Genomic DNA, 72,089 nt, shown 5'->3' on the forward strand with positions numbered 1-72,089 from the left:
CTACCTTGGTCTATCTGTTATGTGAGATAATAAGTTAAAGGAAAGTAAAGCTGATTAGATTGGATTCTTCTGCTACTAGTAGCAGAAAGTGTCCTCATAGATATATTCATACAATAGACTTTAGTGCTACCTTGTAATTTCACACTACAGATCTCAAACAAAATGAAACACTTATTTATTCCAATCAGAGAACAAAATGACAGTGAAGTTGCAACCTTGGAATCAAATAAAACGTATCCCAACTGTATGCACATGGCAGACATGATTTATCAAATCTCTACAGGATGATAACCTGTTTCACACAAATAACACATAGTATAATTAACATCCGCAAAAACAAACTTTGAATTTGCTTGAAAATAATAGATGTGCAGGACTGTGAAGAATTCAACAATTACTTTGTAATAAACTTCTGAATCTATTACCTACTTTTTGATTTAATTTGCATTTGAAATTGACTCTTCAGATGGAATGGGCTTCCCTGATGGCTCCATGGGTAAAGAACCCGCCTGCAAGGCAGGAGACGCAGGAGACGTGGGTTTAATCCCTGGATGGGGAAGATCCGCTGGAGGAGGAAATGGCAACCCACTCCAGTGTTCTTGCCTGGAAAGCATGGACAGAGGAGCCTGGCAGGCTACAGTCCATGGGGTCACAAAGAGTTGGACACGAGTGAGCGTGCACATTGACTTCAGATGGAATACAACAGCAGAACCCACCGTCTTTGAAAGCAATTTAGTTACCTAAGCCTGAGCTAGGTAATTTAGCTTACCTTAAATTCCTTCTATCATAGTGGTTTCTTGAGCTAGGAGAAACCACCATGGTTTCTGAGCCTATCCAACTCTTTTCTATTATTAAAGTCTTTGGAACTTAAAACTATATACTTACTTACAATTATAGTTCAACAATCTTTTATGCAAGGGTCAAAAAAATTTTGATTTACTTTTCCAGCTTGTTTTCTATCATATACTTTTGGTCAAATTTGTTTGAATCATTCCAGTTTGCTTTTAGATTTTAAGATCACTTTGTTAACCTTTTAAAATTATTTTTATTACATAGAATATTTGAACGTTCCTCTAGTTAAAACTATTAAATGAAATAAATTCAAAAAAGTCTGACTTTCATATTTGTCCCCTTTAGTCTATTCTCTCATTTGCCCAAAAGATAACAATTTTTTTTAAAGTTCTGCCATTGTTTCTATTTACAAATATAAGTAGATGAGAGATAGATATTCTCCTCCTCTATCTTAGTTTTTAAAATGTTATATACTGTACAAATCTCCTAAACCTACTGAAAGTACATTTTGGGGATTATTCTAAAGTAGAGAGTCATTTTTCTTCCAGTTGTAGGATATTTTTTTGTTTGGATGAACATCCCTGTATTCATAAATTTTCCTTTGTTTTTCAGAATTGTCTCTGATTTCTAAGATAAGATCCATACTGGATTTTCCTGTAACAGACTAGTTTATCACACACTCTGGGGGAACTCAGAAATTCATCTTTTCCACTAGAGTTGTGGCTTTGTCTTAGTGGCCTTCTGAAACCTACTTAGGGGGAGGAATACACCCCAGCCAAAGCATGCGCATGTCACTGATGTTTATCTGAGAGAGAAAAAGATTTAAATATTGAAGCCCACTACTAGTCTAATTAAAGAGGAGTTCAGGAGTGAACTAACCCAGGATTAGATACTTTGTTTAAAAATCATGGCAAAGGAGAAAAAAAACAGCAATATACATTTTGTAACTTTTAAATAATAGCAGATTACTATAAAGTGTGTTTATCTTTGAGGTTGCAAAGATGTAGGAAACCACCATGATAGAGGGAATTAAGGCCTTTCTTCTAGCTCAGGAAAACATACCTGAGGACAGAATGCAGAAAACTCAAGGAAAAAACAGGGAGGGGAGCAAGGAAACCTCCAGATCCACAAATGACCAAATTTAGGAATATATGAGAAATAATACCCATCATTGTTTTGTGATGCCACCCGCCACTTCTGTTTTCTTTCTACTTCTTTCCTTGAAACTGTATAAAGCAGATGGTTGCCAGTCCATATTTATTTGCGATAAAAAGTTATATAATAATATAGACAGAAGATGAGATCCAAGGCACAGGAGGCACTAAAGGTTGAAAACAAAAGGGACCAGGAAAGAATGAAGATAAGGTATGGTGATCAGTACTAAGAACGTCCAGGTCAAACGTGGGGGCCAAGGAAACCAGCAAGAAGGACATTTTCTACAGGGTCACTCAACCAGGAGCAAACGAGATCCTGAGAAGCACTCTTATTGTGGAGGAATAGGAGCCAAGCAGGAGACCTTTTCAGGCCATGAAGAAGCTGGGACAGAAGGTTCTTCTTTGAGTGTTACCGTCTTCACTTCAGCTCAGGGGTCCTTCAGGAAGCAGAGGACAGGGTCACTTCCAGTCTTACTTTACAAGCAGCATTTTCCCTTGTCTCTGCCTCTCAGAGATTTCTGTTAAAGCATTGCAGTAAGAAGGGGAAATTTTCTTAAGTTTCCTTGGGCCAAAGCCACTTTACAGTTCAAACCTGTTTAGTGGACAGAAGAAGCTTCAGTGTAAACTGCAGGATCAGAAGTCAGATCCACAGCCTTTCTCATTATTTCTGTCTCCTGTCTTGTCACCTCTACCATCTGCTTTAGGAGACTAAATATGATTCTAAAAGAGAGTTAAAGAGCATTACCTATAGGCTGAAGTGCAGGGTGTCCTGGAAAAGAGGAAGAAAGACATATACTTAAAATATGGAGGTAAATCCATCTCCAAACACAATGTTCCCAGACCCAGAGCACTCTCCTAAGATTTCTCTCACACCACAGCCCACATCACAGGATGCCAGGATAGAGAGGAAAACCGATATGAAGAACATGAAGCTTCTCTCATACAAACCCAGTGTAATTTCATCAGCCTTAGTGTCTCTTCCTGCATTTGCCCCAGGATCTCCACCCCAAATTTCATGTGTGTTAACCATTTTCTGATCTTTATAGGCCATCACCTTTTATATTTCAACCATGGCTAATCATAGGCTGTCAATTTCTGGATTTTCAGGAAATTTGAGGTCAACTCGATAATGAGAGACTTTGTACTGGGTCACTGAACTACTCGAGCAAAGTCATATTTCTTCTCCCAAAAGCCTGCGAGGAGGATCATCTGCCAACTGGTTCCTCACCTTTCTTACTCCTGAGGTGGATGATCAGCCCCACGCCAAGGAAGAGCAGACCTAGAACAAAGCCTCCGATTCCGCTCATCAGCTTCCTCTGAGCAGATTCAGACTGTGCTCCTGAGAAAAGAAGCTAATTTTAGTCATTTTTATCCCAAATACAACTTCTCTATTTCAATCTTTAACACTGAGAATTTTTAAATATATTTATTTTTTGTTTTAGTTGAAGGATAATTGCTTTACAGAATTGTGATGGTTTCTGCCAAATGTCAACATGAATCAGCCATAAGTATATATATGTCCCCTCCCCTTGAACCTCCGGCCCATCTCCCTCCCCATCCCACCCCTCTAGGTTACAGAGCCCCTGTTTGAGTGCCCTGAGTCATACAGCTATCTATTTTACATATGGTGATGTAAGTTTCCATGTTACTCTCTCCATACATCTCACTCTCTCCTTCCTTTCCCCGTCCCGTGTCCATATAAGTCTGTTCTCTATGTATATGTCTCTACTGCTGCCCTGCAGAAACTTTCATCAGTACCATCTGCCTAGATTCCATATACATGTGTTAGTACATGATATTTCTCTTTCTCTTTCTGACCCACTTCACTCTGTATACTAGGGTCTAGTTTCATCCACCTCTTTAGAACTGACTCAAATGTGTTCCTTTATATGGTTGAGTTTCTGCCAAATGTCAATTTGTATATATGTACACTGTATATATGTACCACAGGTTTTTTATCCATTCATCTGTCAGTGGACATCTAGGTTGCTTCCATGTTCTAGCTATTGTAAATAGTGCTGCAATGAACATTGAGGTACATGTGTCTTTTTAATTTTGGTTTCTTCAGGGTATATGCCTAGTAGTGGGATTGCTGGGTCATATGGTGATTTTATTCCTAGTTTTTTAAGAAATCTCCATACCACCTTCCAAAGTGGCTGCATAAGATTGAGAATTTTTTATTAAACTTTTTAATTTGTATTGGAGTATGGCTAATTAACAATATTGTGACAGTTTCAGGCAGACAGCAAAGGAACTAAGCCAGACATATACATGTATCCATTCTCCCCCAAGGGAGAAGGAAATAACACCCCATTCCAGTATTCTTATCTGAGAAATCCCGTGGATAGAGGAGCCTGGTGGGCTACAGTCCATGGGGTCACAAAGAGTTGGACATGAGTTAGCGACTAAACAATAACAATTCTCCCCTAAACTCCCCTCCCATCCAGGCTCCTACATAACATTGAGCAGACCTATTATAAGACTGAGAGTTTCGAGAAGGGGGAAAGAAGGCTGCCCTGGAAGAACTAGAATAACTGGCAATTCCTACAAAAATTTGCCTTAAAAATCACACAGAGTAGCTTCAAGATTCAGGCACTGGACTCATTTAAACATTGCAGTCCTGATATAAGGCCACAGGACTTCAGTATTGGATAGATGAGGAACCTGGGACTGAATGAGGTTAAACTGTGGTGACAGAACTAATAAAGGGCATAGCTGAGGTTGAACTCCACTCGTGTCAGGAAGGTTTCTACACTGTAAAGGATTCACCTTTTCTCCGATCACAGTGAACAACTCAGAGCAACAGTGTCGGAAGTACAAGTCCAGCCTGAGGCAGGGGACTAGTGCCCAGGTCACAGGGTGAATGACTTGAGCTTTCATGGAGGCTCAGACCAGGGACACCTCTTTTCTCCTTGTCAGGAAGAAATGCCTCCCCAGGGGGTGTAGGTATTTGGAGAAACTACGCCAAGATATCCGTAAAGTATCACAGGGTTTCTATCACAGGATAAAGGACTCCCCCTATAAACTCAGCTGAAGGACAGGAGAACATGAGCAAATGAACACATGGTGTATGGAGAGGAGACACCTGACCCTCAGGGGAAAACAAGCCCCCTCCACGGTAGGTGAGGAACTTGGGAGACAGAGAGCTTCTCATTCCATTCCACTGTGAGAGGGCTCGTCCGGCTGGGGTGCTCCACTTGGCAGGTGTAGACCTCTCCACTCTGAAGAACTGTTTCAAGCATCACCATGGTCTGGAAGGTCCAGTCTCCATTCTGGATCAGGCCTGTGGAGATCACCCCAGCCTCCTCTTCATGGCCGTTCCGGAACCACCTGACTTCAATGTGGCCTGGGTAGAAACCGTCCACAGGGCAGACCAGGAGGCTGTGGTGCTGCAGGGGCTGGGTCTTTGCAGGATACACAGTCACTGTAGGCTCCACTAGGAGGGAAAAGGTGCAGGCAATCAGTGAGGACAACAGAGTAAGTCTCCTTGGCTGGCTGCCTTTCTAAACCAATCACCAGAGCAGACTGCAGTCTCAGGTAGGCCAGACAGGCCATTAGGCCCAACTTTAGGAGCTAGTACTGTGAGCCTTGACTTTAATTCTTACAGCACTGGCCCATTAGATTTGAAAGATGTTGAAAAAATATGTGTGTGTGTTTCATAGTATGAAAACTAATTAATTGTTGAACTGAAGCATTGACAAATTTTTCAAGGCATACAGTGTATTGATTAAAAGCATGATTTCTGAAGCCAGACAGCCTGGATTAACATCCAGGCTCTTCCTCTTAGTGACTGGGAGAATTTTTACATTTCCATGTGCCTCAGCTTTCTATCTATAAAAGCGGATTATTATCCTAATTTACCTCTCAGCGCTATGTGAGGATTATTGCATGTAAGGTATGTAAAACAATAATTGGAACTTGGCCATGAAATTAAGAAACGCTTACTCCTTGGAAGAAAAGTTATGACCAACCTAGATAGCATATTGAGAAGCAGAGACATTACTTTGCCAACAAAGGTCCGTCTAGTCAAGGCTATGGTTTTTCCAGTGGTCATGTACAGATGTGAGAGTTGGACTGTGAAGAAGGCTGAGCGCCGAAGAATTGATGCTTTTGAACTGTGGTGTTGGAGAAGAATCTTGAGAGTCCCTTGGACTGCAAGGAGATCCAACCAGTCCATTCTGAAGGAGATCAGCCCTGGGTGTTCCTTGGAAGGAATGATGCTAAAGCTGAAACTCCAGTACTTTGGCCACCTCATGCGAAGAGTTGACTCATTGGAAAAGACTCTGATGCTGGGAGGGATTGGAGGCAGGAGGAGAAGAGGACAACAGAGGATGAGATGGCTGGATGGCATCACTGACTCGATGGATTTGAATTTGAGTGAACTCCGGGAGATGATGAAGGACAGGGAGGCCTGGCGTGCTGCGATTCATGAGGTCACAAAGAGTCGGACGCGACTGAGTGACTGAACTGAACTGAGTCTTCAATATATGTTAGCTATTGTTATCCTTGTTTAATTGAAGAAAAAATATGAATCAAAGTGTCAATAAATTAGAGAACAGCAGTGGGGTAGGTGTGGATACAGAACATGAAGTCCTGGGAAAGCTGTCTCCAGGCACTCACACCTTAGAACACCTCAGAATGGTTTCACCCTGGGAAGAAGGAAAGACACAGGTGATTCTTTAAGTCTATGAGTTGAGTCCCAAGAAAAACTTGAGTCCTGAAGGAGAGGTAAAGCAGAAAGGAAAGTCACTAATTAAAAAAAAAAAAGAAATTCTTTGACTTTCCTGGTGGTCCAGCGGTTAAGAATCCACCCGCCAATCCACCCATTGTGCAGGGGACACAAGTTCAATTCCTGATCTGGGAAGATCTCACATGCTTCAAGGAAACTAAACCCATGCCACAACTACTGAGCCCACGTGCTGCAACTACTGAGGCTCCCACACCCCAGAGCCCATGCTCTGCAACAAGAGAGCCCACTGCAACGAGAAGCCCATGCTCTACAACTAGAAAGTAGTCTTTGTTCGCTGCAACTAGGGAAAGCCTGCATGTAGTAAGGAAAAGCCAGCACAGTCAAAAATTAATTAATCTTAAAAGAGTACAAAACTTAAAATTTCTTATAATTGTATAACCCCAGAACCAGCTCCAAACCCGCCCTATTCTGTTTCAAGCAAGATACTGAGTTGCTTTTCAGAGACAAAGAACAAAACCATGAGTGGTGCAGCTGAAGCATGAGCAAAGGAGAAAATTTGGACCCATAAGCAAAGTTTCTCCCTGACCACAGAAGCAAAAGACTCAGATATGAAGCAACGGGTCCATCATCCAGGAAGATGAGGTGCTGAAGCTCCTGTACCACAGCTGACCATGAACGTCCAAGTTCCAGAGCCCTTTGTTGGGTAGCACAATCACAGACACCTCAATGCCCTCTGCTCCTCCCTAACCACCTAGAGGGTTAGTCACTCAGTCACGTCCAACTTTTCACGACCCCATGGACTGTAGCCTGCCAGGCTTCTCTGTCCATGGAATTCTACAGGCAAGAATACTGGAGTGGGTAGCCATTCTCTTCTCCAGGGGATCTTCCCCAGCCAGGGATCAAACTCAGGTCTCCTGCATTGCAGGCAGATTCTTAATGTCTGAGCCGCCAGGAAAGCCTAACCCCGTATCCCAGTCAGTATTCCTCCATATCCCCTTCCCCCTTCTGCCACCTCACCTCTCCCACAGTCTGCGACCATCTTTCCTTCCTGCATCCGACCCCACCCCTCTTACTCTTTCCCGTCCTCTCAGGCCCCGGCCCCTTCCCCCACCACATGCTTTCTCCCCTCTCACAATCACACACTGACAGAATCACACACCGTCTCCCCGACAGCACGTGAGACTCCCAGTGTCATCCTCTGACAGCAGCTTTCCTAACTTGAACTTGCTCACAATCCAGCACTCACCTGGACTCAGCCTCTGTCTCTGTCCTCTCCGTCTCTCTCTCACACACACACACTCCTGCACACGCGCACGCACACACACACAACCTCCCCGAGGCCACTCACCGGCCTCGCTCACCTCGGCGCTGCCTCAGGAAGCTACCAATGCCCCGGTAGTTGGATCTGCACACCGTGTCCACCTTGGCCCGCATCTGCTCCATGAAGTCCTTTTGCTGGTTCCAGTACTCGGCGTCCGGCCTCCCCAGCTCCGTCAGGGCCGTGAACTCCCCCACATCGCTGTCGAAGTGCACATCCTCCTCCGTGTTGTAGATGTATCTGGCAAAGAACCTCATCCGCTCCAACCCGTTGGAGAAACGACACTCATCCTTAAACTGATGCATGAAAAGCGCTGTGAAGACGCGAAAGATCTGATCACTGGGCGGGCTCCTGGAAATGACTGACTGCAACGCCCACCAATGGGCGGGGGAGAAGCGGGTCGCTAGGAGAGGAGGGAACACTAGGAATTCCTTCATTGCCTCCACTGGCACCCCTAACCACCAGCACTCATGGTTCATCTTTCATCTGCAGGGTCAAGCCAGACCACGGTGGTCGGGGAAGGCCCCTCTGATCCTAAGCCATGTGGGATGCAGTCAGCTCTGCACTTGGCTGGAGACCTCCAAGCCTGAGCTGGGCCAGGATTTACCCATCACTTCCGCCTCCTGAATGCTTTCACCAGAAAAACACTCACTGCTCCTTCCTCTCATCCCACAGACCTTCAGCAGTTCCTGAAACACTTCCTTACCTGGTGCTGACCTTGTGCCAGGCCTGTGCTGCTGCCCCTGGGAATCCAAAGAAGGAAAAACAGACCTCTCCCCTACCTTATCTAGGAGCATAACATTTAGTGAGAGTGATGGACGAAACCCAGCCACACAAGAGTTAATTACACAAGAGTCAGAAATGTCAGAAGAAAAGTGAGGAGTTCTAGAAGAGAGAATAATTACATTAGGGTGGCAGAGAAGTTGTCTCAAATTATATTTAAGATGTGACATGACAAATTTGTGCATCAACTATGAAAGTGAAAGTTACTCAGTCATGTCCAACTCTTTGCAACCCTAAGGACTATAGCTAGCCTCATTTGGAATATAAAAACAAACATTTGATACCATGTGTGTGAGCTCAGTCATTTCAGTCCTATCCTATTTTTTGCGAGTCTATGGACTGTAGCCTGCCAGGCTCCTCTGTCCATGGAATTCTCTAGGCAAGAATACTGGAATGGGTAGTCGTTCCCTACTCCAGGGGATCTTCCCAACCTAGAGATCGAACCCAGGTCTCCCACATTACAGGCAGATAGATTCTTCACCAGCTGAACCATCAAAGAAGTTCATTGCCAAGAGCCACCATGGGAGATCCCACCCATGACAAGGTCATGTGGAAGAGAACTGTTAAGCAAGGCTTCAGAACTCAAGGGGCTCCCTACACTTTCTTGAGCATCTACCCCAAAACCAGAATCTGTCTGTTTTACTGTTTCATGACTTTCACCAACTCCTCTGACATTAACAGGGGGCTAACCCTGACCACCTTTCCCTGGAGAAAATCAACTTAGGGCTATAGCTAATAAGTCTCCTGGACATGAGAGGAATATTTCAAATCAACCCCCCTCTGTTAGCATTCTAGGTTGCTCAGCAGGTATATCCAGACTCTTACAGCTACACATATGATTATTTACAGCCTCCCAACTGTGAGAGGCACAGAAAGCCTGAAACATAGAGCCTTTCAAAGAGTTAAAAGTTATTAGAGTAGTGCTGGTGTAGGATTTCATTATTGGGCCAATGCTTATTGCTAAGTTCCCATATCTCTTATCCACTGTGCACCTGGGAATGCATTAGTTAACATAGTGAGAATGTAAGAAAAACAAGTATAACCTTGAATTTAACCACATCAGACTTTTGAGCTAATTGGTTCTTTCTTGTAACTCACTGCACCTTTGCTCTGTGAAAAATGTAACTCTATTTGGCATTTTCTGAAGCTGACATAGATTAGAACTATTAAAAAAAAAAAACACTTTGAGGGAAAATAAGATTTCTGGTTGAGCAGCCTTTGTCAAAAGAGGGTCATAAAATGTTCACAGGCCTCCAAGGCCAGAAGATACTGTACACAACATTATTTGTGGGAAAGGTATGCAGAAAAAGTCCTGGTTTCGATAAGGGCAAAACTGCTGGAATGTTTGGGCTGACTCTGTATGACCTTGCATCTTTCATTTCCCTCTATGTATAAGGCAAGGTATAAAAGTACCTTTTGAAAATAAAGCTTTTGGGCCTCGCTCACCAATGAAGCTTGCTCACCCCGTGTTTTTTCTTCTCTCTATCTTTCTTTCTCTCTCTCTCTCCCTCTCCCTCTCTTTTTAGGCTGATCCCTTGAAGCATAGAGGCTCCCTGCGTTCACTTATCTGCCCAGGTTTCTAAGACCTGAATGGGAAGATGTTTTGCATCTTCGCTCCCTCAAGAGACTTGGGGGTGGGGGGAGGGAGGGCAGGGGACGGTGGGCAGGCACCTGGAGCCTCCGTGAACAGGGCAAACTTCTTGTTTCGAAGTTTTATTGGTTTTCTATGTAAACCAAGGAATGTTAGCCTCTTTCTCTCCTCTATTTTCTTATCTTCAACATTCTTTCCTTATCTCTCTCTCTAAATCAATCGCAATTGCTGACACCGTTCCTCCTTTGGGTTTCCCTGGATCCTGCGGGGGCTGGACCCCAGCGGTTCATAATCAACTATACTTCAATTTTTTTAAAAAAGATGTGACATGAAAGGTTAGCTTTAGATGGGCTAAAAGCAAGAAGTGTGTGTACGTCTGAGAGAAAAAGGAGGCATATTTTGGGTAAAGATAGTAGCATGTGTAAAGGCTTGAAAGAGATGATGGTTTCTGCAAGAATCCAGAGGAAAACTTCTCACTAAAAGCAGAGAGTGAGGAAGCAGGGTGAAAGTTTTCACTGGAAAAATCACAGAAGCCAGGTTCTTAAAAGTCTTATAGTTGATGTTATGGTTTTTAAACTATGATAAATGGGAAACTTTTGAAGAGTTTTGAGGAAATTAAAACCATGATCCCAGTATACTTCTACCTTTCCTTCTTGGCATTTGCAAATCCAGACAGCTCTAAAAACCAATTTTTTAAATTTGGTGACAGAACTCTCTTTTCAAGTCTGACCTGATTAAGTAACAGATCAAATATGTCTCTTAGGTGAGGGTGGCTATTCTGCACATTGTAGGCTGTCTTCCAGCATCTCTGGCCTCTACTCACTTAATGTCAGAAGAAACCCTCAGTGAAACAACCAAAAATGGCTCTCAGTTCAGTTCAGTCACTCAGTCAGGTCCCACTCTTTGTGATCCCCTGGACTGCCCCACGCCAGGCCTCCCTGTCCCTCACCAACTCCCGGAGCTTGCTCAAACTCATGTCCATCAAGTCGGTGACGCCATCCAACCATCTCATCCTTTGTCATCCCCTTCTTCTCCTGCCTTCAATCTTTCCCAGCATCAGGGTCTTTTCAAATGAGTCAGTTTTTCTCATCAGGTGGCCAAAGGATTGGAGTTTCAGCTTCAGCATCAGTCCTTCCAATGAATATTCAGGACTATATCCATTAGAATGGACTGGTTGGATCTCCTTGGAGTCCAAGGGACTCTCAACAGTCTTCTCCAACAACACAGTTCAAAAGCATTAATTCTTAGGCACTCAGCTTTCTTTATAGTCCAACTCTCACATCCATACATGACTACTGGAAAAACCATAGCTTTGACTAGATGGACCTTTGTCATCACAGTAATGTCTCTATTATTTAATATGCTGTCTATGTTGGTCAGAGCTTTTCTTCCAAGGAGCAAGCATCTTGTAATTTCATGGCTGCAGTCATCATCTGCAGTGATTTTGGAGCCCCCCAAAATAAAATCTTCCACTGTTTCCCCATCTATTTGCCATGAAGTGATGGGACCAGATACCATGATCTTCATTCTCTGAATGTTGCTGCTGCTGCTGCTAAGTTGCTTCAGTCTTGTCCTGTGGGGCCCTACCTGGGAAACCTTAAAAAAAAAAAAAAAAAGCGGGGGGGGGGGGGGGGGAAGGAGGGGGGGGCTAGCTTTTGCGGTTGGAAACTAAGATGGCATCCCTGGAAGAGATAGGGGCGTGGTCTATGTTAAAGTTTTTGATTGGCTCTCTTGACTTCCGTACACGTGGACAGTGCGTGATCACCATAGACTCCTGTTACAATGAAGCGCATGACGACTTGACCTTTAATGTGATTGGTGCAACTATGGGAGGTCCCTCGCAGAATTCCCTTGCTTGCCTATATAAACCAAGAGTTTGTGGCAATAAAGTGGAACTGCTCAGACGGATCCCCTGTCGCGTCTGATTGTCTCTCGCTCGCCGAGGGGCTGGGTTGGCGGACAGCAGGCTCACCTCTCCTCTGAACCCCTCAGCTTTGCTGAGGGAAGTTCCACTGCCTCTCTCTGCAGAGCGCTGCTGCTAAGTTGCTTCAGTCGTGTCCAACTCTGCAGGACTCCATAGATGGCAGGGAAATTAAGAAGGAAGATGATGTGAAGAATACATTATAAGTCTTTTTAATTGGCTGGTGAGGCAAAGAAATAAGTAAGTCATACTCAAATTTATTTTGCTGGAAAAATAGCTCTTCATTGGGAGTGGATTCTTGAAAAATAGAAATTTCATATAGGAAAAACATTTTCAACAGATAAAATATTGGCAAAACTTTTAATGTAATTCTCAGTATTCCATAATTAGCAGTGGCTTTTGACCACATATTTTCAGATGATTTATACTAGTTGAACTCATCCAGTGACAGATCACCAACACTTCCCCCAACTCCTTGACCCTGAATATTTGGCAATATCTAGAGCCAGAAGCAGAAGATATTAAGAAGAGGTGGCGAGAATACACAAAATATACAAAAAAGATCTTCATGACCCAGATAACTATGATGGTATGATCACTACCTAGAGCCCAACATCCTGGAATGTTAAGTCAAGTAGGCCTTAGGAAGCATCACTACAAACAAAGCTAGTGGAGGTGATGGAATTCCAGTTGAGCTATTTCAAATCCTAAAAGATAATGCTATGAAAGTGCTGCACTCAATATGCCAGCATATTGGGAAAACTCAGCAGTGGCCATAGGACTGGAAAAGGTCAGTTTTCATTCCAATCCCAAAGAAAGGTAATGCCAAAGAATGTTCAAACTACTGCACAATTGCACTCATCTCACACGCCAGCAAAGTAATGCTCACAATTCTCCAAGCCAGGCTTCAACAGTACATGAACTGTGTAGTTCCAGATGTTTAAGCTGGGTTTAGAAAAGGCAGAGGAACCAGAGATCAAATTTCCAACATTCGTGGGATCATTGAAAAAACAAGAGAGTTCCAGAAAAACATCTATTTCTGCTTTATTGACTACGTCAAAGCCTTTGACTGTGTAGATCACAATAAACTGTGGAAAATTCTGAAAGAGATGGGAATACCAGACCACCTGACCTGCCTCTTGAGAAATCTGTATGCAGGTCAGGAAGCAACAGTTAGAAGTGGACATGGAACAACAGACTGATTCCAAATTGGGAAAGGAGTATGTCAAGGCTGTATATGGTCATCCTGCTTATTTAATTTCTATGCAGAGAACATCATGAGAAACACTGGGCTGGAGGAAGCACAAGCTGGAATCAAGATTGCTGGGAGAAATATCAATAACCTCAGATATGCAGATGACACCACTCTTACAGCAGAAAGTGAAGAAGAACTAAAGAGCCTCTTGATGAAAGTGAAAGAGGAGAGTGAAAAAGTTGGCTTACAGCTCACCATTCAGAAAACGAAGATCATGGCATCCGGTCCCATCACTTCATGGCAAATAGATACGGAAACAGTGGAAACAATGGCTGACTTTATTTTTCTGGGCTCCAAAATCACTGCAGATCGATATTGCAGCCATGAAATTAAAAGACGCTTACTTCTTGGAAGGAAAGTTATAACCAACCTAGACAGCATATTAAAAAGCAGAGACATTATTTCGTCAACAAAGGTCCGTCTAGTCAAGGCTATGATTTTTCCAGTGGTCATGTATGAATGTGAGAGTTGGACTATAAAGAAAGCTGAGAGTCCAAGAATTGATGCTTTTGAACTGTGGTGTTGGAGAAGACTCTTGAGAGTCCCTTGGACTGCAAGGAGATCCAACGAGTCTCTTCTAAAGGAGATCAGTCCTGGGTGTTCATTGGAAGGACTGATGTTGAAGCTGAAACTCCAGTACTTTGGCCACTTGATTCAAAGAGCTGACTCATTTGAAAAGACCCTGATGCTGGGAAAGATTGAGGGCAGGAGGAGAAATGGACAACAGAGGATGAGATGGCTGGATGGCATCACTGACTCAATGGACATGGGTTTGGGTAGACTCTGGGAGATGGTGATGGACAGGGAGGCCTGGCGTGCTGCGGTTCATGGGGTCGCAAAAAGTCGGACATGACTGAGTGACTGAACTGAACTGAACCCTTAGAAAAGGAGAAGTTTAGAAAAAATAACATTCTCATATAGACAGCTTATAGAAAAAGAACAGGACCCCAGACTTTGAATATAGGCCTTCACTTAGAAATGACGGCAGAGAGGAGTGTTCTCCGGGTCAGACTAGGTTCACTTACTATTTAGGAATTCTCTAACACCTTCTTGTCACATGACAAAGTTTGAAAAGAGCAAGTCACACAACAATCTCCCCAAATCTGTTCACTTATCTTTACTGCTGTCTCTGCTACCACCACTGTAAGTGAAGCCACAGGATGCCTGCCCTGTAGAATTCTGCCCTGTTCTTAAATGGTGTCCTCCACGCCACTGTGGACCTCTGGAGTCCAGTCTCCACGTGGTAGCTAGACTATTTTTTAAAATAAACACACTGACTCTCCTTATAATCTCTCAGTAGTTTCACACATCTCTATAAATAAAAGTCAAAGTTTGGGTCATGGGGGCTTTCCTAGTGGCTCAGTGGTGAAGAATTTGCCTGCCAAAGCAGGAGACATGGGTTCAATCCCTGATCAGGGAGGATCCCCCGTGTTGTGGAGCAATGAAGCCCGTGCACCACAACTATTGAGCCTGTGCTCCACAGCCCAGGAGCCGCGTCTACTGAAACTGGTGTGCCCTAGAGCCTGCGCTCTGCAACAGGAAAACCCACCGCAATGAGCAGCCTGTGCACCACAGCTAGAGAAAAGCGCACTCAGCAACAAAGACCCAGCAGAGCCAAAGATTTTAAAAGTTCTCATCACAGCCACCAGAGCCTAATATGATTTGGCTCCTACTTTCCTCTCCAATCTCATCTTATTTCACTGTCCAACCAGCTTGCTCAGCTTCAGCCGCTCTAATCTTCATTCTGCCCCTTAAACACAGCAAACATCTTCTCACATTTCGGCCTCTCCTCTGCTGCGTCTCCCTGGGGCACTTGTCCCTAAGATCCCTCACTGGCTTCTTCTCATTGTTTTTGTCTCAGTTGACTGTCACCTTCTCAGGGAGAGCTTCCTAGACGCTTAAACTGAAGTCAGGTGAATGCCGGTCTCTCTGTTCTACAACCCTGAAGTGTTCTTTCAGCACATTTATTGCTCTCTGAAATGGTTTTCCCTGCTAAGTGTTTACTGAGTTGTTGTCTTCCTCTCCCGCCATTAGGTAAGCTCATGACTGCAGGGGACTTTCCTAAGTTACTGAAAGAGAACTCTCTGAGCCAAGAACAGAACCCAGTATATAATAGTTGCTCAGAAAAAGACATTTGCATTCAAAATGAACAAACCCAGTGTTCTGGAAATGGGTCTTTGTGTGACTTCTGGAAGGCAAGAAAGAGCTCAGCTCCAAAACTCTTTTTTTCTGTAGGCAGATGATATCTTTTCCGTTTCCTGTGGGGAATTCAGGCAAATTTCCTTTTGCTCCTCCTACTAGTTTGAAGAAACATTCACAAGAGAGGAAAAGGTGATTTTAAGATTCAGGGAAACTTTCATTAAGTTTCTTCTCATCCAATTGATCTGTTATAGTGCTGAGGGTTTGTGCAAACTTTTTTCTCTAATGGGGATTTTGTCTAATGGTCTTGGCATAGCTTGAGGAAAGAATAGGGAAGAACCAGAAAGAAGAGGACACCAATCATGACTAATTAAGGAAATTAAATGGCATTATTAGTGAACCTACGAAGTTTGGGGCCAATATCTGATAAGCCAATGAGTTCCCTTGACTTGCTTCTTGACTTTCAAAGTCAGGGTTTATGGTTTGCCATATGAAAATACTGATATTTGACTACTTGTAACTTACAAAAACAGAATTTCCTATAATTTATCCTCTACTAGCTGAATCCCTTTGCATGTTCTCAGGCCAGAGAATGGGGAGATAGAGGAGAAACTAATCATGTAGAAAGATTCAAAATAGATTTATAAAGAACACTAACCTGTATCAGGTTTTCAGAAGATGCCATAAATTCTTTAAGGCACTAAAGAACATCCTATCGATGCTCCTTATCTACAGAGTCATTCCAAGTAGTTAAAGATCCCTGGTTTAGCTCCAGGATGCTTTACCCAGGAGAAAGAGAGAAAATTAATGCCAACTTCTGTCAGAGAAGCTCCAGGGCAGGGATATAGGCATTTTAAACACTGTGGTTCAGGAAGATAGGAAAAGATACAGTCAGGGATGTCCTTTGATACATTCTCACATATTAGGAAGAGACAGCAACATCATAGACTCTGTTAAGGACATACATAGTATCTTCCTAGGAGAAAGAAAGTGAAAGTGAAGTCGCTTAGTCGTGTCTCACTCTGCGACCCCATGGACTGTAGCCTACCAGGCTCCTCCATCCGTGGGATTCTCCAGGTAAGAGTACTGGAGCGGGGTGCCATTGCCTTCTCCAGGAGATCTTCCCAACCCAGGGATCAAACCTGGGTCTCCCGCATTGCAGGCAGACACTTCACCATCTGAGCCACCAGGGACCGTTCTAATTCCATGAGAGTCCCTGTAAATTTTCAGAGAAACTTTTCTTTTTTCTGATATGTGTGTTGAGTGTGTGCTCTTTCGTGTCCAGCTCTTTGTGATACCATGGACTGGTAGCTCACCAGGGTCCTCTGTCCATGGAATTTTCCAGGCAAGAATACTGGAGTGGAGTGTCATTTCCTCCTCCAGGGGATCTTTGCAACTCAACATAATGAAGGCAATTATTCTGACTTCCTCACTTCTAAATCCTCTTAAGATCCTTAGAGGAATGGGTTGTAAAACTAGAAAGGTTTTATTGGAGGAGAATTGAGAAGATGTATCCCATGTATATGGAGTTACCTTAAGCAGCACTCAGAAGGCAGGCATCCAAGGCCCTTTTCTTGTAGAAGGAATGAAGGCTCCATGTGATAAGGACTGGTGATGACTGAAGAGAATGTCACAGATTTTTAAGAGATGTAGTCTGGACACAGAGACAATGGTAACTCCCTTTCTTCTCCCACCCATAATAGCCCACCCTCCCCTCAAAGGTGTGCACTTACATTGGGTTTCCCTGGCCCAAGAGAAGGGAGGGCTGAGCACCATCAGTAGCACTGCCAAAGCTGCCATCCAGTGAACCACAGATCATCATACAGGAGAACAGAATGTGAGGGAGCAGCTGAGAGTCACCCAGGGAGGACTAGGACCCTCTTCAACCCACGTGGCCAAACAATGCTAACCAATGAACTCTTTCTTCCTGGGCTGGATGATCTCAGTGTTAGAAAAACCAATCAGCATCAGAGATGGAAAGCATCATCATTTGCTGGTCAGAGATTCAGGAGGAAGGTTCTCTTCTGAAACTTAGAATTTTCTCTATTAAAAAGATTATTTTAACTTAGTACTTTAAATGTTTGATCTGTTGTATCTGAGATATTTTAATTGGGCCCCTCTTGTGCACCAGTTCTGTGCTGGCCACTGATGTGTCACTCGTTTGAGCCTTTTAGGAAATCTTTCCTCTTACTTGAGATACTTTGACAAATGTAGGTGTGAGTGTATGAGGAACTGAGGAAGTGGAGAGAAAATTGTTGCATTTTAAGAGTCCTATGATCTCATCCTTTTTGCATCATAATTTAGTGTTGTAGATTTGGGGAAATTACTGAACTTGTTGAAAACAAAGCACTTTGATTTTTCAAGTATTTCAATTCTGAAAAATGCTGTGATTCTGTGGACAACTGAAAGAACAGTGTCCCCAGTAACAGAATTATAACTGTTGTATGGAAAGTATAGACTGTACCTCCTTACAGATAAGATTGTCTCCAATAAAATACAGGAAATAAAATATTAGTCAATAATTTAATGCAAATGAAAATGTTTTCAGGTTTGTCCCTGATATTATGATTGACTTTAGTGGCACCTCCAGAAAACACAGAGATAAAGGGGGACTTATATGATGTGACCTATGTGGAATGGAGGGTCTTAAAGGTATTTTTAATAGTGTGTTACCTAACAAGGTAATAAAACCAACTGCCCACATCATAGTATGCAGGAGACAGAGAGATGGATAAAGGACTTCAAGTCAGCCATTGGCACAATAACTCAGCTTTAAAATGTAATATCTTACCTAAAAAAAGTGTTGAGTTCCTTATTCCTGTTTCCCGTTAGGATTTCCTCATTTTACTGGGGATATGTCCCTTATTTATCAACTTCTCTTGCTTTATCCTAAGAAAAGAAAACTTTGCTAATGAATACATTACAGAGTATTTAGGAAAGAGAACACTATGGGAAAACTATGAATTATATCTTCTGACATAATCACATAATTTTAAACATATAAATCTATATTAGATAATTATTGCACATTGTTTTAGAATAAATGTAATATCTCAGATTTAGAATGGACTTTAGAGGCCAACTATCTGTCTAAAGTTCAGCATTAATTTACACTCCACCCCAGTTCTGATAAGCATTTATCCTTTATGTGCGCTAATAGTTCTAGCGATAGTACTCACCATTTGGCAATAAAAATGACTATAATTAATTGAGCAATTTTTGCTCTCTTTACCTTGTACCCAGAATTATACAAGGATCTTTTTATACATCTTTTTGAAATATAATTCTCACATCATTTCAGGGATTTTAGTATTCCTTCTAATCCTGCAAAAGAGGAAAATTATGCTTGGAGGTTAAATAAGCTTTGCAAGGATACAGGAGTAGAAAATGGTACATTTCAGACTGAACCAAGATATATGTGACTCCAAATAACACAAGCTCAAATATTGGATTGTGAGTGAAGTGAAGTGAAAGTTGCTCAGTTGTGTCTGACTCTTTATGACCCCATGAACTATATATAACCTGCTAGGCTCCTCTGTCCACAGAATTCTCTAGGCCAGAATGCTGGAGTGGGTAGCCATTCCCTTCTCCAGGGGATCTTCCCAACCCAGGGATTGAACCCAGGTCTCCCACATTGCAAGTGGATTCTTTACTGTCTGAGCCACCAGGGAAGCCATAGAACCAAAACATTTTCTGTTAAGTAGTCACAGAGAGATCATCTAGAATTCTCATAAAGTTGCCCATTAATATCGTATGTAGAAAGAGGTTTTTTTTTTTTTCTCTTTGATCTAGATCTTGTGTTCATTGTGCTAGAGCAAAATATACACCTCTTTATCCATTATAATTACTGGCCACATTATTTTTCAAAACTCCACCTTGGTTTTCCACTAGCAACTGTCCAGTGATCCCAGGTGTCTATTTCAAAATAAATAATGAATTATTTTAGCAGTTCTTTTGCCATTAGTTCATTATCATAGATAAACAAGTTTCTATCTTCAAAACACAAATTTACTAGTCATTCTCACCAGGTAGGAAAAGGAGCTATTCCCCTTGTCTTGACATCTCTTTCTAATGTTGTCAAACAAACCTATAGGAGTTGCATTAAACCTAAAGATCACTGGGAAAGGGGGAATCTGCCAATACAAGAACATAGTATGTCTCTTCAAATATTTACAGCTTTTTATTATTTAAGCAAGTGTTTAAAACACTTTCAGCATACAAGTTCTATACGTGTTTGTTAGGTTTGTATGTATTTATCTCAGTTTTTAATGATTGGTCATAATATTTTACTGTTAAATTCGACTCCATGTATTCATTGCAAGTATATAGAAATAGAATTGATGTGTGTAGGTTTATTTTGCATCCTGAGACCCTGCTAAACTCAGTTGTTATTTTAGAAATATTTTTAAGTCTTTAAACATTTTATAGAACTATCCATTTTATGAAACCACCTGGCTCTGGAGATTTCTTTTTCTTGAGTTTAAATATAAAGAATTAAAATTTTAAAATAGTTACAGAGGTGTTCAGATTATCCAGTTCATCTTCTGAGAATTTTTTATTTATACTTCTTGAAGAGTCGGCTCATTTTGCAGAAGTTATCAAATTTGTGTGTATAAAGTTGTTTGTAGTATCACTTTATTATTTTTTGGTATCTGTAGGGTGTGTGGGTATCTCTTGTTTTCTTCCTGATACTTGTAAATACTATTTTCATTATCAGTCTTGCTAAAAGCTTGTCATTTTTACTGATCTCTTAAAAAAGTCAGTTTTCATTTTATTGATATTTTATGTTGTTCTGTTTTCAATATCACTAATTTCTGCTCATGTCTGAATCTCAATCCTTCCTTCTGCCTGCCTTGAATTTTTTGCTTTTCTTTTTTTAGTTCCTTTAGGTGGGAACTTACTTTATTAATAGATTTCTCAGCTTCTCTACAGTCAACATTTAGTGCTGTTAATTTCTTGCTAAGCACTGTTTTAGCTGTATCTCACAAATTTTGATATGTTGTTTTTACATTTTTATTGGGAGTATAAAACCTCCACTTAGATCTTTGGATTATTTATAAACATTGGTCTGTAAATATTGTTCTCTAAATATTGATTAGACCCTGTTTGTTCACAGTGTCAAGTTCTTTTCCATCCTTGAGTTTCTGTTTAGTTGTTTTGAGAGGAATACTGAAATCTCCAGCTATAATTGTGAATTTTTTTTTTTTCATTTTAGTTGGATCAGTTTTTTCTTCACCTATTTTTCAGTTCCACTGTTGGGTGCAACACATTCAGAATTGCATTGTTTACTTGGTGGAGAATGTTTTTATCTTTATGTAATGTTCCTCCTCTGTTCCTGGTAATTTTATTTGTTCTAAAATCTACTTTATCTTATGTTAATACAGACTCTTCTGCTCTGTTTTGATAATATTTGCACATTGTACTCTTTTTTTTTTTTTTGCATTCAACCTACTTATATTGCTGTAATTGAAATGAACTTCTCATAGACATTAATTAGTGGGTCATTATCCATCTAGCAGTTTGATTACAGATCTTCCTCTACTTATGATAGGGTTATTTACTGATTAGTTGAAAATATCAAAACACCAAAAACAAAAACAATTTTTAAAAAGTTGAAAACATCACAAATGTGTTTAATACACCTAACCAACTGAACATCATAGCTTACCCTAAACTAACTTAAATGTTAAATGTTAAGCTGAAGCTGAAACTCTAATACTTTGGCCATCTGGTGTGAAGAACTGACTCATTGGAAAAGACCCTGATGCCGGGAAAGATTGAAGGCAGGAGAAGGGGACAACAGAGGATGAGATGCTTGGATGGCATCACCAGCTCAATGGACATGAGTTTGAGCAAGCTCTGGGAGTTGGTGATGGACAGGGAGGCCTGGCGTGCTATAGTCCATGGGGTAGCAAAGAGTTGGACATGACTGAACGACTGAACTGAACTTAAATGTGACCATTATATTAGCCCACAGTTGTGTAAAATCATCTAACATACAACCTGCTTTATAACTATTGTTTAATGTCTCTTGTGATATATTGAGCCTTGTACTGAATGTGGAAACAGAATGGTTTTATGGGTGGTAGAATGGTTGTAAATGTATTGATTGTTTATCCTCAAGATAGTGTGGCTGACTGGGAGCTGGAGCTCGCTGCCACTGCCCAGCATTTTGAGAGAGTATCATACTGCATATTGATGACCCAGAAAAAGATCAAAATTCAATCCATAGTTTCTATGAATGTATATCACTTTTGCACCACTGTAAAAGTCAAAAAAATCATAAGCTGAACCATCATTAAGTGGTAGGGGACTATCTCTACTGTGGTAAACATTTACATTTATTGTAGTTGTTAGTTGAGATTTAAATCTGCCATTTTATCATTGTTTTCTATTTGTTCCTTCTATATTTTATACGTATTTTTTCTTTTCTCTGCCTATGAGTTACTAAAATGTTTTTTAGAATATTTATTTATAGTGCTCTTGGGTGTCTCTCTTTGTATAATTTTTTTTATTTTTTTAAATTTAATTAATTTATTTTAATTGGAGGCTAATTACTTTACAATATTGTATTGGTTTTGCCACACATCAACACGAATCTGCCACGGGTGCACACGTGTTCCCAATCCTGAGCCCCTCACCCACCTCCCTCCCCATACCATCCCTCTGGGTCATCCAGTTCTAATGAGGTGGATGAAACTGGAGCTGATTTTACAGAATGAAGTAAGCCAGAAAGAAAAACACCAATACAGTATACTAACGCATATATATGGAATTTAGAAAGATGGTAACAATAACCCTGTATGCGAGACAGCAAAAGAGACACAGATGTAGAGAACAGTCTTTTGGACTCTGTGGGAGAGGGAGAGGGTGGGATGATTTGGGAGAATGGCATTGAAACATGTATAATATCATATAAGAAATGAATCACCAGTCTCAGTTTGATGCAGGATACAAGATGCTTGGGGCTGGTGTATCATTTTTTTAATGGCCTGTTCTTCAGTAAATTTTTTTTAAATATTTAAGAAAGAAATCATGCTAATTTAATGCAAACGTCTAAAGAAAAGTCACTTCAAATACTTTTATGAAACCTGTATAGTCTTTATGTCAAATACTGGCAAGGACCCTAAACAAAAAGAAATTTACAGACTCATCATTCTTATAAACATAGATGTCAAACTTTAAGAAAATATTAGCAAATTAAATCAGGTGCTTTATAAAAAGCAAAATACACCAATGTCATATGGAGCCTATTCCAGGAATGAAGGTTGCTTTAACAATTGAAAATTAATGTAATTCACTATATTAACTGAAAGAAGGAGAAAAGACATATGACCATCTTGATTAAATTATAAAATATCAATTGACAGAATTCAACACTTGCATTTAATTTTTTACTCTACTATTAAAAACTAGAACAAAGAGTGATTTTTTTCAGTCTCAGAAAGGATAGCTACCCCACTGCACATATCAGACTCAATGGGGAAATATTTTAAAATTTCCCCATGATATCTAGAGTACTTGAGATGTTAGAAAGCAAAGTCTCTCAGCTGTATCCGACTCTTTGTTACCCCATGGATTGTAGCCCACCAGGCTCCTCTATCCATGGAACTTTCTAGGCAAGAGTGCCATTTCCTTCTCCAATGGATCCTCTCGACCCAGGAATCGAACCCGGGTATCCTGCATTGCAGGTAGATGCTTTACCGTGTGAGCCACCAGGGAATCGTTAGACAATAAAAAATGCCCCAAAAAATAAATAAATAAAAGATACAGGGATGTGACAAAGGAATTAAAATTATCATTATCTTGATTATAAAAATAGTAGGTAATTTTATAGATTAATAACTACCACTATATCTGGATACATAAAACCAATTATATTCTGCTTTACCGGAAACAAATCAAAATCAAAGTCAAGATGATGTTGCCATTCACAATAATAACCAAGAATAGCGGGTATCTAGTAATGAATACACCAAAAAGATAAATAAGGCTTCTATACTGAAAACTGGAACACACTATTGGGAAAAGTCAAGGGTCTTATATAAATGATGAGAATACACATTTGGAGATTGTAAGAGTAAATATTTAAAGCTCTATACCTCCCTCATCTGACTTCTCTGTCTACAAATTTACCTTTTTCCAGATGGTTCATGTAAATGAAATTATGAGATATATAGATATTTTGTCTGGCTATTTCACTTAGTACAGTATTCTTTAGGCTCATTCATTTTGTAACATGTATCATCATTTCTTCTAAATACTGTCATTTCACATAATTTATTCTCCTTCGTGGCTGAATTATTCCATTGAATGAATGTGGCACATTTTGTTTATCCACTCACTAACTGATGGATATTTGGATTGTTTTCAGTTTTGATGATTATGAGTAATATGGCTATGAATTTTTGCACACATCTATCTGTGAGGACATACATTTTCATATCTCTTGAGGATATTTCAAAGAGAAGAACTGTTCAATCATATGGTAAATATAACTTTTAACTTTTCAAGAAACTGTCAAAGTGTCTTTCAAAGTAGTTGCAATATTATACATTCTCAGCAGCTACCCATCAGGAATTATAAAGACTTTTCTGCTTCAAACAGAATTATGACAATGAAAGTAATGGAAATAATAATAACCATTATTTTATTAATTTTTTCTTTCTCAGTTTTTTTTTTTTCTTTGCGTTCTCAATTTTTATTTATCAGGGAACCATTTTGTTGAAAGGAATGAACTTGGGATATATATCACCAACAACTTGAAGCTCTCTGTACTAAACTAAACTTCAGTTGGTCAGCGATATCATCTGGACTCTGTATTACTGGTGTACATAATGAATAATGAATCAGTGCAAAAGAAAATACATCTTACTATAGATCTATAGTACATTTCAGTGTCTCGTAAAGCTAATCACGCTTCCCAGGTGGCTCTGTGGAAAAGAATCCACCTGCCAATGCAGGAGACATAGACTTGATCCCTGGGTAAGGAAGAACCCTGGAGGAAGAAAGGGCAACCCACTCCAGTATTCTTACCTGGGAGATCTCATGGACAGAGGAGCCTGGCAGACTACTGTACATGAGGTTGCAAAAGAGTCAGACATGACTTAGCAACTAAACAACAACAAGAAAGCTAGTCACTTCTCATTATGTGTCTTTTTTTTTTTTTCAAAAATTTCTCTGGGAAATACATCTTTTCTCATAAAGATTCAGTTCAGTTCAGTTAAGTCACTCAGTCATGTCTGACACTTTGTGACCCCATGGACTGCAGCACGCCAGGCCTCCCTGTCCATCTCCAACTCACAGAGTTTACCCAAACTCATGGCCATTGACTCAGTGATGCCATTCAACCATCTCATCCTCTGTCATCCCCTACTCCTCCCACCCCCAATCCCTCCAGCATCAGAGTCTTTTCCAATGAGTCAACTCTTCGCATGAGGTGGCCAAAGTACTGGAGTTTCAGCTTCAGCATCATTCCTTCCAAAGAACACCCAGGACCGATCTCCTTCAGAATGGACTGGTTGGATCTCCTTGCAGTCCAAGGGATGCTCAAGAGTCTTCTCCAACACCACAGTTCAAAAGCATCAATTTTTCTGTGCTCAGCTTTCTTCACAGTCCAACTCTCACATCCATACATGACCACTGGAAAAACCATAGCCTTGACTAGACGGACCTTAGTCGGCAAAGTAATGTCTCTGCTTTTCATTATGCTATCTAGGTTGGTCATAACTTTCCTCCAAGGAGTAAGCATTTTTTAATTTCATAGCTGCAGTCACCATCTGCAGTGATTTTGAAGCCCAAGAAAATAAAGTCTGAAACTATTTCCCCATCTATTTCCCATGAAGTGATGGGACCAGATGCCATGATCTTAGTTTTCTGAATGTTGAGCTTTAAGCCAAATTTTTCACTCTCCTCTTTCACTTTCATCAAGAGGCTCTTTAGTTCTTCTTCACTTTCTGCCATAAGGGTGGTGTCATCTGCTTATCTGAGGTTATTGACATTTCTCCCAGCCATCTTGTTTCCAGCTTGTGCTTCTTCCAACCCAGTGTTTCTCATGATGTACTCTGCATATAAGTTAAATAAGCAGGGTTAGGGTTAGGGTCAGTATATTAAGTTCTAAAACAAACAAATAATAACCCTTTTGCTTTTGGAGTTGGGGGTTTGAGTATGGCTGGAATTTAATACTGAGTGTTAAAAAAAAAACTTTGAATTGATATGATCTATCAAGAATCTATCATCTTAAATTAAAATGAAAATTAGAAAAAATAATCTATCATCTTTCATGTGGAAATACTTAAAAATACACTCTAAAAGGACCAGATACTATACTTTTCTTACCCTAAATCATTTTCCTCTACCCCATTTACCATTCTTTTCTTTCTAGCACAAATGGCTTTGCTCCTGCTCTTCCCATATATATCAGGGGAGACAGGGTCACATAACAAATGGTAAATCACAGTTTGTCTCAGCTGCCATTGTGATCCAGGGTCCTCCCAGTACATGGGGAAGTAGGTCTACTGGGAACACTCTAGGAAAAGCTCAGTTGCACCCTTTAAAAGCAAGGGAGAAGATGCAATTCTCTTTTCCAGGTTTATTTAAGATTGTTGGTAATAAATTAACCATCTCTGGAGATTCCTTACCTCAAATCTGTTATGTGAGATAATAAAGAAAAATAAAGTCAATTCGATTTTCTTTTACTAGTGGCAAAAATCATCTTCAGTGATATATTCATACCATATACTTTAATTCTACCTTATAATTTCATAGCAAAGGTATTAAATAAAATAACACCTCATTTCTTCTCAGAGAACAATGTGAGAATAAAGTTGTAACCTCAGGATTAAACAGAGTTTATCTTCAGTTCAGTTCAGTTCAGTTGCTCAGTCGTGTCCAACTCTGCGACCCCATGAATCGCAGCACTCCAGGCCTCCCTGTCCATCACCAACTCCTGGAGTTCACTCAAACTCACGTCCATCGAGTCAGTGATGCCATCCAGCCATCTCATCCTCTGTCATCCCCTCTCCTCCTGCCCCCAATCCCTCCCAGCATCAGGGTCTTTTCCAATGAGTCAACTCTTCGCATGAGGTGGCCAAAGTACTGCAGTTTCAGCTTTAGCATCATTTCTTCCAAAGAAATCCCAGGGTTGATCTCCTTCAGAATGGACTGGTTGGATCTCTTTGCAGTCCAAGGGACTCTCAAGAGTCTTCTCCAACACCACAGTTCAAAAGCATCAATTCTTCAGCACTCAGCTTTCTTCACAGTCCAACTCTCACATCCATGCATGACCACTGGAAAAACCATAGCCTTGACTAGACAGACATTTATTGGCAAAGTAATGTCTCTGCTTTTCAATATGCTATCTAGATTGGTCATAACTTTCTTCCAAGGTGTAAACATCTTTTAATTTCATGGCTGCAGTCACCATCTGCAATGATTTTAACTGAATGTATATTGGAGATGTTATTATCAGCTTATCAAACTCCTACAGAATGATACACTGTTTCCTATAAAAACTGTGTAATTAATATGTGCATAAAATAACCTTTGAATTTGCTTGAAAATAAAATAATAGTTATCCCTGACTGTGGAGAAGTTGCTTTAAATGTCTATAACTTTGGAATGAACTACTCAATTTATTATCTAGTATATAGATTTGATTTACATTTGGAAATGACTCCTTAGATGGAATGCAGTAGCAGAACTTAACCATCTTCTCTGTTCATTTTCAAGGCAAACGATTCAACGTCACAGTAATCCAAGTTTATGCCCCGACCAGTAATGCTGAAGAAGCTGAAGTTGAATGATCCTATGAAGACGTACAAGACCTTCTAGAATTAACACCCTAAAAAGATGTCCTTTTCATTATAGGGGACTGGAATGCAAAAGTAGGAAGTCAAGAAATACCTGGACTAACAGGCAAATTTGACCTTGGAGTACAGAATGAAGCAGGCAAAGGCTAATAGGGTTTTGCCGAGAGAACACACTGGTCATAGAAAACACCCTCTTCCAACAACACAAAAGAAGACTCTACACGTGGACATCACTAGATAGTCAATACCAAAATCAGATTGATTATATTCTTTGCAGCCGAAGATGGAGAAGTTTCATACAGTCAGCAAAAACAAGATTGGGAGATGACTGTGGCTCAGACCATGAACTCCCTATTGACAAATTCAGACTTAAATTGAAGACAGTAGAGAAAACCACTAGACCATTCAGGTATGACTTAAATCAAACCCCATATGATTATACAGTGGAAGTGAGAAATAGATTCAAGGGACTAGATCTGATAGACAGAGTGCCTGAAGAACTATGGACAGAGGTTGATGACATTGTACAGGAGGCAGTGATCAAGACCATCCCCAAGAAAAAGAAATGCAGAAAGGCAAAATGGTTGTCTGAGGAGGCCTTACAAATATCTGCGAATAGGAGAGAAGAGAAAGGCAAAGGAGAAAAGGAAAGATATACCCATTTGAATGCAGAGTTCCAAAGAACAGCAAGGAGAGATAAGAAAGCCTTCCTCAGCAATCAGCGCAAAGAAATAGAGGAAAACAATAGAATGGGAAAGACCTCTTCAAGAAAATTAGAGATACCAAGGGAACATTTCATGCAAAGATGGGCTCAATAAAGGATGGAAATGGTATGAACCTAACAGAAGCAGAAGATATTAAGAAGAGGTGGCAAGAATACACGGATGATCTATACAAAAAAGATCTTCATGACCCAGATAATCACGATGGTGTGATCACTCAGCTAGAGCCAGACATCCTTGAATGCAAAGTCAAGTAGGCTTTAGGAAGCATCACTACGAACAAAGCCAGTGGAGATGATGGAATTCCAGTTGAGCTATTTCAAATCCTGAAAGATGATGCTGTGAAAGTGTTGCACTCAATATGCCAGCAAATATGGAAAACTCAGCAGTGGCCATAGCACTGGAAAAGGTCAGTTTTCATTCCAATCCCAAGAAATGCAATACCAAAGAATGTTCAAACTACCACACAATTGCACTCATCTCACATGCTAGTAAAGTAATGCTCAAAATTCTCCAAGCCAGCCTTCAGCAATACATGAACTGTGAAATTCTAGATGTTCAAGCTGGATTTAGAAAAAGCAGAGGAACCAGAGATCAAATTGCCAACATCCGCTGGATCATGGAAAAAGCAAGAGAGTTCCAGAAAAACATCTATTTCTGCTTTATTGACTATGCCAAAGTCTTTGACTGTGTGGATCACAATAAACTGTGGAAAATTCTGAAAGAGATGGGAATACCAGACCACCTGAACTGCCTTCTCAGAAATCTGTATGTAGGTCAAGAAGCAACAATTAGAACTGGACATAGAACAACAGACTGGTTCCAAATCGGGAAAGGAGTATGTCAAGGCTGTATATTGTCACCCTGCTTATTTAACTTCTATGCAGAGTACATCACGAGAAACACTGGGCTGGATGAAGCACAAACTGGAATCAAGATTGCCAGGAGAAATATCAATAACCACAGATATGCAGATGACACCACTCTTATGGCAGAAAGCAAAGAACAAAAGAGCCTCTTGATAAAAGTGAAAGAGGATGGTGAAAAAGTTAACTTAAAACTCAACATTCAGAAAACTAAGATCATGGCATCCGGTCCCATTACTTCATGGCATATAGATGGGGAAACAGTGAGAGACTTTTATTTTCTTGGGCTCCAAAATCACTGCAGATGGTGGCTGCAACCATGAAATTAAAAGATGCTTGCTTTTGGAAGAAAAGCTAGGACCAACCTAGACAGCATATTAAAAAGCAGAGACATTGCTTTGCCAACAAAGGTCTGTCTCGTCAAAGCTATGGTTTTTCCAGTTGTCATGTATGGATGTGAGAGCTGGACTATAAAGAAAGCTGAGCACTGAAGTTTGATGCTTTTGAACTGTGGTGTTGGAGAAGACTCTTGAGAGTTCCTTGGACTGCGAGGAGATCCAACCAGTCTATGCTAATGGAAATCAGTCCTGAATATTCATTGGAAGGACTGATGTTGAAGCTGAAATTCCAATATTTGGCCACCTGATGGCAAGGACTGACTCATTGAAAAAGACACTGATGCTGGGAAAGATTGAAGGCCAGAGAAGGGGACAACAGAGGATGAGATGGCTGGATGGCATCACCGACTCAATGAACAAGAGTTTGAGTAAACTCCGCAAGTTGGTGATGGACAGGGAAGCCTGGCATGCTGCGGTCCATGGGGTCCCAAAGTGTCGGACATGACTGAGCTACTTAACTGAACTGAACTGAATCATCTTCTCAAACAATTCTCTGGTAGCTCAGACAATAAAGAATCTGCCTACAATATAGGAGACCCAGGTGTGATCCCTAGGTCAGGAAGATCCACCGGAAAAGGGAAAGGCAACCCACTCCAGTATTCTTGCCTGGAGATTTCCAGGGACAAACCATGGGGTCACAAAGAGTTGGACACAACTGAGTGACTAACACTTTCACTTTAACCAGTTAAGTTATCTTTCTCTGAAATCTATCCAACTCCTTAATATTATTAAAATATATGGAATTTAGAACTATATACTGACTTACAATTATAGCTACACAATGATTTATTTGGTAAAGAATCAGCCTGCAAGCCAGGAGGCGTGGGTTCTATCCCTAGGTCGGGAAGATCCCCTGGAGAAGGAAATGGCAACCCACTCCAGTATTCTTGCCTGGAGAATTCCATGGACAGAGAGCCTGGCAGGCTACAGTCCATGGGGTTGCAAAGAGTCAGACACAACAATTTCTGTATTCCATGATGTAAAGGAATGTCTGTGTTTGTCTTTGAGAACACAAAGACGTAGGAGACCACAAAGAAATGGGTTCATTGAGGCCTTTCTCTTAGCTCAGGAAAACATATCTAATGATAGAATGTAGAAAACTCAAGTTAAAACAGGATATAAAGCAAAGAACCTTTCAAATGTGACCAAACTACAGGAAGATAAATAAAAACACCATTAGAGTGCAATGGACTCTTTCTTTACATTTTTCCTTTTACATTTTACTCCCTGACACTATGTAAAGCAGAAGATTTTCACTCCATATTTATTTGATAAAGACATTATAAAGCAATGTTGACAGAAGAAGAGTTCAGATACACCGAAGGCAGTAAAAGCCGAAAACAAAAAGGAGCTAGGAAAAATGAAGATACGGTGTTGCCTTCAATTTAAGAACTTCCAGGTTAAGATTGGGGACTGAAGAAGCCATCAAGGAGAACATTTTCAACAGGGTCACTGGACTAAGAGCAAACCAGATCCTAAGAAAGCACTCTCTGAAGAAGAGTAAGAGCTAATCAAGAAACCTTTCCATGATGCAAAGAAGCTAGTAGAGAGTTTTTGCTTGAGCGTTACCATCTTCACTTCAGCTTAGGAGTCCTGCAAAAGACAGTGGAGAGGGTTGTTTTCAGATCTAATTCAGCAAGCAGGCTTTGTCTGCATGTGTGTGTGCATGCGTGCTCTTTCAGGGCATCATGTTAAAGCATTATACTAAGAAGGAAAGCAAATTCTTATGTCTTCCTGAGCCAAAGCTACCTTAGAGCACAGTCCTTCCTGTTTAGTGGAGAGAAGAAGCTTTACTGTCAACTGCCTGTTCAAAATCTTTTCCATTATTTGATTCAATTATTTGATTCAATCTGATTATTCAATTATTTGAATTATTCAATTATTTTGAATTATTCAATTCATTATTATTCAATTATTTGATTCAATCTGATTCAAAATCTTTTCCATTATTTCTCTTTCCACTCTTATTAGCCCTACCATCTGTTATGGAGAGAGTAAATATTAGTTTAAAAGAGAATTAAAGAGCATTACCTGCTGGCTGAAGTCCAGAGTGTTTTGGGAAAGAGACGGGAAGAAACATACTTATAATAAATGGAGGAAAGTCAGTCTCCAAAACACAGTGTCCCCAGGCCCATATCAGCCTTCTAAGATTTCTCTAATACCACAGCCCAGACCACATGAGGCCAACCTGCAAGGCCAGACAGGAGAGCAGACATCAAGAGCATGAAGCTTTCCTCTCACAAATAGAATGTAATTTCATCAGCCTTAGTGTCCATCTGTCCCAGAGTCTCCACCCTAAATCACCATGCATGCTAACCTTTTTCTTTTCTCTAAATACCATAATCTCTTATGTTTCAAACATAAGTTTCTAAGTTTCCAAAGCCTATTGAATCCTAGACTTTCAGGAAATTGAGGTCAATAGGGGCTTCCCAGGTAGATCTAATGGTAAAGAACCTGCCTGCCAATGCAGGAGACATAAGAGAAGTGGGTTCAATCCTTGGGTGGGGAAAATCCCCTAGAGGAGGGCATGGCGACCCACTCCAGTATTCTTGCCTGGAGGATCCTATGAACAGAGGAGCCTGCCAGGCTACAGTCCTTGGGATCACAGGGTCGAATATGACTGAAGTGATTTAGCAGGCATGCACGCAAGGGAAGGAAACGCTTTAGATGAGTTCATTGATGTTCAGAGAACTAACTGAGCAAAGCCATATTTCTTCACTCAAAAGTGAGTATCAGCTGCCAACAGGTTCCTTACCTTTCTGGTTCCTAAAGTAGATGAACAACCTGATCCCAAGGAAGAGCAGACCCAGAACAAAGCCCCTGATGCCACTCATCATCTTGCTCTGAGCAGAGTCAGCCCCTAGAAAAGAAGTCAGTTTCAGTGATCTTTATCCCAATCCAACTTCCCTAAGCTTTGAGGATGGGAGAAGAAGGTTGCCTGGAAGAATTAGAATACCTGGTCATTAAAAAAAGATTAAAAATCACACAGAGTAGCTACAAGGTTAAGGCATCGAACTCATTTAAACATCACAACCCTGACATAAAGCCATGACTTCTCCATCTCATGGTTGTGGAGCCTGAGACTCAAAGATGTTAAGTAGCTTGTCTAGTACGACAGAGCTAATAAAAGGCAGCGCTGAGACTGGACTCCTCTCATATCAAGAAGGTCCCTACATTGTAGAGGATGTGCTTCTTGTCAAATAACAGTGAACCCAGAGCGACAGCATTAGATGTACAAGTCCAGCCCAACAAAGGGGACTGATGAACTGTGATATCATGGAGACTCAGAGCAGGGACACCTCTTCTCTGCCTGCCAGGAAGAACTGTCTCACCAGCAGGTATAGGTATTGATAGAAACTATCAAAGCATATCTGTAAACTATCAGAAGATTTCTATCACAGGATATCATGGCTACTCCCCAACAATTTGTGCTAAGAAAGAAAGAGCATGAAGCAAATAAAAAATATGGTGTTGAGCGAGGAGAAACCTGACATTCAGAGGTAAGCAAGCCCCATCCTTGGTGGGTGAGGAACTTATGAGATCAGAAAGCTTCTCACTCCATTCCACTGTGAGAGGGCTCGTCTGGCTGGGGTGATCCACTTAGCAGGTGTAGACCTCTCCACTCTGAGGAACTGTTTCAAGCATCACCACTGTCTGGAAGGGCCAGTCTCCATTCTGGATCAGGCCTGTGGAGATCACCCCAGCTTCCTCTTCATGGCCGTTCCGGAACCACCTGACTTCAACGTGTCCTGGGTAGATACCATTCACAGAGCAGACCAGGAGGTCGTGGTGCTGCAGGGGCTGGGTCTTTGCAGAATACACAGTCACTGTAGGCTCCACTAGGAGGGAAAAAGCAGAGGGACTAAGTGAAGGAGACAGTAAGTCTCCCTGACTGGCTGCCTTTCTTCATTTAGTCTGCTGTTCCAGAATGCAGGATTGGACAGGCCCCACTAGAGCTGGCCATGTGGCTAAACAGTAGTTAGTGCCATGAGCCTTGTCTTTAATCCTTACAGCATGAACATATTAGATTTGAGAGATGTGGAGGAAATTTGTGGGTTTCTTTATCCAAAGAACCATTTATTCATTATTCAATGGAAGTGTTTATAATTTTTTGCAAAGCAATTGTGTATTCATGAATAGCACAACTTCTGTAACCATGCTGCCTGGGTCCAGTTCCAAGCTCTCTCTCTTACTGATGGATCCTAGTATAATATTCACATTCCCTGTACCTCAGCTTTATAACCTACCAAGGAGGATAATAATACGAAGTGATCTCTGAAGGTTATCTGAGGATGATTGCACCTAAAGTATGTTAAGCTACAACTGGAATTTAGCCTTCAATATGTGTTAGCTACATATTATTTTTGTTTCATTAGAGAGAAAATATGGTTCAAAGTAATGTGGATAACTTAGGAAAGAGTAGTGGGGTAAGTGTAGAGATAGAATATGAAATCCTGGGAAAGCTGTGTCCAGGCACTCACACTTTTGAATGCCTCAGTTTGGGGCAGGGTTTGGAATTTACTGATACATGGCCTTAGTGCCTCGTTCTGAACTCCACCAGCTACAATAAACACAGTTAAAACAAATGAACAAACAAACAAACAAAAACTAGAAGGAGAAACCTGGGGGAAAATATTTTTACAGTTTCACAAAATAGTAGATTTAAGATCAATGGTAAACCATTACTAACATTTTCTCAGTATATTACATAAATTAAAATATTTAAATTTCTAAAATGGAAAATAATGAACTGAATCAAAATATAAACCACAAACTGGAGAAAATCATCAATGTGTTCATCTTAACACATAGAGAACCCATAAAATCACAGAGGAAAATACTAGGACCAGAGAGATAAGAGACAATATGTAATTCTTAAGGCAGCAATAACAATTAGCCAATAAATATGTGAGAAATGTTCAAGAACCTTGGAAATAAATAAAATTTTAATTAAAACTTTTTAAAAGTAAATTTTAAACTAAGTATTTGGCTATAATGAAAGAAATATCTAACAAAAGGGAATGTAATGTATATTTTACAACTATAAAAATAAATAATATGTAACCACACAAATACTATTAGCATTCATTATAAAAAAAGTAAAAGTGTGTTACGTGGCAAAGCTATCAATATAATTCAGAAAGCTGGTTTCACAAGCATTTCAACTATGTAAAAGTACATATAAAGAAAACCAAAAAAGCAAGAAATTTAGACATAAACAAAGCCTTAGAGTAATCAGAAGTGCTTCGGAAGTTCCCCATCTCTCAAGAATTAGTCTGCTAGCTCTTTGTCAATGAAATGCTTCTGCACACAGACACCTGCACACTTATTTCTCGGGGGTCAGTATTAAAAGGATGTGTACCTAGAGCGGGTTGTGACTCTCCTCACATGCTGCCAATCCTTGAACATTCCTCACCTCTCCTCCCCCAAACCCTCCCCCCAACCACAGACACCCTGAAGTCCCCTCCCGCCTCTCTAACCACCCATCCACCAGTGTTGACTCCCCTCCCCCACTCTTTTCTCCCACAAGGACCATCAAGGATGCCTAGAGTCTCCCTTCTGCACCCCTCCCCCCACACACACCCTCCCTCCCTCTTGGTCCTCCCAGATTCCAGGGTACTCCCCCAACCACACACACTGTCTCTTTCCTTTCACAATAACTGACAAAGTCTCACAGGCAGATGAAAGAAGAGCCCGTGGTGGTTGAGGGGTGCCTGTGGAGCCATGAGCGAGCCCTAGTGGTCCTCCTGCGCTTGGGCAGCCCTCATTGGTGGCCGTCACATCAGTTCCTTCCTGGGAGCCCAGCAGGACGACCGAATCCTTCAGTTCCCCCAGCACATTTGATGGTGCAGGGCAAGTCCGAGTGTCATTTCTTCAGGCAACATGCTCTCACAGGAACCCTCCTTAAGTATCAGTCAGTTCAGTCACTCAGTCGTGTCCAACTCTTTGCGACCCCATGGACTAAAGCACGACAGGCCTCCCTCTCCATCACCAACCCCCGGAGTTTACCCAAACTCATGTCCATTAAGTCAGAGATGCCACCCAACCATCTCATCCTCTGTCGTCCCCTTCTCCTCCCACTTCAATCTTTCCCAGCATCAGAGTCTTTACAAATGAGTCAGCTCTTTGCATCAGGTGGCCAAAGGATTGGAGTTTCAACATCAGTCCTTCCAATGAACACCCAGGACTGATCTCCTTTAGGATGGACTGGTTGGATCTCCTTGCAGTCCAAGGGACTTTCAAGAGTCTTCTCCAACACCACAGTTTAAAAGCATCAATTCTTCTATGCTCAACTTGCTTATAAAACAACACATTCACTGGGACTCAGTCTCTCTGTCTCTTTGTCTCTCTCTCTCTCTCACACACACACACACACACACACACACACTGTCCCCAGTCCCCTGGCTGCCCACCCCTGAACTCACTTTGCTGCTGCACCATGAAGCTCTCACCAGCCCAGTAGTTGTGTCTGCAGAACGTGTCCACCACAGCCCACGTCCACTCCACAAAGTCCTTCTGATGACTCCAACTCTCAGCAAAGAGCCTTCCCAGCTCGGTCACTGCCCTGAACTCACCCACGTTGTCACTGTCAAAATGCACCAACTCCTGGTTATAGAAGTATCTGGCCAAGAACCACACCTGCTCAGTCAGGATGGAGAAATGACACTTGGACTTGCCCTGCACCATGAAATGTGCTGTGGGAACAGCAGGATTCAGTCACCCTGGTGGGCTCCCAGGAAGGAACTGATGTGACGGCCAGGAATGAGGGCTGCCCAAGCGCAGGAGGACACTAGGGCTTGCTCATTTGCTCCACAGGCACCCCTAAACTACCACAGGTCCTTCTTTCATCTGCCTACAGTGGAGGCAGGTGAAGGTGGGCAGAGGAGACCCCTCTGGTCTCCAAGTGGCTTCAGTGGTTGACTGGAGCCCTTCAAGCCTGAGCTGGACCAGGATTTTCCCCATCACCACTCTTCCCGGAAGCCCCGACCAGAAAGACACTCGTGACTCCCTCCTCTCACCCCCACAAGTTCTTTAGCTCTTCCTCCAGAGCACCTACTTCTTTACTGGTGAGCTTCAGGCCTGTGCTGCCCCCTAGGAATCCAAAGAAGCTTAATATCTAGTAAAAGTGATGGAAAAAATTCAACCATGCAAGGATTTAGATGAGAGTGAGAAATGTCAAAAGAGAAATGTGCAGATCTATAACAGAGAGTTACAGGATGATCTAAATTACATTAGGGTGCCAAAGAAGTCATCTCTAAAGGAAGATGGTGATGATGTGATATGAAAGGTTAAGTGGATATGAGCTAGAGGAAAAGTGGCTATGAATCTCAGTTTTGGGGAAAAGGAATCACATTTTAGATAAAATAATACAATGGACCAAAATATAAAAGAACTGATGAATTTCTTCATCAGTTCAAGAAATGACAAGAAAACAATTCACTGGAGCACTGAGTGAGAGGAAGGAGAGTAAAGATGAGAAATCGCAGGGAGCTGGGTGTGTTAGGATCTTGGCTTTACAGTAACAATAAATGTAAAGAGAAACTACTGAAGAGTTTTGAGGATATTAAAAGCAACATTATAATACAGGTCCACAATACCACAACAGCTTTTCTAAATCCAAAAAACTCAGAAAGTCAGATTTTTTTAAAAAATTGGTGCAAAAATCCATTTGGAAGATCTGACCTGAGAAGGTTAGATGTGTCTCAGTTCTTATCATCATATGTGCTTCTATATTTTCAATATTTTAAATATCATACATATATGTATGCATATATTTGGGATTTCCCTGATGGCTCAGACAGTAAAGAATCTGCCTGCAATACAGGAGACATGGGTTCAACCCCTGGGTTGCAAAGATCCCCTGGAGAAGCAAAAAGCTACCCACTCCAGTATTCCTGCCTGGATAATTCCATGGACAAAGGAGCCTGGCAGGCTGTAGTCCATGGGGTCACAAAGAGTTGGACCCAACTGAATGAATAATACACACACATGCATAAATATAACTTTATATCATATATATGTATATATTTTTGTTTTATCTTTCTGTTTAATTGAACTGTGAAAATATCAAAACAGAGTTAAAGAATAACCCTGCAATTAAGATGAATAAATGAAAACATTTAACAATTTCAATATGTGGATTAGCCACTAAGTCATGTCTGACTCTTTTGTGACCCCATGGACTGTAGCCCACAATGGGTTCTCTGTCCATGAGTTTTCCCAGGTGAGAATCCTGGAGAGGGTTGCTATTTTATTCCCCCCGGGAATCTTCCTGACACAGGGATCAAACTCGTGTCTCCTGCATGGCAGACAGATTCTTTACCATTGAGCCACCTGGGAAGCCCTTTCAATAACATAGAATATACAATTGCCACAGAAGATTGAAGCATTTTACTGAAAAACGTGTGCAGTCACTACTACTTATGACTTACAAAAGCAAGTTGTTGAAAGTTAACAGGTGATGAAGAACTCATACAATATTGAAAAACATTGCATAAAGTAAAAAATAAAAATGCAGAGAGTCCCAGAAAAACATCTGCTTCTACTTTATAGACTATGCCCAAATCTTTGTGTGGATCACAACAAGCTGTGGAAAATTCTTCAAGAGATGGGAATACCAGACTACCTGACCTGCCTCCTGAGAAATCTGTATGCAGATCAAGAAGCGACGGTTAGAACTGGACACGAACAACAGACAAGTCCCAAATTGGGAAAAAAAGTATGTCAAGTCTCTATATTATCACCCTGCTTATTTAATTTTCATGCAAAGTACAGCATGAGAAACACTGGGCTGAATAAAGCACAAGCTGGAATCAAGATTGCCGGGAGAAATATCAATCACCTCAGATATGCAGATGACACACCCTTCTGGCAGAAAGAGAAGAGGAACTAAAGAGCCTTTTGGTGAAAGTGAAAGCGGAGAGTGAAAAAGCTGGCTTAAAACTCAATATTCAAAAAACTAAGATCATGGCATCTGTTCCCATTACTTCAAGGCAAATAGATGGGAAAACAGTGACAGACTGTATTTTCTTGGGTTCCAAAATCACTGCAGGTGGTGAATGCAGCCATGAAATTAAAAGACGCTCCTTGGAAGAAAGCTATGACCAACCTAGACAGCTTATTAAAAAGCAGAGGCATTACTTTGCCAACAAAGTCTGTCTAGTCAAAGCTATGGTTTTTCCAGTAGTTATATATGGATGTGAGAGTTGGACCATAAAAAAAGCTGAGCGCCGAAGAACTGATGCTTTTGAACTGTGGTGCTGCAGAAGATTCTTTAGAATCCCTTGGACTGTGAGGAGATCCAAAATCAGTCCTGAATATTCACTGGAAGGACTGGTGCTGAAGCTGAAGCTCCAATACTTTGACCACCTGATGCCAAGAACTGACTCATTGGAAAAGACTCTGAGGCTATGAAAGATTGAAGGCAGGAGGAGAAGGGAACGACAGAGGATGAGATTGTTGGATGGCATCATTGACTTTTGGACCAGAGTTTGAGCAAGTTCTGGAAGCTGGTGATGGGCAGGGAAGCCTGGCGTGCTGCAGTCCATGAGGTCACTAAAAGTCAGACATGACTGAGCAACTGAACTGAACTGAACTTGCGTTGATTGAACAAGTTCAATAAAATGGTGAATGTATACAACTGCCTGGCTTTTTTGGTAAAAACATGGTAAAGTAAACCACAAGGAACTGAATTGAAAGGTGAGTAAAAGTGTGTGCCTAGACTTTTTATATGTAACACAGTGCAATCCAATGTTTTTAACTTCAACACTGTTGACATTTTTGGATCAGGTAATTCTTTGTTGTGAATGTGCTGTTTTATACATTTTAGTCTGTTTTCCTGCACCTCTAGCTTTACACACTAGATATCAGAACAGTCCCTCAGTGGTGACAATAAAAAATAGCTCCAGATATCACCTAAAGTTGCTTTGGCAAAGGAAGGAGATGAAAGGGATGAATAAGAATCATGAGGTAAACCATCTGAAAAATCAGTGATTAAAAAAGAAAAACACTGCTAATGATGGTGTGCTGAGAATTGCATTTTAAATGGAATATTATATCTGTTAAAAACATTGATGTTACATGAAATATGTTTTTTAAAAATCTGGACCCAGCGCAAAGCTATTTTTCCAGCACATTTGTTACTGAATTTGTTTGAAAGGAAGGTTTACTGATTTCTTTGCCTTGTCAACAAGTCAGTGCGTGTGTGCTAAGTTGCCTCAGCTGTGTCCGTCTCTTTGCTACACCATGGACCATAGCCTGCCAGGTGCCTCTGTCCATGGGGTTCTCCAGGCAAGAATACTGAGCAGGGTTGCCATGCCTTCCTCCAGGGGATCTTCCCCATCAGGGGTCAATCCCGCACCTCTTAAGTCTCCTTACCACTAGTGCCACCTGGAAGCCCCAGTCAGTCACTAAGCCATGTTAATTTATTCCTCATATCATCATCATCCTTCTTGATTTTCATTCCACTGAGCCATTACTTATATTTAGTAGTAAATTTCAGCCACAGCCATTTCATCCAGTACAATGGCCCAAACTAACTTATCTTCTAACTTTTGATTCCCTACTCTCAATAATACTAGTAGATATCAAATTGCCAGCCTTGGTCAGATATAGAACTCTCACTTCTGTAATCAAGTCCCCTCAGAAGGGGGGAAACTAAGAAAAGATGACATTCTCAATTAGACAGTTTACCAAAACTGAACAGACATTCCTAAAGCTCTATGGACCTTTAGGTATGATTCTAGGAAGGAGAGGAACCTGGATCAGACCATCCATGTCTTACCATTCACAAATCCTCTGAGGTCCTACTTGACAGACAAGAAAGTTAAAAAATAAAGTGTGAAGTCGCTGTTCACTGTAGCTTGTATGTATCAACCTACATGGTTGTGGTTAGCAATGTTAGTCCGCAGTCATATTCTGTCTATATAGTAACAGAACTATATGTATGGCCATCCCTCAGCCATGTACCATTTAGCAAATAAAACTACAGTGTGCCCAATTAAAGATTCTGGATAAATTATTTGCTGTTTATTTGAAATTCAAATTTAAATTTACCTGACTGTCCTATATTTTATTTGGCAACCAAAGCTCAACTTGATAACAAAATTGATAATAAACTCCAGAGAAGAATTCATGTTCCTCAACACATAGCCATGATCTCTAGTACATAGTGTTAATCTTTATGGAAATTTTCAAATAATAAATGTGAAATGAATTAAAATTTCCCCTATATACTGAAATATTCCATAAGGCACACTGATGTTACATATGAACATCAGAAATGTTACCAATTATTCAGACCCAGCTTAGCCACTATATATAGGTATGAAGAATATGTCACAATTTTAAGGGACATGGCCTGAACACAGTGACAAAGCTAGCTCCCTTCCTTCCCCCATTCCATGATAGCTCACCCCCTGCCCCAAGGCAGACACTTATGTGGGGTGTCCCTGGCCCAAAGAGGAGGGTTCATCACGATCAGTATCACTGTCAGAGCTGCCATCCAGGAGCCTCTGGGGAAACACAGTCACACCATGCTGGAGAACAGGAAACGACAAGGTGTGGGGGAGCAGGGAGGTCTCACTCAGTGAAGACATGAGCCCTCCTCCACCCACATTCCAAGTGATACCAACCAAGGGCTCATATCTTTGTTCCTAGATTGGGTGATCTCAGTGTTAGAGAACCAATCAGCACCAGAGATGAGAAGCATCATCAGTTGCTGATCAGAGATTTAGTATGAGAGTCCTCTTCTGAAACTTCAAAATTTCCTCCCTTAAAAGGTTTTCATTTATTGCTTCAAAGGTTTGTCCAGTCGCATATGAAACATTTGATTTGAGCCCTTGTTGTGAGCCATCTGTCTGCTGGCCTGTGAATTATTAATATACATAAGTTTGACTTTTAGGATTGTTTCTTTCCTCTGCATTTGGAGAAAGAGCTATTTTGACAAATGTATGTGTGGATGTGTTTAGAAGTTGAGGTGGTGGATAGAAAATGATTGCAAGTTAGGAGACCTTTAATCAATCCCTTGTTTCACTGCAACTTAGTCTTAAAGATTTGGGAAAATTACTTACCCTCTACAGTTGAAATGAAGGCACTGTGACCTTTCAGTTGCTTCAATACTGAAAAGTGCTGTGATTCTATGGACTCCTCAAGGAACAGTATCTCCTGGTAACTGATGATATGACAGAATTATCGCTGTTGATTAGACAGCAGCCTATCCCTGCCAACAGCTTGAGACGTCTCAATAAACTAAAGAAAATTTAAAGCTAGACAATAATTTAACCCAAGTAAAAAGGTTTTTCAAATATGTCTCCTGATACCGTCACTGACTTTAGTGACACCTCCAGGAAACACATAAAGAAGCTTAAAAGAGACAATCTCTGTGCACTAGAAGGTATTAAAGATACCTTTGTAGAGTGCACAAACTTACAGTGTGAAAAGGCCAACTGTCCAAATCAAAATACGCAGGGAACTGAAGAATTAATAAAGGACTCAAAGTCAATCTTTGGCACAATAACTCAGTTTTAGCATAATTAGTGTTTGTATGAAAATGTGTTCAATTTTTTACTCCCAGTACTCATTATGATTTCCTCATTTTATTGGAAATATGTCCCCTAAACACATCTCCTCTTGTGCTTTATCCTAAAGAAAGATATGAGAAGACTTTGCTATTAAATTTATTATGATGTGTTCAAGAAATAGAACACTATGAAAAGGAGACAAAAATATACAACGGAGAAAAGACAGTCTCTTCAATAATTAGTGCTGGGAAAACAAGGCTACTCCATGTAAAAAAATGAAATCAGAACATTCTCTAACACCATATACAAAAATAAGCTCAAAATGGATTAAGGCTTAAATGTAAGACCAGATACCACATAAGTTCTAGACGAAAACATAGGCAGAACATTCTTTGACATAGATCATAGCAGAATTTTATGGATCTAACTCCTAAAGCAAAGGGAATAAAAGCAAAAATAAACAAATGGGACCTAATTAAACCTTAAAGTTTTTGCACAGTAAAGGAAATCATTCACAAAATGAAAAGACTGAATGGTAGATAATATTTGCTAATAGCATGAATGATAAGGAATTAATATCCAAAATATATAAACAGCTCATACAACTCAAAATTAAATTTTAAAAACAAAACAACCCAATTTAAAAATGAGCAAAATACCTGAATACGTATTTTTCTAAAGAATACATACAGATGGCCACTAGGCACATGTAAAATACTCAACATCATTGATCATCAAAGAAATGCAAATTAAGACCACAATGAGATATAATCTCACACCTGTAGGAATGGTTATCATCAAAAATAACACAAGTAACACATGTGGGAGAGGATGTAGAGAAAAGGGAACACTTGTACACTGTTGGTGGGAATGTGAATTGGTGCAGCCACTGTGGAAGATTTCATGGAGGTTTTTCAAAAAACTAAAAATAGAATCCAGCAATTCCATTCCTGGGTATATATCTAAAAAGAAAAAGAAAAGAAAACACTAATTCAAAATGATTTGTGCAGCATTAATTATAATTGCCAAGGTATGGAGACTAGTGTCAATCAACAGATGAATGGATAAAGAAGATGTGGTATATATAGCCAACAAAAAATAATGAAATTTTGCCATTTGCAGCAACATGGATGGAACTGGAGCGGTGTTATGTCAGGGAGAGCAAGACAGATATTGTATGATAGCTCTTATATGTGGAATCTAAAAACTAAAACAAACTAGTGTGTGCTTGTATGCTAAGTCGCTTCAGTCGTGTCCAACTCTGTGCGATCCTATGGACTACAACCTGCCAGGCTGCTCTATCCACGGGATTCTCCAGGCGAGAATACTGGAGTAGGTTGCCATGCCCTCCTCCATGGAATCTTCCCAACCCAGGGATCGAACCTGTGTCTCTTATGTCTACCTGCGTTGACAGGTGGGTTCTTTACCACTAATGCCACCTGGGAAGCCCAAAACAAACTAGGATTTATAGCGAAAAGAATCAGATTCAAAGATATAGAGAACAAGCTAGTGGTTACCAGTGGGAAGAGGGAAATGAGGAGGAGCAAAAAAGGGAAGGGGGTTAAGAGGTGCAAACTATTATGTATAAAATAAAAAATGAGCTACAAGGATATATTGTACGACAGATGGAATGGAGCTAATATTTTATAATGTCTATACATGGAGTTTAACCTTTTAAAATTGTGAATTACTATGGTGCATGCCTGTATCATATAATATTGTATATCAATTATACTTCAATTTAAAATAAAACAGAATGCTATTGAAAAACTATGTTACAGACTTTATTATAGTTAGATAATTTTAAACACTGTAATTCTACTTTTAGGTTTATTATACTTTGCTGCTGCTGCTAAGTTGCTTCAGTCGTGTCCGACTCTGTGCGACCCCATAGATGGTAGCCCACCAGGCTCCCCCGTCCCTGGGATTCTCCAGGCAAGAACACTGGAGTGGGTGGCCATTTCCTTCTCCAATGCATGAAAGTGAAAAGTGAAAGTGAAGTTGCTCAGTCGTGTCTGACCCTCAGCGACCCCATGGACTGCAGCCTTCCAGGCTCCTCCGTCCATGGGACTTTCTAGGCAAGAGGACTGGAGTGGGGTGCCATTGCCTTCTCTGTTATTACACTTTATGTGAATATAAATACAACCTCTCAGATGCAGAATGAACTTTAAAATACAACTCCCTGTTTAAAGTTGTGTTAATTTACACTCCACCCCAGTTCTAATAAGCAAGTCTCCTTTACATGCCTTAGTGTCTAGTGCCAGAGTACTCTCCATGCTACAATTAAAATTCCTAAAATGTATTGAGCAATATTTTGGATTTTTGTATACAGAATTCACAATGGCATTTTACAAATTTTTAAAATTTAATTCTTACATCATCTCAGTGATTTAAGTAGTCTTCTCAAAATACATAGGTAAGAATAAAATGGTTGTCAGAGGTTAAACAACCTTTGCAAGGATACAAAGCTAATGAATTGTGCACTTCTCATTGAGTCAAGTTATAGTAAGTTGTGTCCTTCCCTTGTGGCTCAGCTGGTAAAGAATCCACCTGCAATGCAGGAGACCTGGGTTTGATCTCTGAGTTGGGAAGATCCCCTGGAGAAGGGGAAGGCTACCCACTGCAGTATTCTGACCCGGAGAATTCCTAGGACTATAGTCCATGGGGTCGCAAAGAGATAGGTGACTCCAAACCCCATAAGCTCAGCCATTACTTCATACAACCTCACACTGAATTTCTGAAGAAAACAGTGCCCCTAAATCAAAACCATTCTCCTCACTTTAATTCATGGATATATGTATCAATCAGACTATGTTTTTTAACAAATGGCAACATTTTATATGAATTGAGAGAACTGATGTGGTACAATTATAGTTTATTCAGAATATTCCCATGTCCAGCATTGTTAGTCTCCTCTGGAAATTAAAAAAAGTTGCATTTCTCTTATGTGATGATACTCATAGCTCCCTACTAATCTCCTTCTAATTGAAGGTAAGTTCAGGTCAGTTCAGTCACTTGGTCATGTACGACTCTTTGCGACCCCATGAATTGCAGCACGCCAGGCCTCCCTATCCATCACCATCTCCCAGAGTTCACTCAAACTCACATTCATTGAGTCAGTGATGCCATCCAGCCATCTCATCCTCGGTCGTCCCCTTTTCCTCCTGCCCCCAATCCCTCCCTGCATCAGAGTCTTTTCCAATGAGTCAACTCTTCACATGAGGTGGCCAAAGTACTGGAGTCTCAGCTTTAGCATCATTCCTTCCAAAGAAATCCCAGGGTTGATCTCCTTCAGAATGGACTGGTTGGATCTCCTTGCAGTCCAAGGGACTCTCAAGAGTCTTCTCCAACACCACAGTTCAAAAGCATCAATTCTTCGGCATTTAGCTTTCTTCACAGTCCAACTCTCACATCCACACATGACCACTGGATAAACCATGGCCTTGACTAGACTGACCTTTGTTGGCAAAGTAATGTCTCTGCTTTTCAATGTGCTATCTAGGTTGCTCATAACTTTTCTTCCAAGGAGTAAGCGTCTTTTAATTTCATGGCTGCAGTCACCATCTGCAGTGATTTTGGAGCCCCCAAAAATAAAATCTGACACTGTTTCCACTGTTTCCCCGTCTATTTCCCATGAAGTGATGGGGCCAGATGCCATGATCTTCATTTTCTGAATGTTGAGCTTTAAGCCAACTTTTTCACTCTCTTCTTTCACTCTCATCAAGAGACTTTTTAGTTTCTCTTCACTTTCTGCCATAAGGGTGGTGTCATCTGTATATCTGAGGTTACTGATATTTCTCCCGGCAATCTTGATTCCAGCTTGTGTTCTTCCAGCCCAGTGTTTCCCATGATGTACTCTGCATATAAGTTAAATAAGCAGAGTGACAATATACAGCCTTAATGTACTTCTTTTCCTATTTGGAACCAGTCTGTTGTTCCATGTCCAGTTCTAACTGTTGCTTCCTGACCTGCATATAGAGCACTCCAAATTCCTATATCGAATTTTGTTTTCAACTCTTAGTTAGGACTTATCAGTATAATATAGTGCGAGTATGAACATTTTGGAATAGAACAGAAATAGTATCTCACTTACTTTGGAAACATATTTCTAGTAATGTGGAAAGTTCAAAACTTTTTGAAGAGGTTAGGTGAACGTCATTATTGACCCTGAATTTGAGGAAAACCTATGTCCCCAGACCCCAGTGAGAGTTCAGTACAATTGGAAGTTGTGTCATTACAACCAGGAGAATATTACATTCAATGCTGCTGCTGCTGCTGCTAAGTCACTTCCGTCGTGTCCAACTCTGTGTGACCCCGTAGATGGCAGCCCACCAGGCTCCCCCGTCCCTGGGATTCTCCAGGCAAGAACACTGGAGTGGGTTGCCATTTCCTTCTCCAATGCATGAAAGTGAAAAGTCAAAGTGAAGTCGCTCAGTCATGTCCGACTCTTAGCGACCCCATGGACTGCGGCCCACCAGGCTCCTCCGTCAATGGGATTTTCCAGGCAAGAGTGCTGGAGTGGGGTGCCATTGCCTTCTCCGATTACATTCAATATCGGAGAGCAATTTTGAGAATGTTGGAGAAGTATATAGCCCTCACTAATAACTGCTATGATACATAATTTGGTCATTTGTTTATTCCATAAGTTACACCAGGAAGATAAGTGTATAAAAACTGATGTTATTAAACATCCACCTAGAGATCTAAAGATGAGCCATGTGAGAAAGTCACCCTGCCAGAATTTATAGTTCAGAATTTGGGACCTGACCTTAAAGAAAAGTCTTCCAGAGGAGTCAAGCCAATTGTCAAAATGAGAACCAATGGCTCGGTTAATTTAAAAAATGACCTTGCTATATCGTTAACCAGAAGTGGGGGGGGGGAATGTTTTCTAATAACTATAGCAAAAGATAACATAATAAATATTAGAAGCATTAAACTTCTCCAAAAGTGAGGAAAACTTACTACTAAAAATTGTAAACTATGAAAAACACAGGATAAAAAGAATCAGACCTATAGAAATTGATTCTGCCATCTGGGCAAAATATATAGCAGTTGGTTTATGTCCTTCTGGAACAGGAGTTAAACACTAACTTAGCTGTCATCATCTCCTTCGGTGCTACTGCTGTTATTAACTGCAATAACTGCAATATCTCCAGTCTGACCATGATCCTTTTCCCACCCTAGAGTTCTATAGGCATGTGTTTTCAGGCTCTGCAAAACAAACTCCTTGTTATGCTCCTATTTGGACAAATCATTGGAACGTTTACCCAGATGGGAATCTAAGAGTGCCTCTGGTTGTCCCTCTTTGTTAGTTAAAGATACAGTCTCTATAAGGAGTTCACACTAAGTGTGTTGTGAAATTCTTGAAAGTCTTGATAACACTGAAGTAAGCCATGAAATGTTGAGGAAAACTTGTGGCCCATTTCTAGTAAATCACTGTTAAAGTATCATCAGTGAAGTTTAACTATAAAACGTCTCAGGAAAGCAAAGAGATGTAGTCAAATTCTCCACAGTTTTCCTAAGCAAGAAGTGTTGAAAATTGTGACTGTACAAATCTGCCCTGAAACAAAACCAGAAACCTGGATAATTCAGACTTATCTCATAGGGCAGGGGTCTCCAACTCCCAGGCTGTGGACCACTGGCCAGTTAGGAACTGGACCACACAGCAGGAGGTAAGCCAGCTAGTGAGCAAAGCTGCTTGGTCTGGCACTCCCCATCACTCGATTTACCGCTTTAACCATAGCCCTCTCCCTCTGCCCTCGTGCATGGAAAAACTGTCTTCTGCGAAACTGGTCCCTGGTGCCAAAAAGGCTGGGGACTGCTGTCATGGGGCACAAATTAATATGATAGTCCTCTCTTTATCGGATAGACCTCAAGGTATGATTTGTTATATAGAAATAGATTGTGAAATGTGCTGTCTTTCAATGAATTTCACCTAAAATAGCAAATTTGCTGGCACAAAATTCTTTATAATATCCCGTTGGTATCTTTTCAATACCTATAGAATCTGTAAGAATTGCATCTTTTAAATTCTAAACGTTCATTATTTGGATTTTTCTTTTTTTCCTTATCAATCTTTCAGGTTTATTAAAAAAAAAAAAAAACTTCTGACTCTGTTTCTTTTTTTTAAATAAACATCAATTTGCAACTGTATTTATTTTCTCTCTTGCATTATTTTTTCTTCTACTTTTTAAAATTAAATTCACTTTTTCCTGATTAACTTAAGCTTTTGTATCTCTGATTTTTGTATATTTGTGCTTTTATAATTTAAGCATTTTAACCTCTAAATTTCTCTTTAGGAACAGTTTTGATTTCATATCACAAATCTTGAAAACCTGTTTTACTATTTCTTTAAAATATTTTCTTATTTCTCATTTGATTTGTTCTTTCATAAGCTGTATATTATTTAGAAGTGTATTACCTCACTGCCAAAAGTTTGGCTATTTTCTCAATGTTATTAATTATAATTTAAAAAGATTGTTGTCAGGGAATATATTCTATATGACTGTATTCCTGTGACCCTTTGTGCAACTTGTTTTATGGCCATAGCATATGGTTTATTTTGTAGATATTCTTTGTAACAATTAAGGAAATACATACCCTGTAGTTATTGGAGGTAGTCAAATTCATGTCAACTATAAATTAAAAATTTTAGCTTCTTACATCTTTGATTTCTTTACTTATATTTGTTTGCATGAATCTACAGAGATGTTTTTCTGCCTTCTATCTACTTTCTCTGAAGAAGGGAACCACAATCACACAGTATTCTTGCCTGGAGAATTCCATGGACAGAGAGGAGCCTGGTGGGCTACAGCCCACGGGGTCACAAAAACTAGGTCTCAATCGGGCAACTAACACTTCATTTCATCTACTTTCCAATTTCCCATGCCACCACAATGAATGTTACCGAACTCAAGTTTGGCTGTTCGCTTCTCCAGAGTTAACCAATACTTCGAATGCCGGCAGCCCACTACCTTCTTGGGCTGTTGGTTTTCTAAATAAAGTCCCTATTCCTTGTCCTAACACATTGTCTCTCAATTGACTGGCCTGTTGCATTGGCAAGCCGTAGGAGTTTAGACTCAGTAAGTGTTGAAGCCCATCATTAGGCTAATAAAAGTGTTCAAGAAGTACCCACGATTGGATATTTTCTTAAAAAAAAAAAAAAAAAAAAACAAGGAAAAGAGAAAAAAAAACAGGATTACAGAGATTATCAGGGCATCAAGCCCTGACAAGTCACCTATATTTCTTAGATATTTTTTTTTTTTGCCCCTTTCTGTAGCCCATGGTGTGAAGAAACTTGTGTGTTTGTCTTTGAGAACACAGAGATGTAGGAGGCTGCCATGAATTGGGTTCAACAAGGGTTTGTTCTAGTTCAGGCAAATATTCCTAATTAGAGAATACAGAAAATCCAAGAAAAAAAACAAGAAAGGAAACAGGAAAATCTGTGGAGTGACAAAACTTCAGTAATGTAAATAAAACCATTATTGTTTTATGATGCATTTCTGTTCTTTCTACTTCCTTCCTTGAAACTGTATAAAGCAGAAGTTGTTCGCTCCATATTTATTTGAGAAAGACTTTATGAAGAATGTGGGCAGATGAGTTCAGATGCACAGGAGGCAGTAAAGGTTAAAAACGGAAAGCACCAGAAAAAAAATGAACATAAGCTATTGCAATCAATATTGAGGACTTCCAGGTCAAGGATAGGGGCTGAGGAAGCCATCTTCTGCAGGGTCACTCAACCAAGAGGAAACTAGACCCTAAGAAGTACTATCATGGAAAAACTGAGTGAATTAGGAAACTTTTTCATGCTGCTGGGACAGAAGGTTTTTGCTTGAGTATCACCACCTTCACTTCAGCTCAGGAGTCCTGCAAAAGATAGAAGAGAGAGTTGTTTCCAGATCTAATTCTGCAAGCAGTTTTTTGCTCCTCTTTCAAGGGCCTCATGTTAAAGCATTGTAGTAAGAAGGAAAACAAATTAAGTCTCCCTGAGCCAAAAGCTACTTTAGAGCATAGGCCTTCTGTTTAGTGGAGAGAAGAAGCTTTAGTGGAAACACCGGATCATATGTCGGATCCATAGTCCTTCCCATTATTTCTGTCTCTGTCTGGTAGCTTCTACCACCTGTTCTAGTGAGACTAAACGTGTTTCTAAATGAGAGTTAAAGAGCATTACCTGTTGGCTGAAGTGCAGGGTGTTCCAGGAAAGAGAAGGGAAGATACATGCTTAAAATATATGGAGGCAAGTTAGTCCCCAAATACAATATTCCCAGCCTCTGACCTCAGATTTCCCTAATACCAAACCCATATCACATGATGCCAGGGCAAGGAGAGCAGACACGGAGAGCTTGCGACCTAAGAAGCTTCTGTCACATAAATTCAGTGTAACTTCTTCACTCTTAGTGTCCCTTCCTGCATTTGCCCCAGGATCTCTACCACAAATCTCCATGCATGTTAACATTTTTCTTATATCTGCAAGCCATCACCTCATATTTAACCAAAGTTAACCATGGATTGTCAATTTCCGGATTTCAGGAAATTTGAAGTCAACTAGGAAAAGAAAGATTTTATAAAGGGTTGTTGAGAGACCCTTTATAGAGAATTAACTGAGCCGTCATATTTCTACCCCCCAAAGTCTGTAAGGAGTATCAGCTGCCAACGGGCTCCTTACCTTTCTGATTCCTGAAGTGGATGAACAGCCCCACCACAAGGAAGAACAAGCCCAGAGCAAAGACCCCGACTCCACTCATTATCTTGCTCTGAGCAGAGTCAGACTGTGCCCCTGAGAAAAGAAGCTAGTTTTAGTGATTTTTACCCCAATTCTAACTTCTCTGAGACTTTGAGATTCAAAACTGTGAGATTAGGGGGGAAAAAGTTTATCCTGGAAGAATAATTCACCATTTCTGGAAAAGAGATTTAAGAATCACACCAAGCAGATACAAGCTGAGCATTAAACTCATTTAAATATCACATAAGGCCGCTACTTCAACATCTTAAGGGTGAGGTGCCAGAAACTCAATGACGTTAAGTAATTTGTCTAGCACAACAGAGCTAATAAAGGGCAGAGCTAAGACGGGACTCACTTCATAACAAGAAGGGCCTTACATTGTAGAGGATGTATCCCTTATCAAATAACAATGAACTCAGAGCAACAGGGTCAGAAGTACAAGCCCAGTCTGACAAAGGAAACTGGTGTCCTGGGCCATGAGGTGACCCTGAACTGTGATATCATGGGACATTCAAACTAGGAACAACTCTATTCTGCTGTCAGGCATAACTGCCTTCCTGCAGGGTATAGGTATTAGTCCAAACTATCACAGGATATCTATAAATATCAAAGGATTTCTATCACAGGATATTCACAAGACTATTCTAATAACCTAAGCAGAAGGATAGAAGAAAACACAGCAAATGAAAATAGGCTGCAGGGAGAGGAGAGACCTGACACTCAAGAGTAAGCAAGCCCCCTCCTTGGTGAGTGAGGAATTTATAAGATCAAAGAGCTTCTCACTCCATTCCACTGTGAGAAGGCTTGTCTGGCTGGGGTGATCCACTTGGCAGGTGAAGACCTCTGAGGAACTGTTTCAAGCATCACCACGGTCTGGAAGGTCCTGTCTCCATTCTGGTTCAGGCCTGTGGCGATCACCCCAGCCTCCTCTTCATGGCTGTTCCGGAACCACCTGACTTCAGCGTGTCCTGGATAGAAACCATTCACAGAGCAGACCAGGAGGTTGTAGTGCTGCAGGGGCTGGGTCTTTGCAGGATACACAGTCACTGTAGGCTCCCCTAGGAGAGAAAAGGTGGAGGGAATCAGTGAGGAAGTCTTCCAGGTTGGCTGCCTTTCTGAATCCACTCTCAATTTCCAGACTGCGGCCTCAGGCAGGCCTCCCTCAAAACCAGCCAAGTGGCCAACTTTAGAAGTTAGTGCCACGACCCTGAATTTAACCTTTACAGCACTGGCACATTAGTTTGAGAGATGTTGAGGATACTTACATGTCTTTTTTTTCCCATTTCAGGAAACATTTATTACTGAATTTTTACAAATCTGCGTGAAGCATATAGTATTTAATTAAAAGTGTCATTTCTGAATCCATGTTCCTGGACTCGAATCCAGACTCTGCCTCTTACTGATTGATCCTGGGAGATTTTTACATTGCTCTGTGCCCATCTTTCTCACCTACAGAAAGGAATAATAATACTAGTTCACCTCCTAGGGTTGTATGAGGATTAATGCACCCAAAGTATGTAGAACAGTAACTGGAATTCAGCCTTCAGTGGATCACAGCTATTTATTATCCTTGTTTAATTTGAGAGAAACTATGATTCAAAGTGGGGTGGGTAAATGAGGGAAGAGCAGTGGGGTAGGTATGGAGACAGAGGATGAAGTCCTGGGGGAAAGCTGTCTCCAGGCACTCACACCTTAGAACACCTCAGAAATGGTTCTGCCCTGGCAAGATGGAAAGGCACAGGTGAATCTCTAACTCTGAGATGAATTCCAAAAAAAGCATGAGTCCAGAAGGAGAAGGAAGGAAGAAAAGTCATTAATTTAAAAAAGAATTCTTGTAATTAAACTCTGCTGATCAATCCCTCTCCTTTGCAAAACAAATGAATTTGCTACTGGAATTGTTATCACTTTATAATTTTCTCCCTTTTCAAGAGCTTCCCAAGTGGAGCTGGTGGTAAAGAACCTGCCTGACAATGCAAGAGACATAAAAGATGAAGGCTCCATCCCTGGGTCGGGAAGATCTCCTGGAGGAGGGCATGGCAACCCACTCCAGTATTCTTGCCTGGAGAATCCCATGGACAGAGGGGCCTGGAGGGCTACTGTCCATAGGGTTGCAAAGAGTCAGACACGAGTGAAGCAACTTAGCGTGCACTTTCTTTTTAACCTGACACATGAGTTAGCGGCAGGATCTGGGCCTCATTAGTATGTGTGCCTAGTGTCTGAGACAATCTCTGACAATATTAGCCTTAATATACAATTTTAAAATGAAATAATGGAGAAACTTGGGAGAAAACAATTTTGCAATATTCTAAAATGGTAAGTTTAAAATTGATGGTAAATCATTCCTAACAAGTTTGCAGCATATTCCATTTAAAAATGTTTAAATTTCTGTTATTGAAAATAATAAACTGAGTCAAAAATATAAACCACACTTGAGAAAAAAATGAATCAAATATCAATAGTGTTAATTTTCCTGGATAGAGAACCCATATCACTGAGAAAAACACCAGGACCCTAGAAATAATAGAGAATAGATAATTGCTAGAGCAGTAACAAGAGGCTAATAAATATGTGAGAGCTGTTCAAGAACCTTAGAAATCAAAGAAATACAAATATTTTAATAAATGTAAAATTTAAACTGCGTACTTGGCACTATATATCTTTGAAAAAGGATCTGATATCTGATAAAGGGGATTGTGAGGTAAACTTACAATTATGAAAACAAATGATATGAAACTACCCTAATAGTATTAGCATTATAAAAATAGTAATGTCTGTAGTTACAAAATTATAATTCAAAAGTTGGTTACACAATCATTTCAGCTATGTAAAAATACATAGGCTAAAGGGGGGAAAAGGAAAAGATTTAGACAGAAAAGAAGTCTCAGAAAGATCAGAGGAGCTACAGAGGCTCCCTTCCCCCACCTTTCAGAAAGAAGTCTGATATGTTTTTCTCAATGAAACACTTGCACACAGATGCCTGCACACTCATTTCTGGGATGTCAGTACTAAGAGGGTGAGTGCCAAGAGCAGGCTGTGACTCTTCTCACGTGCTCCCAATCCTTTTCCTTTCCTCACCTCTCCTCCCCTAAAGCCTCTCGCAAACACAGACGGCTAGAAGTTGGCCCCCCTGAACACCCACCCTTGTCAGCCCTTCCTCCCCTCCCCTCACCTCTGCCACAGACACCAAGATGCCTGGAGCCTCCCTCCTGCACCGCTCTGCTCACACCTCTCCTCCGTCCCAGTCCTCTTGGACCCCAGGATACTGCCCGGAGGGCACACGCTCTCTACCACACCTCACCTCACAGCGCACACCTCACACAGTCGCCCCTCACCAGCACTGACACCATCACTGTCTCCTCTGCAACAGGCTCTCGTGATTTGTAGTGGTTCCCATTGCATACACTCATCCTGGATTCAGTCAAGTATCTCTGTATCTCTTTGTCCGTTTATCTCGTTCTCTCTCTCTCTCTCTCTCACACACACACACACACACACCCCGCTCGCCGCTGCACCGTGAAGCGCTCACGAGTCCTGTTGATGTGTCTGCACAGCGCGTCCACCTCGGCTCGCGTCCGCTGCGGGACGTCCTGGCTGTTGCAGTGCTCGGCTTGAGGCCGCCCCAGCTCTGTCACCGCGCGGTACTCGCCCGCGTCGCTGTCGAAGCGCGCTACTCCGCTGGTTGTAGATGTATTTGATCACACTCCGCACCGCTCCGTCCACTTGGTGAAGTAACACAGGCCCTTAAACTGCTGCACGAAATGCTCTGAGAGGAGACGGCCTCTCGGTCAGGCTGTCTGCCCCACAGTCCCAGGCGGCACCTGACATTATATTTGTTGAAATTTTGGGTCCCACCGAACAAAGGTCCGTGTAATCAAGGCTATGGTTTTTCCAGTGGTCATGTATGGATGTGAGAGTTGGACTGTGAAGAAAGCTGAGCGCCGAAGAATTGATGCTTTTGAACTGTGGTGTTTGAGAAGGCTCTTGAGAGTCCCTTGGACTGCAAGGAGACCCAACCAGTCCATCCTAAAGGAGATCGGCCGTGGGATTTCTTTGGAAGGAATGATGCTAAAGCTGAAACTCCAGTACTTTGGCCACCTCATGCGAAGAGTTGACTCATTGGAAAAGACTCTGATGCTGGGAGGGATTGGGGGCAGGAGGAGAAGGGGACGACAGAGGATGAGAGGGCTGGATGGCATCACGGACTCGATGGACGTGAGTCTGAGTGAACTCCGGGAGATGGTGATGAACAGGGAGACCTGGCGTGCTGCAATTCATGGGGTCGCAAAGAGTCGGACACTACTGAGCGACTGAACTGAACTGAACTGAAGCTTATATTTTTTAAGAATCCGGACCCAGTGAAGCGCTGTTTTTCTAACAAGTTAATTTGTTCAGGACCAAGGTTTATTCGTTTATTTGCTTGCCAACCAATTGCAACGTCATAATTTATCTTTCACATCTTCTTTGTTCTTATTTTCTCCGTCTCTGGTCCACTACTTCTCTACAGAAGTAAACTACAGGCACTGACATTTGATTCCTATTCATTCTTCAGCGATTTCACATTCTTTGTTTCCTAGGTCCCACAATAAAAATAGGCATCAAACACTACCGTTGGTCAGACGCAGAACTTCTGTTTCTGTAGTCAGGTCCCCTCAGAAGGGGAGAAACTAAGAAGATGATATTCTTATATAGATAATTTACAAAAAATGAGCAGGTCGTCAGACTTTAAGTAGAGACCATCACCTAGAAATGATGGCAGAAAGAAGGATAGACCAGATCTACTTTACTATTCTGAATTTCTTAAATATCTTCCTGAGGCATGACAACTTTACAAAATTTAAATGTGTGAAATTACTGTTCACTACAGCTTGTATTTAGCACTGTTCATCCAGTTCATGTCTCCGATTTAAGGTTTCCAGATTCAGCAAAAAAAAAAAAAAAAAATACAGGATTCTCAGTACTTTTGATAAATTACTCATTTATCTGAATTCAGATTTAATTGAGCATGCTGTTTTTAATTTGGCAACCTTAGCCCAATTTGTTAATCTCAGGAGAAGGAAGATAATATTTCTTTGCATTTTTCAACACTTGCCCATGACTGTCTGCTCATGTGAAACTACTATATGAATTCTTCAAATAATAAATGAAGAATGAATGTAAATTTCTCATTTATATTGGATTTAGCAGCTCTTATAGCACCACTGAACCACAAATATACACATGCCCAAGACACTGTATGTATGAACATCAGAAATTTTTATCACTAATTCAGACACAGTCAAGCCACTGTTCACTAATGGTAGTTAGAACCACAAGTTGTAGAATCAGAGCTTCTGAATTTGAATATGAGCTCTTCTACTTGGCTCCATTTTACCATCCATGAGCCTTTTTCTTTATCTCTAAAACAGATTTGATGATAGTATATTCCTCACAGGATGTTATCAAGTGTGAAATTAAAGAGCGATGTTTCCTCGTGCTGATCACAAAATAGGTGCTCAATAAATAGATCGACATTTTTACTTTTATAACCCTTATGAAAGTTAACTCACAGGATCTTTCTATTACTTAACTTCCTAAAGCAAGAAATATCTTCATCATCATTTGGAAATTGTCTTCAGCTAATTTTATCATGAATTATCATTTTGAGCAAATAAAAATAGAAAAATTTTATATATCATAATGCAGTATGTGTGAATCTAACATAAAAGGAGTATGCTGACAGAGAAGAAAGGGAATTTCTATGTACTCATTTAGATAATATAATCTAGATTCTAGAATTAACAATGTGACCCTAAGTAAATAACTCAAACTTTTTGAATTTTAGATTCCATAGATATACATGTTTTTAGTTGCTACAGATATGATATGCTACTTATAAGAATTACATAACTGAAATTTATAGGCCTGGTGCAGAGTAGCTGCCAAATGTTATGATGCTCCATGTTGACAGAAATCAGGTTGGTTTGGTTACTCCAACATTAGGGTAAAATAAGTGGTGTAGTCTAGGACACTAATAAATATTGGCTGATTGATTAAAGATTTTTTGCATAACCAGTCACCTCAGCATTCAAGGGCACTCTAATGCTTCCTTGCTGGTGACTAAACATGTCTGATTCTCAGGTTTTCCCAGCTTCTCATCAGCCCCTTATCTTTATACTTTGGGTCCAGTTGATTCCCTTGTCCTAGAGCACAGTTTGTCCCTGAGGTCAGCTAGTCAGAGGAGTCATCTGTAATCCATTCCTCTCTTCTTCAGCTCCCATTCTTTCCTCAACAATCCAGTCAAGCTTCTGTCTTAAATACTGCATGCATATGTGCTAAGTTGCTTCAGACAGGTCTGACTCTTTGCGACGCTATGGACTATATCCCCTCTGTCCATGGGATTCTCCAGGCAAGAACACTGGATGGGTTGCTTACCCTCCTCCAGGGGATCTTCCTGACCCAGGGACCAAATCTGGGTCTCCTGCAGTGACAGCAAGTGTCAAATCCACCATACCCAGTGCTCACTTCTCTGTCATGTTTTTTCTCATTTCACCCTCCTCTTAGTCATACCACAAATAGGCACTCTCCCCCTCCTTGAAAAATCTAAGTTCCCTTGCTCTCTGCATTACATTCTCTAGGTTGTCATCAACATCACTGGTGCTCCTACTAAGACCCCTACGCTGACTTACTGGCCCTGGCTCACTTCTTGTCTTCTGCTACTTACTCCCTCTCCATGTACAACTTTAACACAACTGTCCATGTCCACAACATATATATATCTTCAGCCCTGATTTCCCCATGAATTCCAGTCTCATGAATACAACTAGTCTCTTGACAGCTCCACATAAATGTCCAAAAAATTATTTTAAACTTAAAACTTTTATTCCTAACCACTTGCCTCAAGTTTTTTCCTCCCTTAGTCTTCCCCATCTCAATAAGCAGGATCCTTAACATTTATTCCAGAAATTCAAGACAGAGTCCTGAGGGATTAGCTTGATTTTCTACTCCTCCCTAATATAATTTATTAATAAGGCATACAAATATCCATTTCAAATCTATTCCCTTTCTCTTTCAGTTCAGTCACTCAGTCATGTCCGACTCTTTGCGACCCCATGAATTGCAGCACACCAGGCCTCCCTGTCCATCACCATCTCCCAGAGTTCACTCAGACTCACGTCCATTGAGTCCATGATGCCATCTAGCCCTCTCATCCTCAATCGTCCCCTTCTCCTCCTGCCCCAAATCCCTCCCAGCATCAGAGATTTTTTCCAATGAGTCAACTCTTCTCATGAGGTGACCAAAGTACTGGAGTTTCAGCTTTAGCATCATTCCTTCCAAAGAACACCCAGGGCTGATCTCCTTCAGAATGGACTGGTTGGATCTCCTTGCAGTCCAAGGGACTCTCAAGAGTCTTCTCCAACACCACAGTTCAAAAGCATCCATTCTTCGGCGCTCAGCCTTCTTCACAGTCCAACTCTCACATCCATACATGACTACTGGAAAAACCATAGCCTTGACTAGATGGACCTTAGTCAGCAAAGTAGTGTCTCTGCTTTTGTCTTTGTCACCACCGCAGTAAATGAGGACATAAGCACTTCTTCCCTGGGTAATTCTATTGCAATCCTGCATGTCTTCCTGATGAATCCCTATAATACAATATACACCAGAATTATTTTTTTAGTAAATATAAACTGACTCTCTTTGTAAACCTTCAGTAGCTTCACATATCTTTTTCCATAAATTAAAAAAAAAATCTTATCTTAGCCATCAGGGCCAAATGATTTGGCTCCTAATTTACTCTTCAACCTCATATTTCTACTCAACAACTTACTTACTCTGCTTCAGCCACCCTAGCCTTTTTCAATCCCTTAAACACAGTACATATCTTGCCACTCTTGGTTCTTTCTCAGTTGTCTTATGTCTTTTATATAACCGCTTCCTTCTCATCAATCATTTTTCAACTATTAATAAAAGTCACTGTCTCAAGGAGGCCTCCCTAGCCACTTGAACTGAAGTCAAGTGAATCCCATTTTCTCTGTCCCATGACCCTGATATAGTTTTTATCAGAGCACTATTGCTCTCTGAAATATTTTTCTTTGTTAATTAGATTATCTTTCTCTCCTGTCACTAGCCAAGTTCCATGATAATTGGGATTTTTCTAGCAATATTATTCATATAGAATTCTGAGTCCAGACAGAGCCCCATATATGATAGTTGCTCAGAAAAACATCAGTGACCTAAACAAATAAATTCATGATCTGGGGAACTGATTATTATGAGGATCTTGGAAAAGAAGGAGTCCAGTTCCAACACTCTCATTTTAATATTGTGTCCCTTCCACTTCCTGTAACAAACTCAGACAAAATTCCTCTTTATTCTTCTACTATTTGCCTCAAACATTCACAGGAAAGAAAAAGGTGATTTTTAAGCAAAAGGGAAATTTTCAGTAAGTTTTATTTCATCCAGTGGATCTATTATAATGCTAGGGGGTCTGTACAAACTTTGGGGACTTTCAGTAATGGTGATGACAAAGCTGGGGGAAAGCAGGGAAGAACTAGAAGGAGAGATAACAAAACATTATTAATTAAGGAACATAGTAGGCATGATGAATGAACCTCTTATTTATTCTCTACTAGTCGAATCTCTTCTCATGTGCTCAAATCAAAGAATGAAGAGATGTAGGAGAAACTAATCATCTAGAAAGTTTCAAAATACATTCATAGTGAACACTAACCTGTGTTAGGTTTTCAGAAGATGCTTTAAGTTCTTTAAAGCGTCAAAGAATAGCCCATGTATGGTCCTCATCTAAAGAGTCATTTCAAGTACTAAAGATTACTAGAAGCTGTTTAAACTTTATCCAGCTTTATCCTGGTGTTTATCCAGGAGAAATAGAGAGAAAACTAGTCCCAGCTTTTGCCAGAGAACCTCCAGGGCAGGGATACAGACATTTTTAACATTAGGGTTCAGGGAAAAGAAAAGATATGGGGGAGACCCTTTGATATATTCTCACATATTAGAGAGAGGCACCAACATCACAGATCCTCTTGAGGACATAACATAGAATCTTCTAGGGGGAATCTTTCTAATTCTTTACAGTTTCTCATAAAATTCTGAGAGAAATTTTCCCTTTCCCTGGCATAACTCAACATAATAAAGGGAAATGCCAATGGGGAATTATTTTGACAACTTTATTTCTAAATCCTTTTAAGATACTGAAAGAATAGGATGGAAGGCTAAGGATGTTCTACTGGAGAAGTGAGAAAAAAAAAAAAAACCTGTGTCTTATACACATGGAAGCCCCTGATGCAGCTCTATAGAGGGCAACTTATCTACACACTTTTTGTGCAGAAAGAATTGGGGATCCATATGACAAAGACAGCTGGTCACTGAAGATTATATCACAATACTAAAGGGACATGACCTGGACACAGTGAAAAAACTAAGTTCCTTCCTTCCCCTACCCCGCAATAGCTCACTATCCGAGGTATATACTTACGCTGGGTCTCCCTGGCCCAAGCCAGGGGAGGGCTCAGCACCAGTTGTTCTGTCAGAGCTGCCATCCAAGAGCCTCTGAACAAATATAGGCACACCATGCTGGAGAACAGGAAAGGGCAAGGTGTGAGGAGTGCAGGCAAGTCCACTCAAATGGGTTCTGTGATCCTCCTCCACCCAAGTGATAGCAACCAAGGAATTCAGTATTTGATCCTGAATTGGGTGATCCAATCCAGACTTTATTTTTGGGGGGGTTCCAAAATCACTGCTGATGGTGACTGCAGGCATGAAATTAAAAGACGCTTGCTCCTTGGAAGAAAAGCTAGGACCAACCTAGACTGCATATTTAAAAAACAGAGACATTGCTTTGCCAACAAAGATCTGTCTAGTCAAAGCTGTGGTTTTTCCAGTAGTCATGTATGAATCTGAGAGTTGGACTATAAAGAAAGCTGAGCACTGAAGAATTGATTCTTTTGAACTGTGGTGTTGGAGAAGACTTTTGAGAGTCCCTTGGACTGCAAGGAGATCCAACCAGCTCATCCTAAAGGAAATCAGTCCTGAATATTCATTGGAAGGACTGATGTTGAAGCTGAAGCTCCAATACTTTGGCTACTTGATGGGAAGAACTGACTCATTTGAAAAGACCCCGATGCTGGGAAAGATTCAAGGCGGGAGGAGAAGGGGTGACAGAGGATGAGATGGTTGGATGGCATCACCGACTCAATGGACGTGAGTTTGAGTAAATTCTGAGAGTTGATGATGGACAGGGAGGCCTGGCGTGCTGCAGTCCATGGGGTCATGAAGCATCAGAAAATACTGAGTGACTCAACTGAACTGAACTGGGTGATCTCAGTATTAGAGACCAATTAGCATCGCAGATGAAAAGCATCATCAGTTACTGGTCAGAGATTTAGTATCATGGTCCTCTTTCTCTAATAAAAGAATTGTTTTAATTTAGTGCTTTAAACGTTTGATCCAGTTGGGTCTGAAACATTTTAACTAGTCCCCTATTGTGAGTCAGTTCTGTGCTGATCAGTGAAGAATCACACATTTGAGCCTTTTAGGAGCTTTCATTCCTCTCTATCTGGAGACTGCGCTATTTTGACAAATGTACGTGTGCATGTGTTTAGGAGTTGAGGTGCTGGAGAGAAAATGACTGCAAGTTAGGAGACCTTTAATCCAGCCCTTTTTGCACCATAACTTAGTGTTGCAGATGTGGGGAAATTACTTATCCTCTACAGTAGAAATGAAAGCATTATAATCTTTCAGTTACTTCAATACTGAAAAGTGCTGTGATTCTGTGGACTCCTCAAGGAAGAGCATCTCCTGGTAACAGATGATGTGACAAAATTATAGCTGTTGATTAGAGCATAGTCTGTACTTCCTTACGGGTCAAAATGTCCCTGATAAACTAAAGGAAATTTAAAGTTAGTCAATTATTTAACCTGAGTGAAAAGGTTTTTTTTCTTTTCTGTCAGGTCTGTCTCCTGTTACTGTCACTGAGTTTAGTGGCACCTCCAGAAAATACTTATGGACACAGTGGGGGAAGGAAAAGTGGGATGAGTCGAGACAGTCGCACTGACGTATTTCCACTTCCATGTGTAAAATAGCTAGCTAGTGGGAAACTGCTGTATAATACAGGAAGCTCAGCTCAGTACTCTGTGATGACCTAGAGGGGTAGAATGGGAGAGGGGCTGAAGGGAAGCTCAAGAGGGAGGGGATATATGTATACTTATAGCTGATTCACATTGTTGTACAGCAGAAACTCACACAACATTGTAAAGCAATTTTCCTCCAACTAAGTTTTTTAATTTATAAAATTTAAAAAAAGAAAATAAATAAATAGACCTTACTAATGAATATATTACAGAGTGTTCAGGAAATGAAACACCATGGAAAAACTATGAATTGCGTATTGTGATATATAATTTAATACATAATTTTATTTTCAGATAAACAGTACACAGTAATGTAAATATCTCACATTTAGAATGGACTTTAGAGGTCAATTATCATCTTAAAGTTCTGAATTAATTCACACTTCACTACAACTCTGATAAGCAATCCCTCTTTACCTACCTTAATAGTTCTTGTGACAATACTCTCCATATCACAATAAAAATAATCAAAATTTATTGAGCAACTTTTAAGCCTTTTACTTTCTACCATGAATTAATTTTGCTAGGCTTTTTTATACATCTTTTAAAAAGTTAATTCTCACATCATCTTCATGAAATACACTTTCTATTTCTACAGATGGAGATAAAAAGATGATGAATGGAAGGTAACTTTTGCAATGATGCAAGGCTGGTAAATTGAGCCATTTTATGTGATTCCAAACTCCACAAGCTCAGCCATTGCATCATACCACCTTACGTTCAATTTCCAAAGACAATAGTGCCCCTTATATTGAATCTATTTTTATCACTTTAATTTCATGGATATGCATATCCATAAAACTACTTTTAATGAATGCCAGCACTTGACTCACTGGAAAAGACCCTGATGCTGGGGAAGATTTAAGGTAGGAGGAAAAGAGGTCAACAGAGGATGAGATGGTTGGATGGCATCACCGACTTGATGGACATGAGTTTGAGCAAGTTCTAGGAGATGGTGATGGACAGGGAAGCCTGGCATGATGCAGTCCATGGGCTCGCAAATAATTAGACATGACGGAGTGACCGAGCTGAACTGTGCTTGATATAAATTGAGGCAGCTACTTACAGCAATTCTAATTACTTAAAGACTGCCCTCATCAGCATTGTTACTCTTCTCTGGAAATAATAAAATTTGAGTTGATCTTATATAATGACCCCATAGGTCCCCACAAGTCTCCACCTTATTGAAGATAACAGTGTCTTTAAAATTCCTAAATCCAATCTATTGTTCTCAACCACTACTTCCGATTTCTCAGCATAATGTAATGCAAGTTTGAAATTTTGGAATGCAATATAAATAGTATCTCCCTTATTTTGGAAGAATGTATTTCTCTTCATATGGAAAGTTCAACACTTCTTGGAGAGGTTGGATAGCAGTCACCATTGTTTCTAGATCTGAGATGAATCTATGTCCCTAGATATCAGCAATAATTAGTACTATTGGAAATTGTGCTATTGCAACCAGGAAAATATCATGTTTAATTTGACAAATAGAAAATCATAATTTACTCAGAATTCACTACTGTGACATGGTAATCAGGTAAAGCCAAGTTAAAGTTCACCATATCATAGAATAATAGGACTGGCACCAAAAAAAAATGTAATTCTATATCAAGAACATTCTGAAATACAGTTAAAGAGAACACTATCAAAACATGTTCATACAAATTACACATACAATTTACAAATCATACTAATTTATTTTTAAAAAGAATGAATCAATTATGACAACCTAAGTTCTATATGTTGTATACATTAATGAGTAACAAAAACGTGCTGTTTTAAACATTACTGGACATGACTGAGCAACCGAACAACCTCAGCAGATGAGTCACTCTTATGCCTGAGACATCTGATTGTTTCTGAAAGGTAATGTCTTGTTTTTCTGTTTCCACACCTCTCCCTCCCCACCGGCTTCTGAGGATCATCAGTAAATCAAGTTTCTGGATTCGGCAGTCGAAAATAAAGAACAAGGAGCGAGACACCGTGCCTGAAACTCCAGTATCCTCTGCGCGCATTTAGCTAATCAATTTAATGAACAGGTGCAAGAATCAGGGTAATGGACAGAGCTCAAAAAGTCCTTTTTGGAGGATATTGGAAAATAAATCTTATACAGGCTATGAAATGACAGAGAATGGGGTAAAATGAGAAAACATCATAAGTACTGCTGTGTGTTATAAATTAATTTTTTTCATATTTTGAAATCGGCAAGCTAAACATTTAAATACTTTTTAAGAATACTCCTGGTGAGGAACAGGGCTTATAAGACTATTGTATATAATATCTGAAAGGATATTCTTTCCAACAACTAGCCATGTGTAGTTCTAAAAAACCAAATTAAAAGCTGCAGGATGGGGCACCAGTGTTGAGGAGCCACACACTTCTTTTCTAGAAGTAATAGAAACATTTTTAAGTAGTCACTAATTTATTAACCATTTTAGAAATTAGCATATGAAATGAAAATCAAATTAGTAAGACATCTGACAAAGTGCTGTAAGATAAGGTGAAGAAATAACTTTCTTCCATAATAAAGTTATTGAATGTATTAAATTAATTTAAAGATATGTTACATGTGTACTATTCAGTTTAGTTCAGTCATGTCCAGCTCTTTGCCACTCCATGGACTACACCACGCCAGGCTTCCCTGTCCATCACCAACTCCCGGAGCTTGATCAAACTCATGTCCATTGAGTCAGTGATGCCATCAACCATCTCATCCTCTGTCATCCCCTTCTCCTACTGCCTTCAATCTTTCCCAGCATCAGAATCTTTTCCAGTGAGTCCATTCTTCGCATCATGTGGCCAAAGGATTGGAGTTTCAGTTTCAGCATCAGTCCTTCCAATGAATATTCAGGACTGATTGGGATGAGCTGGTTGGTTCTCCTTGTAGTCCAAGGGACTCTCAAGAGTCTTCTCCAACACCACAGTTCAAAACCATCAATTCTTTGGTGCTCAGCTTTCTTTATAGTCCAACTCTCACATCCATACATGACTACTGGAAAAACCATAGCTTTGACTAGACATACCTTTGTTGGCAAAGTAATGTCTCTGCTTTTTAATATGCTGTCTATGTTGGTCCTAGCTTTTCTTCCAAGGAGCAAGCGTCTTTTAATTTCATGCCTGCAGTCACCATCGGCAGTGATTTTGGAGCCCCCAAAATTAGTCTGTCACTGTTTCCATTGTTTCCCCATCTATTTGCCATGAAGTAATGGGACCAGATGCCATGATCTTCGTTTTCTGAATGTTGAGTTTTAAGCCACCTTTTTCACTCTCCTCTTTCACTTTCATCAAGAGGCTTTTTAGTTCCTCTTCCCTTTCTGCCATAAGGGTGGTGTCTTCTGCGTATCTGAGGTTCTTGATATTTCTCCCAGCAATCTTGATTCCAGCTTGTGCTTCATCCAGCCCAGCGTTTCTCATGATGTACTCTGCATATAAGTTAAATAAGCAAGGTGACCATATACAGCCTTGACATACTCCTTTCCCAATTTGGAACCAGCTTGTTGTTCCATGTCCAGTTCTAACTGTTGCTTCCTGACCTGCATACAGTTTTCACAAGAGGCAGGTCAAGTGGTCTCGTATTCCTTCCTCTTGAAGAATTTTCCACAGTTTGCTGTGATTCACACAGTCAAAGGCTTTGGCGTAGTCAATAGAGCAGAAGTAGATGTTTTTCTGGAACTCTTGTTTTTTCTATGATCCAGCGGTTGTCAGCAATTTGATCTCTGGTCCCTCTGCCTTTTCTAAATCCAGCTTGAACATCTGGAAGTTCACGGTTCATGTACTGTTGAAGCCTGGCTTGGAGAACTTTGAGCATTACTTTGCTAGTGTGTGAGATGAGTGCAATTATGTGGTAGATCGAGCATTCTTTGCCATTGCCTTTCTTTGGGGTTGGAATGAAAACTGACCTTTTCCAGTCCTGTGGCCACTGCTGAGTTTTCCAAATGTGCTGGCATGTTGAGTGCAGCACTTTCAGAGCATCATCTTTCAGGATTTGAAATAGTTCAACTGGAATTCCATCACTTGTACTAGCTTTGTTTGTAGTGATGCTTCCTAAGGCCCGCTTGACTTCACATTCCAGGATGCCTAGCTCTAGGTAAGTGATCATACCATTGTGGTTATCTGGGTCATGAAGATCTTTCTTGTACAGTTCTTCTGTGTGTATTCTTGCCACCTCTTAATATCTTCTGCTTCTGTGAGGTCCATACCATTTCTGTCCTTTATTGTGCCCATCTTTGCATGAAGTGTTCCCTTGGTATCTCTAATTATCTTCAAGAGATCTCTAGTCTTTCCCATTCTGTTGTTTTCCTCTATTTCTTTGCATTGATCACTGAGGAAGGCTTTCTTATCTCTCCTTGCTATTCTTTGGAACTCTGCATTCAAATGGGTATATCTCTCTGTTTCTCCTTTGCCTTTCACTTCTCTTCTTTTCTCAGTTATTTGTAAGCCCTCCTCAGACAATCATTTTGCCTTTTTGAATTTCTTTTCTTTGGGGATGGTCTTGATTACTGCCTCCTGTACAATGTGACAAAGCTCTGTCCATAGTTCTTCAGGCACTTTGTCTATCAGATCTAATCCCTTGAATCTATTTCCCACTTCCACTGTATAATTATAAGGGATTTGATTTAGGTCATACCTGAATGGTCTAGTGGTTTTCCCCACTTTCTTCAAGTTAAGTCCGAATTTGGCAATAAGGAGTTCATGATTTGGCCCACAGTCAGCTTCCAGTCTTGTTTTTGCTGACTGTATAGAGCTTCTCCATCTTTGGTTGCAAAGAATATAATCAGTATGATTTTTGTGTCGACCATCTGGTGATGTCCATGTGTAGAGTCTTCTCTTGTGTGGTTGGAAGAGCATGTTTGCTATGACCAGTGTGTTCTCTTGGCAAAACTCTGTTAGCCTTTGACCTGCTTCGTTTTGTACTCCAAGACCAAATTTGCCTGTTACTCCAGGTATCTCATGACTTCCTACTTTTGGATTCCAGTCCCCTATAATGAAAAGGACATCCTTTTGGATGTTAGTTCTAGAAAGTCTTGTAGGTCGTCCAAGCACAGTTCAGATTCAGCTCCTTCAGCATTACTGGTCGGGGCCTAGACCTGGAGTACTGTGATACTGAATGGTTTGCCTTGGAAACAAACAGAGATCATTCTGTCATTTTTGAGATTACTTGCAAGTATTGCATGGACTCTTTTGTTGACTATGATGGCTACTCTATTTCTTCTAAGGGATTCTTGCCCACAGTAGTAGATATAATGGTCATCTGAGTTAAATTCACTCATTCCAGTCCATTTTGGTTCTGATTCCTTCCTAAAATGTTAACGTCTAATCTTGCCATCTCCTGTTTGACCACTTCCAATTTGCCTTGATTCGTGTACCTAACATTCCAGGTTCCTATGTGATATTGCTCTTTACAGCATGAGAGTTTACTTCCATCACCAGTCACACCCACAGCTGGGTATTGTTTTTGCTTTGGCTCTGTTTCTTCATTCTTTCTAGAGTTATTTCTCCACTGATCTCCAGTAGCATACTGTTGATGTATTGACCTGGGGAGTTCATCTTTCAGTGTCCTATCTTTTTGCCTTCTCATACTGTTCATGGGGTTCTCAAGGCAAGAATACTGACATGGTTTGCCATTCTCTTCTCTAGTGGACCACATTTTGTCAGAACTCTCCACCATGACCCGTCCATCTTCGATGGCCCTAGACGGTATGGCTCATAGTTTCATTGTGCTAGACAAGGCTTTGGTCCAGTTTGTAACATGTGTTATTGCAAACTTTAATTGAATACAAAATCATTTAATGAAATATATAATTTTTGGAAGTAACTATTATTGGTATCATGTAGGATTACTTTATTAAAATGTGAATTAAATTCCTAATTAATATAGCATATAAACATTTTTTACTTTTTAAATATTCAAAAGTCAGTGAGAAAAGGACAACAGAAGCAACATGCTTCTAGTCTGTTTTATATATGTAAGAGTATTTTTCCTTGAACTGAATAACATGTGTATAGTGTTATGTTTTTAACTTTAAAAATTAACAGGTTTAAAATTAAATGTGATACATTGCATAGCTTTTTATTGTTCTAGGTAAAATAAATTAAATCTTGTTGTAGGTTGAAAAGAGAGATATTCAGTAGAAAAAAAAGTCCTAAAAACTTAACACAGAAAAAAAGACAAGAAATGTTGTTTAGGGAAAAAATGCAGATGATAGAACTCCAAAGTTAAAAAGATAAGGAACCACAGTGGATTAAGTAATTTAGCCACATATATTATAAAAGTGAAGTGAGTTAATGTTCTATTATTTATTTTATTTTTATAACAAGTATAGTTGATTTACAATATTATATTAGTTTCAGGTGTACATAGTTCAATATTTTTGTATATTATACTCTGTTCAAAGTTATAAAATAATGGCTATATTTCCTTGTGCTCTACAATATATCCTTCTAGCTTATTTATTTTATACATAGTAATTTGTACCTCTTAGTCTTAGTCTATCTTGTCCTTCCCCTTTTCTCTCTCCTTATTGGTAATCACTAGTAGTTTTCTGCACTGAAAATCTGTTTCTGTTTTATTAATTCATTTTTTGTTTTTTATAAGCTCTATATAAGTAACAGTATGCAGTATTTGTCTTCCTCTTTCTGACTTATGTCACTAAACATAATATCCTCTAGGACCATCCATATTGTTGCAAATGGCAGGACTTCATTCCTTTTTATGACTAATATTTCATTGTGTATATATTATATATGTATGCTGCTGCTGCTGCTGCTAAGTTGCTTCAGTCGTATCTGACTCTGTGCGACCCCAGAGACGGCAGCCCACCAGGCTCCCCCGTCCCTGGGGTTCTCCAGGCAAGAACACTGGAGTGGGTTGCCATTTCATTCTCCAATGCATGAAAGTGAAAAGTGAAAGTGAAGTCACTCAGTCGTGTTCGACCCTCAGCGACCCCATGTAAACACCTTCTTTAACCATTTATCTGTTGTTGGACACTTAAGTTGCTTTCTTATCTTGGATACTGTAAATAATGCTGGTGTGAACATTGGCATGCATATACCTTTTTAAATTTGAGTTTTTGTTATTGTTGAGTTGTGTGAGTTATTTATCTGTTTTGGATATTTTATGCAGATATATGATTTGCAAATATTTGCCCCTATTTAGTAGGTTGTGTTTTTTGTTGATGTTGGCCTTTGATGTGCAGAAGCTTTTTAATTTGATGCAGTTCTATTCATTTAGTTTTTGCTTTTGTTTCCTTTCCCAAGAAGACATACACAGAAAGATATTACTAAGATTCATGTCAAAGAGCATACTGTCTATGTTTGTGTCTAGGAGTTTTATGGGTCACTTTCTATGAATGTAGGAGTCTCTAATTTATTTTGAGTTGTTTTTGTATAAGGTGTGAGAAGGTGGTTTAGTTTCATTATTTTGCATGTGGCTGTCTTGTTTCCCAACATCTTTTATTGGAGAAACTATTCTTTCTCCATTTTATATTTTTTGCTCCTTTGTTGTAAATTAATTGTATAGGTATGGGTGTATCTCTGTGCTCTCTCTGCTCTTTCATATCTGTTTGTGTCTATTTCTCTGCCAATATGTAGCTTTATATTATTATTTGAAATCATGGAGTGTGTAGGGAATAGCAGCTCATTTGGAAAGATGGTATTTATTATAGGTGAGACTATTGAGAGACTTTTCCAAAATCAAAGGATGAGAGGAGAAGAGGAAGGAATCTAAAGGTGAGAGCACAATATATTCAATTTAAACTCCACAGTAACTTTGTAACTGTAAGGGTTAATTTGAATCCATACTGGATCTGCATCTATGACTTTAATTCTTATTTTGTTTTTCTCAATATAGGCATACATAACAACCTGCCTCAGGGAGCCCTGCCCAGCCCTTTCCACCTGACCCTTGATCTAAGGTGTTCTGTTTGGGAGATAGCTTGACCCTGCCCACTGTGAAGGGCTATAAAGGAGTGAAGCTAACATATTTCCTGCTGGAGGCTTGCCATTCTAGGAGTATTTGCAAGAATTAAATGGTCTTTTTACTTTGTTTCCTCATCTCCACCCATCTCTGAAAAGAACCCAAAATTCAGGCCCTGACAAGATGGTTATTTTCAGGCACTAGCCTGCCATCTTCTCAGTCAGCTAACTTTCCAAATAAAGTCCCAGTTTACCAGGGCTCAGTCTCATTCAGAGGATCTACAAACAATCCAGTTGCTGTGGTCCAGTTCTCATCTGGAAAAACCTAGAGGAGTGTTTGATTGTTGGGAGATCTCTGCTTAGCTCTAGGTTCAGAATTTGTTATGGTTCTTGATTCTTCAGGTCAATGAAATATTTGCACCTTCAGTAGAATGAATCTGAAAGCCTAGGGTTTGGCCTCTGATAAGGGGTAAGACAGATGGTGGGGAGAAAATGGCAATGGAGTGGGGAGCAGAATAAAGGAGTATCTATTTACACACAACAGAATTTATACATCAACATCACCCACTCCAGACTTAATGAGGATTGAGATTGGACACTGAGGATTGACATCACCCATTTCATTCATATATACTGGGATACCTGTTTCATTATCAAGAGACTAGCCTGCCTTATTCTTGGAGCCATCTTATTTTTGAAGATGTGTTCCTGAGTGAAAAACCTGAGTAAAAAATGGGGGAGATACAGCTTAAGGTGGGGGCAAAGAATGTTTTAGTCACAATGAGCTATTTCTCATTTATCTTTGAAATTATGTCTTGATTAATCTATTTCCAAAATGATCAACAGAACCTACCCCAAATCAAAGGGATTAAGTCACCCAGCTTATTTATTTTATATGCAGAGTACATCATGTGATGTATTAACTGGATGAATCAAAACCTGGAATCAAGGTTGCCAGTAGAAATATCAGCAACCTCAGATATACTTCATATACACAGATGATACTATTAGGTAAAGACAACCAGGACACCGAAAAGAGTGTCTAACAGGCTTTTAATGGGGAAGCGCTCCTGTGCGGGGTTCCCAACCCAAATGAGGCAGGTCAAGGAAGTCCGCGCCCAGACCGTGTTGGGGGTGGCTTTCATACGCTCCTTGCGAGGGATGGCCAGGCTAGATGGACGGGGGTTCGGATAGGTGGCCAGGCCGAGGCCTCACGGGCTGACAGGTCCTTCTACGTGGCTGGGGTGGGGCGGCTTTAGCTGGCGAAGTGTGCTGTCCTTGGGATCCGGGAGGCTCCCTCCGTTAGGGACTTACCCGGCCGGCAGGGGAGAGGAGGAGTGGCTCATCATGGCAGCCTGCAAAGCATGCTGTCATTGGTCCCTGGGATCTGGGAGGATCCTTCCGTTAGGGACCTTCTCCCCAGCGGGAGGGAGAGGAGGGGCAGCCCATCATGGCCCCCGGGGTCCGGCCTTACAGATACCACCCTAATGGCAGAGGGCAAAGAGGAACTAAAGAGCCTCTTGATCAGGGTGAAAGAAGAAAGTGAAAAAAGTTGGCTTAAAACTTAACACTCAAAAAACTAAGATCGTGGCATCTGGTCCCATCACTTTATGGCAAATAGCTGGGGGAAAAATGAAAACAGGGACAGACTTCATTTTCTTGGGCTCCAAAATCACTGCAGATGGTGACTACAGCCACAAAATTAAAAGATGCTTGCTCCTTGGAAAAAAAGCTATGACAGACCTTGATAGCATATTAAAAAGCAGAGGCATCATTTTGCTGATAAAGGTCTGTCTAGTCAAAGCTATAATTTTTCCAGCAGTCATGTATGAATGTTAAAGTTGGACCATAAAGAAAACTTAGTGCCAAAAAATTGATGTTTTCAAATTGTGGTGCTAGAGAAGACTCTTGAGAGCCCCTTGGACAGCAAGGAGATTAAAACAGTCAATCCTAAAGGAAATCAGTCCTGGATATTCATTGGAAGGACTGATGCTGAAGCTGAAGTGAAGAATCAACTGATTCTTGGCCACCTGATGTGAAGAATCAACTCATTGGAAAAGACCCTGATGCTGAGAAAGATTGAGGGCAGGAGGAGTATGGAGCAACAGAGGAAAAGATGGTTGGATGGCATCATAGACTCAATGGACATGAGTCTGAGCAAACGCCGGGAGATAGTGAAGGACAGGGAAGCCCAGCATGCCGCAGACAATGGGGTCACAAGGAGTGAGATGCAACTAAGTGACTGAACAAAATTATCCCTGATAGTATGATAGACTGGCAAATTAGTGCTGTTGAAATGAATTAATCTTGGGCTTCATCTTGACTCTGTCATCTGCTATCTATCTGTCTACTTAAATTAGTTTG

General features: G+C 40.4%; 1 protein-coding gene, 1 long non-coding RNA gene and 2 pseudogenes across 2 annotated transcripts; all 4 read right to left on the minus strand.

Annotated features, from left to right (window-relative positions):
- Positions 1 to 1,239: 1,239 nt before the first annotated feature.
- On the minus strand, positions 1,240 to 3,318 carry LOC120870617. Its single transcript, XR_005722828.1, has 2 exons — positions 3,175 to 3,318; positions 1,240 to 2,715 (listed from the first exon to the last, which is right to left on the minus strand). It is a non-coding gene; the product is annotated as an uncharacterized LOC120870617 (long non-coding RNA).
- Positions 3,319 to 4,119: 801 nt separating this feature from the next.
- On the minus strand, positions 4,120 to 17,473 carry LOC120870615 (DLA class II histocompatibility antigen, DR-1 beta chain-like). The gene is made up of 3 exons (XM_040250391.1): positions 17,377 to 17,473; positions 7,998 to 8,267; positions 4,120 to 5,382 (listed from the first exon to the last, which is right to left on the minus strand). The coding sequence occupies exons 1-3, from the start codon at positions 17,441 to 17,443 to the stop codon at positions 5,039 to 5,041; spliced, it is 681 nt and encodes a 226-aa protein (XP_040106325.1). The 5' UTR covers positions 17,444 to 17,473; the 3' UTR covers positions 4,120 to 5,038.
- Positions 17,474 to 32,998: 15,525 nt separating this feature from the next.
- On the minus strand, positions 32,999 to 40,975 carry LOC120870616 (annotated as a pseudogene).
- Positions 40,976 to 50,116: 9,141 nt separating this feature from the next.
- On the minus strand, positions 50,117 to 60,251 carry LOC120869767 (annotated as a pseudogene).
- Between the last annotated feature and the right edge of the window lie 11,838 nt (positions 60,252 to 72,089).

The sequence above is a fragment of the Oryx dammah genome, unplaced genomic scaffold, assembly GCF_014754425.2.
Source record: "Oryx dammah isolate SB20612 unplaced genomic scaffold, SCBI_Odam_1.1 HiC_scaffold_11, whole genome shotgun sequence".
In the NCBI taxonomy this organism is placed as follows: domain Eukaryota; kingdom Metazoa; phylum Chordata; class Mammalia; order Artiodactyla; family Bovidae; genus Oryx; species Oryx dammah.

Coding starts and splice junctions, on each gene's coding strand:
- LOC120870615 (XM_040250391.1), bottom strand. CDS start 17,443: ATGGCAGCTTTGGCAGTGCTACTGATGGTGCTCAGCCCTCCCTTCTCT. Junction 8,268..17,376: donor TTGGGCCAGGGAAACCCAAT/GTAAGTGCACAC, acceptor GCGTCTTCACAG/CGCTTTTCATGCATCAGTTT. Junction 5,383..7,997: donor CTTCCTGAGGCAGCGCCGAG/GTGAGCGAGGCC, acceptor TTTCCCTCCTAG/TGGAGCCTACAGTGACTGTG.